The sequence below is a fragment of the Rosa chinensis genome, chromosome 6 (assembly GCF_002994745.2).
Source record: "Rosa chinensis cultivar Old Blush chromosome 6, RchiOBHm-V2, whole genome shotgun sequence".
Classification (NCBI taxonomy): Eukaryota; Viridiplantae; Streptophyta; class Magnoliopsida; order Rosales; family Rosaceae; genus Rosa; species Rosa chinensis.
In genome coordinates this window covers 40616743-40688831 of record NC_037093.1, presented here as the reverse complement: position 1 = coordinate 40688831, position 72089 = coordinate 40616743, and the positions used below count along the sequence as shown (strand labels likewise).

Below are 72089 nucleotides of genomic sequence, written 5' to 3'. Positions count from 1 at the left end.
GTCTTTATGGCTTGAAAAAAGCCCCAAGACAGTGGTACAAGAAGTTTGATGCTTTCATGTGTGGGAGTGCCTACACAAGATGTCAATCCGATCACTATTGTTACTTCAAGAGGTTTGACAAATCTTATATCATTCTTTTACTATATGTTGATAGCTGAGGAAGACTTCAATGAGATTGAGAAGTTGAAGAGAGAGATGTCAAACCAGTTCGCGGTGAAGGATTTGGGTGAGGCGAAGAAAATCGTAGGTATAAATATTATTTGTGATAAAGTGGTTGGTACTCTGAAGCTTTCACAAGCGGAGTATGTCGACAAGGTGCTTAGGTGATTCAATATGGATGAATCGAAGGCTATAGGAACTCCATTGGAGGCTCACTTTAAATTGTCCAAGGAACAATCACCCAAAGGCAAAAAGAAAAAGGAATACATGAAGAATGTACCTTATGTGTTAGCAGTTGGATGCTTAATGTATGCGATGGTGTGTACTAGACCTGATATTGCTCATGCAGTTGGAGTTGTGAGTAGGTACAAGAGTAATCCAGGAAAGACATATTATGAGGCTGTGAAGTGGATCATGAGGTATCTTTGTGGTACTACTGATATGTCTCTTTGTTTCAAGAGAGATAGTGTTGAACTACAAGGGTATGTTGATGCAGAGTTGGCAAGAGATCATGATACTTGTCAGAGTACTACGGGTTATGTCTGTACTGTGGCCGGTGCTGCCGCATCTTGGCTCTCAAATTTGTAAGGGCAAGTGGCCCTGTATACAATAGAGGCCGAGTATGTAGCAGTCGCAGAGGCTGGTAAGGAGATGGTGTGGCTAAAGAGTCTGTTGGAGGATTTGGGTAAAAAGCAAGAGAATTGTGCATTGTACAGTGATAGTCAAAGTGCAATTCACTTGGCAAAGAACCCTGCTTTTCATTCAAGGACTAAACACATTCCTATGAAGTATCACTGACAAGACCCACCCCGAACTCCACCCTGGAATCCGAAGTGGCCCTGCGGGACCCACCTTTAAAGGAGATTTGCCAAAAATTTCGGCATAACCTCCCTTAAAAATGGTTAACCCAAAAACCTGCGGAAAACTAAAATTCACTTCTAATTATCCAACCACAACTCCTGGAGCCACCCTGCTCCCAAATTCAAACAATCATCCCAAAGCTAATATCATCATACATAATCTCCAAAGGGTACAAGTTACTACAATCACCAAAGTTAGGTCATCGACCTCAAATATAATACATATAAGTTGGGTCACATATCCCTTAGTAATCAGAGCATTCTAGGAATATAAATAGACAAGGAATACAGTAGGTTAACCAGGTAACCTACAGAAGGTGATGGCGGAAGCAGGTGCGGTCACTATGGCTCACACTCGTACACCGAGCAACAACACTGCAATCTGGGCATTTGAAACCGAAGGGCCCAGGGAAAAGTATATAAAAACGTTAGCGTGAGTGGACAAAAATAAGTAATTGAAAGAAAAGGGTTTTATACTTTTCCACAATTATCTCAAAAAAACTCCCGATGCATGCAATAAGAAAAAAAAGACCGACTAGCCCCGCTAGTCAAGAACAACAACAAAAGAACATGGGGAAAATGGGTTCACCATACGGGAATGGAGCCCCTCAGGCTCAACCTACCCTCGACTGCCACTCACACATAGATTGTGTGAGGAGGAGAACTAATAACCTCAACTTCCATTCACACATAGATTGTGTGAGGAGGAGAATATCACCTCGACTACCACCCACGTGAGGAGGAGACCTATTCACATGACCCGCGTATGGTGAGGAAGGAGATCGTCCAAAGCCAGTAAATCTGTATAATTTCCCCACTTATCTCACGAAATAAGAATCCAAGTGTATAAAGACGTGACCCCGCACGCCAAGATCATCTCAAGTTCCAATATAAGTAGGGTATAAAGAAGTATAAAGTTTTGCTTCCTCGAATTCTTATTTCGTAAATCTCATAAAAAGCTCAAAGAGCTGAATATAAATATAAAATCAATAGTATAAATTCCCGAATCCGCATAAAACAAAATCCTCACAACGAGCATAACGAATCTTAATTCAAAAGTTCAAACCAATAAGTCATTCAATAATCCAAACCAAAATAAAATGCTCGATAAATAAGTTGATAAATCGATAAACTCAAGATTTGCGGAATATAATTTGCATGCATCAATTAAAATCAAAGGTCCACTCACTATAAGCGGTCAATCCTGTCGTCGCTCGTGATTCTCTTCGTATGGAGACTCCTCTCGTCCTGTACGAATAACAATCATAAATATATATATAATCCACAGGACGGAATTTTAAATTTCACGATACTTAATTGGAAATTCAAAACATCCCCCTTCCTAACATCCGACTCCTCAACCCTCTTCAATATCCATCCCTAATGCTCCAACATTAATCTGTCATTGATGCAATACCTAGAGTGAATTCGAAAGGAATCCGGCGATCGAATTCACGATAATCAATAATTAATCATTTAAACTCAATTTGTAAATCCTCCAATTTCCACCAAACTTCATGCATTACATTCTACAATCATTATAGGGTATATAGGATTAAAACGACAATTAAAACACAAGCCTACGCGCCACCACACGCTACCTACAGTGGCGACCTTCTCCGATGACCACCAAATTCCGGCAACAACATCATCTCAACAGACCCAAACAACTTCTCAACTACAACATTGATCAATTTTACCTCTAAGTGGCCGAATCGAGCCGGTGAAGGAAAGCCCCGAAGCTCCAAGAACCCTAGAATGGGAAATTGTCAATTCGGCTTCTACAATGCAAATTGGAACGAACCACCTTAGGGAAAATAATCACCATCAAAAACCGTACCTTCGATGGGAATATGGCGGCCGGAATGGCCGGAAATCGGCAAAATCCCAAAACTGCAATCGGGGAGGAATTTCCTTCGATCCGAGCTTTTCCGGCCAAATCATCCAAAGATACCTCCACAGACGTGACCGGGGGAAGAAACCGAGCTTGGGGGTGACCGGATTACGTCTGGAGTCGGCCGGAAGAGGAAGAAATCGAAGGGGAAGAAATTCGGCCGAGAGGGGAGGAAGAGTCGGGGAGAGAGAGAGAGAGAAGGGGGGGGGGTGGGTTTCCGGTTTTGGAAACCTACCCTGGTAAGTTTCTATTTTTATCCAAAAATTACCATGAACAGTAATTTTCGTAATTCACTCATAACTTTTGCATACGAACTCCGATTTTTACGTACCACATATGCACGCGCTCGGTTTAACGCCCTCTACAACTTTCATGAAGGAAATTTTCTCAAATTATTAACTCACAAAAAGTCAATTTTTAACCACCCCCCTAAACGTTAAAATTATAACCGCGAACGGTAACCAAAAAGAATTTCATGCAACTCAGTAAAAAGGGTATCTCAGATATGGGGTGTAACAATCACTACATACGAGAGCTTATGGAAAATGAAGTGCTGCAATTGTTGAAGAATCAAGGAAGTGAGAATCCTGCTAATATGTTGACTAAGTCTGTGCCAATAGGTAAATTGAAGTTGTGCTTGGCTTCAGTTGGTCTCCAAACTTGAAGAAGGACATGTTGGCTGTGATGATGGGCTTTGTGTTGCTATGATTGAAGAGTATTAAAGAATGTTAGCTACTGGTGTAATTGGCCCCAAGTGGATGGTTGTTAGGTGTGTGGATCCGATTTCACATAGGATAAGGATTTGTTAATCCTTCATCAAAGAGAAGTTTTGATTGTTTCATACCTGCTTACATAATTCTACTTGGTAATGGTTTCTATGTTTATTGGGAATAGGTTTCCAATGTCTTATAGGTTTAGGTTAGATATCTATAAATAGGGCATAGGTTGTGTAGTGGATCAAGTCTTTGAAGCATTAAACAGAGAGAGCAAGTGAGGTCTTGAGAGTTGGTGAGAACTTCATGAGAGATATTCTTGTATTCTTGTTCGAGTATTCTTCTTCTTCTAAAGTGAAACCCAAACAGCCCGAGGATGTAGGCAAAGTTCTTTGCTAAACCTCGTTAACAAGTTCGTGTGTTCTAGTTTGTTTATCTATATTGTTTTGCACCTGCTTGCTTTCGCAAGAGGAGTTCTAGTTCGAATTCTTAACATATGTATATATGTATGTATGAATGCATGTATGTATGTATAACTATGCATAATATATTTACTTGCCCTAACATATGTACAACAGTCTTTGTTATCCAGTTGGTAAGCCAGCTGAGCTACGCGAAAATTTTCTTTTCCTTGTCACTGGTTCGAATCTCCCATTCTGCATTATTTCTCATACTGCATTTTGGTTTTTCAATAGTAGTTTTTAATCTATCGGTGGTAGCTTTTTCAATTAATAACAATAATTGTTTGGACGTAGTGGCATTTTCATAAATATTGCTAATTCAAATTTACACAAATGGTCACTTAATTTTGAATCTTTAACCACACACACACACACATTCTCTCTGTCTCTGTCTCTGTCTCTGTCTCTCTCTCTCTCTCTCTCTCTCTCCGGTGATTGGACTAAACTACCCTAAAGTTTAACGGTGTTAATGACAAATTTGACGGCAATGACTAAAGTAAATTGCATAGTTAAATTTGAGTGACTCGAGCAATATTTTTGAAGAGTGAGTGACCAAAAATATCAAATGGGTCATAGTTCAATGACCATTCTTGTGATTCTCCCTAACTAAAAATGTGGAGATCATAGATATACCGCCGACGCTGATTTTTGTGGGAGCGGTGGTAATGAGTGACTATGGGTAGGGTTTTGAAGTTGGACAAGTCGGTGATCAGGCGTGGTATTGCTAGGGTTCAGATTCTTCTTCATTAGATTTCTTCCTTTGTGTAACATGCTTTTCCACCTCAAATGTTTGAGTTTATGACAGGGGAGGAGGCGATTGTCATCTTCAGATATAAGCGGTTAGTGGGGTTCTGTTGGGTTGGTGGCATGTTGGAACACTTGAAAAGGGCTATGTAGGGCCTTCAGCATTGGAAGAGGCTGTTTTACAGTCAAACCTAACCCTAACCTTAAGGTTTCTGAGGACAATGTTGTCATGACGGTTTAGGTCGGTTCCACCTCTTTTTTGGTTTTGAGGCTGCTGGCCCAGTTTCAGGCGTCTTTTCTCTTCACGGCAGTGCCCAATATATACTTTCACTTTCTTCATTCTTGGGATCTCGGCAGGGAAGTTGACTACCCCAATGCAGCGTTTCACAACCCAGCTGGCCACCTTGACTATTTTGGTCCCTGTACACCAACCTATTGATGTTGTTCTAGTTAAGGCTCTTCTGGATCCAAGCGCAAGGCATCTCTGTGGCTCTAATCACCTATGGCATGTGCACAAAGCTTGAGAAGTCTGCTTCCCTGGATGTCGTGTGCCTTGGTTTCAAACCTGATTTGGCTCTGAAGAACAAGAATGGTGTGTTGGAGATTTCGTTCATCAAGAAAGGGAGGGTTATTCGTCCCCTTATTAGGAAGAACTTCTTCATGGTGGATGGTTTGAAGCCCCAAAAGCTCTCCATCAAGCTAGTCCTAAAAAACCAAAGAAGAAATGCATTGCTAAGGTTTCTGTTGTTGTTGAACCTTCTCCTCAGGGGGAGTGCATGGAGGTTGTGGCTACTGCTAGTCTTGGGGATAACCCCCATCAGTAGGGGCTCGTCTAGGTTTCATGAATAAATTTGGAAGGCTCTAAATTATGTTCAAAGTATTCCCTAGTAGTGTCACGATTTTGTTACTTGTTATTACTTGGATCTTATTTCTGGGGTTGCATTTTTTTCTTTAAAAAAATAATAATATTAAAAAAACACTTAGTAAATATGTTAGTGAGAATCAAACTCATGACCTTTGTAATGCTAGAATTATAACTTACCAATAGGTCACAACTCACCAAAATTTCTATGGTTGCATTATGTTAGTTAAATCTAGGGTTTGTTAATTTATGTTTCATGACTCATTTTAGTCGTAGCCTGAAATTCCGGTGAGTCATTTTGTAATGCTTCCTTCATTTACATCAATATATTGACACCCGTCATTTAATCAAAATGTGTATATCAATAAACACCAGTTTTTTCATTTATGGTAGAATTTTTTGTTTTGCACACCAGAAAAGGGTGGTAGCTGTTTAAGCCCAAAAATATTTTTGGCAAGATCCCTTAGGGGATTTAGCACAGCGGGCCGATACCTGCGGCCTAAAACTAAGCCTACTTGGGTTTGGGTTACAGCTTCACCCATTCCGTTATCCATAAGGAAAATGAGTCCTTATTGGAGTCAAGTAGCGGTGATCGAATAGGAAACTTCAATCAATAATCCTTCTATGGCAAGGAATAGTCGAAACCCTAGGTATAAATACCAGGTTTCAAGGACGAAAAAAAAAAAGAACTCTTCAATCAACTAATCGCACAGATTATCAAAGCCTCTCGGCAGCAAACCTACCCGCAACCCAGTTGCAACCCAGCGAAGCTAAATATACTCTTTAGCAAACCCGTGCTTTCTCCAAACTTCCCAGTGATTGCTCTGCTCAACCTACAACCAAAGCCCTTACCCGTAAGGCAAGAAGTCCTTTTTCGGAAGGCAGAGAAAAGAACCTTGTGATGAGGTTGGTGCTCTCCTCGTCTACATCGTTTGATCAAGAAGTCAGGTCAAGGGATTCTCCAACGACTGCACCCCACAGTGCTGGCACGCCTGCGCACCCGCTCAAAAGAGACAGTTCGCACCCATACTGGTTTTGGAGCCAAACATTTTGGCACGCCCAGTGGGACTTAATAGCGTTTCTTCGTGATCACAACCATTAGAAAATCAAGCACAAACCCTTACCAAAAGGTTTACGTTAACTGCCCAAACCACCGAACTTCTAGTTATAGGCCGAACTCTCAGTGCCGACTGTCGTGGTCTTTCCGACGAACAGGTAACACAAAAGTTGTCACTCAACCCACCATCACCAGACATGTCAACATAACAGGATGGAACTCCCCAGCCCGCTACTGAGGCCAACAAAAATCCTTCTGTCCAGCCTAACGAAGCTGGTAACTCGTCCAACACAGCCCAAGTGGCCTCGAGTGAGGAGTCAACTGATTCTTTTGTGCCCATTATCACCCCGGCGAATGCGAGCATTGAGGAGCGGCTTGCTATCTTTCAACAGAATAATGCTGCATATAATGAAAGGATGGAAAAAGCCCTCGCGGAAGAGCGCCAGAGGCTTGATGAGGTTTCGATCTCACTGCAAAATCTTGAAGTGAGTTCGCGACAAACGCAGGGACATTGGCAAGACATGTACAAGAAAAGCCAGGAAAACCACACGGAGCTCATGGATATGATGACCGGTCAGGCCGTTTATAGCAAGCACATCTCTGCTAACATCGCGAACCAAGCCAAGCATATTGCGTCAGAATTGGCAATTTTTCACAACGAGGGATCCATTCTTGTGACCCAAGTCGCCATGCAAAGAGCTGAGTTGGACCAGGCTAAAGAGGTTCTGAATAAAGCTTTGGGGGATCCTAATGCTATTCTTGGTTCGCTTGGACAACCTTCAGGTACTAGCAAATACATACCTCCTAATGCTCAGAAGAAGACTAGCGGTAACACCGTTACACCATTTGCAGCCACCTCTGCCTCAGTAACAAAAAGCAAGGACAAAGCCCTGGTAATTGGTGGTAACAAGGCCACTCCACCGCCCCCACAAAAGAGTAGGACTCCGAAGACCATTGAAGGCAGTCCTGCTGATCCTGTTGTGTTTACTCAATACGACAGTGACAGGGTAGAGAATGTATATGAAGAACTTCCAGGGAATTACTATGGCATTGACCAGGCTGGCAATCCGATCAAGATAACGACCCTGGTAAAGGATGTGACCGCGACAGCTATAACCCTGCAGCAATCCACTATTCCCCGGACAATTCGCCTTGGGGAAGGAACAGTGGCCTCTAGCCAGGCTGTACCTCTGCAGAATGCTCGCCAGGCCGTGGAGACACCTCCTCCTCCTGGTTCGGGCTATATGAGACGCGAAGAGGTTGAGGAGATGATCAGGTTAGCTAACCCTAGGGCCCACCTAGATGGGCTTTATGAGGGGCCTTTCCCGCCGCATATAATGCTCGCGCCGTTTCCTAGAGTACAAAAATATCATATTCTCTACTTTTTCAGGAGAGGATACTGAGAATGCGGCAACCCATCTGGCTAGGAGGGTGCAATGCGGCCAATACCAGAATGATGACATCCTTAAGTGCAGGATTTTTGGCACTTCTCTATCTGGCGCAGCTTTTAGATGGTTTTCTAAACTGCGGCCAGTGTCAGTGGCGGATTGGCCAGCAATGGAAAAGCTCTTTCGAGAGACTTTTGGAGCTATTGAGCTTGAAGTTGACTTGGCCGCTCTCACCTAAATGGCCCAACAGCCCACCGAGTCTGCTGTTGCTCATCTTCAATGCTTCCAGATCCAGAAGGCTAAACTAAGTATGATATTTCCTGAGAAAAAATTAGTTAAGTTGACGATCAAAGGATTGGAGCCACGCCAGCAAAAGAAGAAACATGGCAATATGATCCAGTCAGTGGGAGAGCTTATCACAGAGGTAGGTAGCTTTGAGCATCTCCTCAGAGAGACTGATGCCAGGAAAAATGCATCCAAAGGGACATATGTGCTAGGAAAACACCGTATAGTGGTTGCGTTGCACTACTAGCCGACTACCTATGATCCTTATTATCATCATCAAGGGGAACAAATTTTTTGGGAAGAAGATGATGAAGAGGAGAACGATGTCTCCACATTTGAGCTAACAAGAAGGAAGAGCTCAGCCCTTAAGCAATTGAAAATATCTAAGGAACCCGTTAAACTCAAGTCTGTAGCCTTCACCAAACCTGAGTTCGCGACGTATACATATGATGCCAATAAGGCACATGAGATTTTAGATGAAATGATAGCCGCGAAGATGGTAAAGACAGACTTCGGACCTCTCCCTTGACTAGATCAGCTGAAAGGAAAGAAGTACTGCAAATTCCACAACTTGTGGAACCATAACACTGCTGACTGTGTGAAGCTAAAGGACCAAATTCAGGTATGGCTCAATAATGGTAGTTTGCAGGTGGAGGCTCCAGCGACCGCGGCAATACTAGTAGACCTGAACCCTTTTTCGGACACCGAGGTCAATATGGTTGATGTGAACTGGACCAAGAAGAACCAGAGAAAACCAACCTTAGATTTGACTACAAAGGGGCGAGAAGAGAAGACAGAAGGGGATGAGACCCCTGAAAAGGAGAGAGCTAAGCCAGTTAGAGAAGCCTCACTAGTAGTCCTTTGCTCGCGATGCAAAGAAGAATGTGGCATCCAAGTGTCGCATGAAGAAGTCGAGCAGACGTTTCGTTTTGGCTCTTTCCCACCAATCAAGTGGGCCTCACCATCGCTAAACTATCAACCTTCGAGCCCAAGAGCAAGAGACAAGATAGGGTCACCGCCATCCCCAAGGGACTCCAACTTGTTCAAGAAAATGAAAGCGGCTGCAGCCAAACAGAAACAAGATGGAAGGGCTAGGAATGAGCACAAAGATATCCTGACCAAACCATACATTCCACCTTCTTCAACGTCCTCCATCAAGGAAGGCAAATGGTGCACCAAAAAGAAAGGGAAAGCGGTAGAGATTAGCCTTCCCAAGAAAAGGAAGCTGCAGTGAAGGTTCAGAGAGGCCAAGCGAACACTAGAGGCTCTAGATCAGGACCTGATTAAGCCTTCGTAATTGGTCAAGATCAAGGCCTATCTGGCAAGTCTGCCAGTACTAGTCCCCCCAGAGCTGGTTTTCCGTTGAAATTATATATTTCAGCAGCGGAGGCTTCCATTGGTAGCCTCCTCGCTCAGGATGATGAAGCTGGCATCGAACACGCTATCTTTTACCTTAATAGGACACTCACAGATTGCGAAACAAGGTACACTCCAATGGAAAAGTTGTGCCTCACTCTATACTTCTCCGCATGCAAACTGCGGCATTACATGTTATCCTTTACTACTTGTATCATCGCTCAAACCGATCTGGTGAAATATATGCTGTCGCGACCTATCCTAAGGGGTCGCATCGGCAAATGGGTTCTTGCCTTGTCAGAATTTTCTCTTCAATATGTCCCTCAGAAAGCAGTAAAAGGACAAGCCATCGTAGACTTTCTAGCACATCACCCCATGCTGGACGTTCCCGCGGTAAGAGACTTAGAAGTTGCTGCTAAAACTGTAGATCGCCCAGATCTGGGATGCTTGCCTGAGTACGCCATGCTATATCATGCCATAGTTTCACTCCAACCCTGGGTGTTATATTTTGATGGCTCGAGAATGGAGACACTGGCAAGAGCAGGGGTTATCTTGGAAAATCCAGTTGGAGATCGTTTTTCATATTCCTTCCAGTTAGAGTTCCGGTGCACCAACAACCAGGCAGAATATGAGGCCCTCATTATTGGCCTAGAGGTGTTGCTAGAACTAGGAGTTAGAGGCATCCAGGTACGCGGCGATTCTTTGCTCGTGATCAATCAACTTCGCCAGAAGTACAGGCGCATAAGCTACTTGCTTGCACCGTATTTGAGTCGCGCTCTTGAACTTCTGGCCTAATTTGAAGACGTGGGCTTGGAGTATATTCCCCACGAGCGCAACTTTGTGGCTAATGAACTCGCTCACTTGGCTATAGGAGTTACCTTGAAATGTGGAGTTCACGAGCGAATTCTAAAGGTTAAGCGACGCACGCTGCCTTTGTGGCTTGCAAGACCTGACTCGCTAGAAGAGCCTACAATGGTGGCTTTTGATCCTATTGATGTGGATTGGCGTATCCCGTTGATCACCTACCTTACGCAGCCAAATCCCACTGCAGACAGGAAGATCCGTTTCTGGCACTAAATTACTTCCTCAAAGGTGATGAGCTACGTCGACGTGGCAAAGATGGCATCGATTTCAGGTGTGTCTATGGCCACGAAGCAAAACTATTAATGCAAGAAGCGCATGCAGACGTGTGTGGAGCCCATCAAGCAGGTCTGAAGATGTGTTGGCTCATCAGGAGACATAGGTATTATTGACCCAGCATTTCAAGGACTGTATCGCATTCGAGAAAGGATGCCAAGATTTTCAGGCTCATGGACCAGTCCAGCACATTCCCAATATTCCCATGCAACCTATTATTTAACACCTTGGCTTGCGCGAGGCTGGGCTTTGGACTTGATTAGAATGATTCACCTGCATTCTTCACTCCAGCACAAGTTCATCACCGTCGCTACTGATTTCTTCTCTAAGTGGGTGGAAGCTGACCCTTTGAAGGAGGCCTCCGGTGTCACCATTCTCCAATTCATCTTTCATAATATTATATGCAGGTTTGGCATCCTAGAGGTTTTGGTGTCCGACAGGGGGGCAGCATTCATGGGTGGTGATGTAGAGAAGCTCATCAATGACTTTGGCATCCAGTTTATCCATAGCACACCTTATAACGCTCAATCCAATGGTCAAGTGAAGGCCAGTAACAAGATCATCATTACTCTGTTGAAAAAGATGCTTGTTGAGAACCTTGGCCAGTGGCATGAAACATTGTATGAGACACTATGGGCTTATCGCACTTCCAAGCGGAACCCTACTGCCACCACCCCCTATGTGTTGATGTTTGGCCACGATGCGGTTCTCCTTTTGGAAGTGAATGTTCAATCCTTGTGCGTCCAAGATCAGCAATACTTGATCGGTGAAGATTATGTCCAGGCTATGTGGCAAGAGCATGAAGACCTTAGCGACAAGCGCTTAGAGGCTTTGGACAGCTTAGTGATGGAAAAGCAACATATCGCTCATGCCTACAATAGGCGGACGCGTGGCCGCAGTTTCAAAGAAGGTGAACTGGTTTGGAAGGCGATTTTGCCATTGGGTGAGAAGTTGACTGGCCGCGGTAAGTGGACTCCTCGTTGGGAAGGACCCTTTGTCGTTTAAAGAATTTTGGAGCGCGGGGCATTCCACCTAAAAGATTTAGACGGCGACCTCCACCGCAACCCCATCAATGGCAGGTTCTTGAAGAAATATTACCCCAGTGTTTGGGAATTCGAAGATCCACCAGCTCTGCCTGTTTCTGGGACAGGGGGGCAACCATAGTCTTCCTTGGTTTGCGTCTTCCCTTCCATTTCGGCCTTTTCTGTGGCCTCATTCTCCTGTCTTCGCTTCACCTACTAAGACTAGGGGGCAACACTCTACGCATTAAGCCTTGTATTAGCGGCCTTATATATCCCTTTTGTTCGTGTAATTTTTACAAGTATTTCATTTTTTTTTTACAATAAGTGTTAGAAGCATGTAACAGGGCCTATACCAGAGGCCGTATTATATAGACAGATATTGAAAATGGAGGAAGAAATATGTTTGCATTCGTAAAGTGGCTTTGCAGCCAAAAGTAATACAAATACATTTGCAAATTACAAAGCCAATAATGGCTAAAAATCATAAGGATTTCAGATCTTCTGAAAAATTTCTGGATTTCTGAGTTTTTGTCTCCAGAGGGGTTAGTGAAATGATCGCTCTTACTCTTCCTCTCTTCACCCTCCTCTGATCTGAGTCGCCGCTGCTACCATTAGTACTGCAAGGGGAGGGAAGGAAATAGTCCATCGCAACCTTTCCAGTGAGTTATCCTTTGGGATGGAGATGGTCATCAGAGCAGAGCGCAGCCCAGTTGCCTCAACTCCCTCAGGGGGAAAAACAGAAGTCAGTCCTTCAAACCCCTGAGGTAGGGCACCGAAGAAGAGTATAGGGCCTCGAGTGGCCTTCCACCCTTCTTCTTTTTGCTCCACACTAGGGAACCTAAGGAGACAGACTTCCTAGAATGTGGTACCCTGCTTTAGGAGTGTCGGTGTTCTTTAGCCTAACTGGAACTGGTAAATCCCATATAGACTTTCTGAGGCCAAAGACATGCGGCTGGACCTGAGATTCGGCCATAAGGCCTACCCAGGAAGTGAGATTATGCCATAAACCCTAAGATATAAAGGCTAAAAGCGAGATAATAACAAGAGACGATTTCAGGAATAGAAGGAAGAGAAGTAGGGATTGCAAGACATTTTCTAGATAAATCAAGATTGCGTGTATTTGCACTCTTACAAGTATAGGTATTTATAGGGGCCAACTTTAGTGGCCTCAACCCTTTGATTTGAGCAGTTGAAGCAGATTCAACGCCAACAATGGGGTCATCAAGGGAATTCAATGCTATGATCTTGAAAATGAACGAAATTGAATACGCGTGAACAACAGAGCAGTCTCCAAGGAGGTAACTGCCCCTTTTCAAGGCTATCCCTTTCAAAATTGTTTTAATGAGCAGTTAAGGCAAAATTGATACCGCTTTGTTATCTACGAGGATAAAGCAGAAATTTGGGCCAGCTAAGTGGGCTAAATAGATAATTGGTAATAATATTAATATTGTTCATACAAAATAATGGGCCTAATACTAGAGGCCTAAAGTCCCTGGCCTGCATAAGTTAGGCGGAGAAAATGTTTGTCTAGGCGAAAGCTAGCATCAACGGCAGCTTGGGTGGCCTGTTGGGCTGCCACGCGGGCTTGGGTCAGGTCTTGTGATAGCACCTCAAAAGTGGCTAGGGGTTGTTCCAGTTGGGGTTCCTCATGGGCAAGCCTGGCCGTCACAATAGTTAATTTGGCCTGAAGATCCTGAATCCAGGACCAGAGATGGTTTCTCGCAAGCGTCAGATCCCTGATGAGATTAGACTGTTCACCCAAAGAGTCGCGTGCATTGTCCATTTGATGAGTAAGGGCTTGATAGTGTGCTTGGGTCTGCCTAGCCTGCGCGATCCCGGCCGCCTTCTCATTGGGCCATTGGGGGAGATCCTGCAGCAGCTGGTCAATATCAATAAACTGAGCTTCAGTGATGGCTTATTCGCGGAGAAGTAACCTCAAGTACTCCAACTCTCGTGGGCGCGCCGGGGTTCAGAATGTCAGGGCCCAGGAGGTGACGAAGGCCTTCTCTAGCATCATCTATAACCCCAGGTGGGACCACATCAAGCACGCGCAGCCTCTCTAGTCTTGAAGGAGGCACAGGTGGTAGGTTATGATCCACAATGACAGGAGTCTCAAGAGGCTCCGCGACAGGAACTGCCTCCGGCACTAGTTCATGAGGTACTTCTCCCCCTGCTTCAAGCACTTGGGGGGTAGGTTCCTGGTCAGCCACGTTTCTACCATCCAGTTCAGCAGGGTTCTCGATAGCCATTTCCTCAGCAGCGACAACCACTTCCTCACTAGAAGCGACTTTCTGATCCTAGAAAGAGGTGTTAGAATGTAAAAAAGAGTAAGGCGGGGGTCAGAGTGGAAATGTTTACAAGGAAACATACCTCTCCAACAAGTGACTCGCGGGGAGCATCGGTTGCCACTTGTTCTTGGGCAATCTCGACAGGATTGGCCGAATTAGGCGATACCTGTTTTAGGATGAGGGTTGCAGGTGGCTGCTCGCGAGATGTATCTGTTGGTGGTGCTCTTTCTTCAGCTTCAGGGGAGCTGTCATCCAGAATCTACACTGGCACCAGGTATAACTGCGAATCACTAGCGGTATTGATTGGAGGTGGAAGATTTGTTGAATCAGGCCGTGCTTGGGTTTGAGAAGAGGGTGCTCATTCGCCAGCAGTAGATGATCCTTCACCAGTTGGCCTTAAGGACCTGCGACGGACCTACAAGTGAGGAGCATTATAGGCTCAGACATAATGATGGAACGAAAATTTCAGTGCCCGTGTTAAGTATGAAGTACCAGAAGTGAGTGGTTCATCTTCTGCCCACGGGTCAGTCCGGGGGGTCAGTGCGACTGCGTTTGCCGGCCAAAGATGCGGTAATCTGTCAGGATCGAAAGAGAATCAAGTTAGACTTTGAAGGAAAATGTCGAAATATTGGATTCTAAGAAAGATTCCTTACAGTTTGTGGGTTGTCATCATCGGAAGAAGAGTCTTCAACTTCGGGCTCCGTTGCTATAGCTTTTTGTTTAGCAGCCTAACCAGTGGTCGGAGAAGCATCCACTGCGCGACTGCCAGAAGGCGGAATACTTCCATGCTGCATTAAAAGCGAAAGAAGAAAATGAAAACATTTTAGGGCAGTTACCTCTTGTGAGGGCTTGCGGATAACAATGCCGGCTTGAGCAGGACGCGAGCCTCGCGCAGGTCGAGGAGCTGGCTCAGGTAGTAGAGATCGCGCCTCATCTTCAGGGAAGCGAGCATGCAATTCAGTATCAACATCATAGGGATACCTCAAATCTTGAAAGATGGTCGCGAAGAGTTCATCATCCTTTTGTCTCCAGCAGTTGACAGAGACTTCTTTCCACCATTGAACATAATCTTCAGCGGTCCCATCGACGGGAGAGATTTTGTTGGCCCAGTGAGGGAGATCGACCAATGCAAGCATGCTTTGGGCTGGCGAAGGCCCAGTTGGGGGACCAATTCTGCGCCAGGAGGTGTTGTAGTTACAGGCATCAAAGAGGGGGAATGGTACTAACTGGATCAGCTCGAGTTGGCGAGCAAAGTGGTTGGGCATGTAAAGCTCATAATTGAGTTGTTTCGCGGCGAGCCTGATGTCTGAGCAGGAGATCGCGCGGCGAAAAGCCAAGCGCGCGTGATCGCTATAGTTAGGATCCCCAGGAAGGAACCCATGTTCAAGTAGAGGCGGGAATCTCTTATTGATCACTAAATCGAAGTAGGGCATTTCATGCAGGAGGTACAAATATGAGAAACACTCGGAATAGGGTGGGGATGTGTACCTTGCCTCGCGGCAGAGCCATTGACCAAGAAGAGTGTCAGCCGGTGGTAGTGGTGGACTGTCGTCGCGGCGAAAAAATGGAAAGTAAATTTGAATCCAGAAATCAAGGATCCAAAAGGGGCCTGAGATGCTAGTTTCAAAAGGATGCATGGTGGCTTGGTATAGAGTACGGTAGAGGGTGCCCAACACCGGTTGTCCGAGCACTACGTGGTGGCGAGAGAAGTCTAAGGACCAGTGGGCTTGTTGGCAGAGGTGTAGAAGATGAACTTGCTGAGCCAGTACTCCAGGAAAACAATTCCTCGGGTCATCCACCGAGGGTAGGAACCGCTATGGGAGCTGCGGCCGGCTTGAGCCATTGTCAAAGTGAATGTGACAGAGTCAAATTGGCCATGTACATAGGGCTCGCCATCGATGGGTAACCCAGTAATAGTGAGGATGTCTAGCAGAGTGATGCTCATTTGGCCGAATCGAAAATCAAAAGTGTTGGTGGCGGTGTTCCAGAAACAAAGAAAGGCAGCCAGCGGTGAACGATTGCCACCGTACAGAAGGCAAAAGCAAAGAACGATAGTCTGAGTAATACCTGCCGCGTTCCAGCAAGCCAGATCTCGCACTCGGGCTTCGCGATACCATGAGAGCTCCACCGCGTTGATGGTGGTGGTCCAATGCCCTATTTTGGCTCTGTGCGGATGCGCACCCCAGCTAGTGAAATCTCTAGGTGTTCTTCTGAGGACTGGAATAGGTCGTTGGATAGGTGGGCCGTAGAGGGCGAGAGCGTCATCCGGGATGGAATCTCGCGGTGAAGGACCCAATCCGGCATGTTGGTTGGGGATTCTGAGGAGCAGGGGTCTCTGGACATTGGTATGGATGAAACAGCGAGCAACTACGCTGGTTCCCCAAGTATGGGTGGTTTTCTCTTTAAGTTCCTCTTCCTGATCGATGATCATCTTCTTTGGAGGAGCCATTTCTGGGTTTCTGTAAAGATGTGTATGGAATAAGAAGTTTTCTGGGTTTAGGAGACTGGAAAGGTTTCTGATGTGACAGGTCTGAAGTGGCTGCGGGATTTAAATAAGAGATTTTGTGAGGGAAACGATACAACGAAAAGATGTTTTGCAAAGACAATGGACGTGACGTTCATTAATGGCCTCGTTTCGGTCGTCAGGCATGTCGTTTAAGTCCCCTTCAATCAGTTACATTTTTGCAGGCCTGATTTCTGGGCCTGGGGGGCAATGTTTGAGCCCAAAAGTATTTTTGGCAAGATCCCTTAGGGGATTTAGCACAGTGGGCCGATACCTGCAGCCCAAAAATAAGCCTACTTGGGTTTGGGTTACAGCTTCAACCATTCCGTGATCCATAAACAAAACGAGTCCATATTGGAGTCAAGTAGCGGTGATCCAATCCAATCAATAATCCTTCTATGTCAAGGAACAGTCGAAACCCTAGGTATAAATAGCTGGTTTCAAGGACGAAAAAAAAAAAAAAAAACTCTTCAATCAACTACACAGATTATCAAAGCCTCTCCGGAGCAAACCTACCCGCAACCTAGTTACAACCCAGTGAAGGTAAAGATACGTTTTAGCAAACCCGTGCTTTTTCCGAACTTCCCAGTGATTGCTCTGCTCAATCTGCAACGTTGTGTATCGATTCGGTGACGAGAAGAGATCACAACCAAAGCCCTTACCCGTAAGGCAACAAGTCCTTTTCCAGAGGGCAGAGAAAAGAACCTTGTGACGAGGTTGGTGCTCTCCTCATCCACATCGTTTGAACAAGAAGTCAGGTCAAGGGATTCTCCGACAACTGCACCCCACGGTGCTGGCACGCCTGCGCACACGTTCAAAAGAGACAGTTTGCACCCATACTGGTTTTGGAGCCAAACAATAGCAACAACACAAGGGGAAACTACAATGAAAAATTGAAAATCCACATAATTGACAACTAAAAACAGTCAAGCAAAGTAATTCTTAATTTTTTGAGCAGTCAACTAAAATTTTCTTGACTGCGTAAAAGCATCAAGAAAGAATTTTCTTGATGCTTCATAGCCACATCACATGATTACTTAATGGGAAATGAAATCCACAATCCTTAATTTGTGATCCATACTCTCTCTTTCCTTCTTTGGTCAAAATTCTCATAAAAAGATAACATTTAAGTTACCAAAAAAGGAAACATGGAGTGTGGATTATAAAATGAGGAGTGTGGATTTCATATACCACAAACGACAAGCTTTAGCCATTAATAAACAATTATTGTTAAAGGAAAAACATATTGTGTGCCTTCGTCAAAGCAACTGACGGAGAGGAAATCAAGGAATCAGTGATTACCATCAATCAGCACAATTACGGATCAATCAGCATTTAGTATCATTAATGTAATCGATATTTCCATTGTAATTCTATCCCTATATAAAGGGACTATGAAATGAAATGAGTAGACCAATTCCAATTGTCATTTTACTTTAACACATTATCAGCACGCTCGGAGGAAATAGCCAAGAAAAAAAATTCTAATTTTCTAGTTTCTTTCTATAGAAAAAAAAACCTGAGTTTCAAAAGAAAAAGTTTTTTTTTTTCTCTCTCTGTCGGCAAACCCCACCGGCCTTCTGGTTGCATGTCCTCACCCCGTGCCCACACACAACAGCTCATTGCCGGTAAACCCTATCAGCCTGAGCTACTGCCCGCACAGCCACGCAGATCCTAGCAGCCCCGTGCTGCCCCGCCTGCTCATCCTCCCTCTGTGCGCACAGCCCACTGCCCAAACGCAGATCCTAGCAGCCCCGTGCTGCCCTGCCTGCTCATCCTCCCTCTGTGCGCACAGCCCACTGCCCAAACGCAGCTTCTGCCCTGCACACCCAGTCCCCATGGGCCTGTAGCATCACCTCCCTTACACCAAGCACTACACCTGAGCCTCACCTGCAGCCTCGACCCACCTGCAGAACCAGACCCGATCTCGATCTCGACCTCAATGATTGAATCTGCTCCAAATGGAATTCCGGCAACCTTCAGCTACCTGCCCAGATCACCGGCATTTATCTTCAGACGACCAACAGGTTTTTTCAGTGATCTGATCTGCACCTGCTTCTCACACTCTGACCCGACCTGCATCAGCAGCCCCGTGCCCCCGTACTGCACAGCCGGCCAGATCCCCCTCACCTCATGGGCCTCAGACCAGCACCTCCACCTTGCACGTCTCAGGATCCACACCGGAGCATTCGACCCGACCTGCGCCCCGGCGCCTCCGCCTTGATCCCAGCGTGCCCTGCTGCAACGCCCCGAAATCCGCAGCAGTCCTACCACCACCTGCAATCCAGACGGAGGAGGAAGAAGAGAGGAAAAGAAAAGAAAAAAAGAGAAAAGAGAAAGAAAAAAAAGTGAGTTGGCCCAAAGGAAAGGTCCGGCCCAGAGAAAAAGAATCCCGGTCCAATTAAAAAAAGAAGATGGAAAACAAACCAGACCCAAAGTAAAGACCCGGCCCAAAAAAAAAAAAACAAATAGCAGGCCCTGCTGCCCAGAAAAAAAAACAAAAAAGGTCCAAAGAACAGACCCAACCCAAAAAAAAAAAAAAACAGAAACAAAAAAACAAAAAGAGAAAAAAACAAGGTCCATGACCCTTTGCTGATTAGAGAGAGGAAGCGGCCCGGTTTTTCTCAAGCACAAAAACATCACTACGCACGTCTGCATCAACATGCGCGTGCGCTAGGATTGTTTTATTTTCTCAAAATCAAGTATGTTTTCTTTATTATTATTATTTTTTTTAACCAAGCATGTGAATTTGATTTATCTTTTCTATTTTTAAGCATGCTTTAGATTTGATTATATATGCTTTTATTTATGATATTTTGAAGCATGTTTTTATGCTTATATAAATTATGTCTACGCATGCCTTGTATTATACTATTGTTTACATTTTATTTTATGCATGATATATTCTTTCTATTATTATATAATTTGCTATGATTATGTGTAGTATATAATTTGTTGTATATTTATGAAATTTGAGCATCCCATGTACTTTATTTCTTATATATGCTATGTTTAAATGTGCTATGCTTATTTTTAGAATGCAATATACAAAAACTGCGTTTTGTCATGATAATGAAAATTCATGCGCATTATACACACAAACTTACTGTGATAAAGTATTTTCACATAGCATCGAAAAAAATGTGACCATTACGAATCTTTGTCTTGAAATCTAATTCATATTTTTGGAAAATAATTCACGTGGATGTCTTTATGACAGCGTAATTTATATCTTCCCTCTTGTTTTATGTAGATGGCTGATCCAACTCGACCTAAGTTTGACATTTTGGACTCAGAAGGATTTGAGTACCACCGTTGGGTTTCAAATGTAGAAATTGCCTTTGTGGTAAGAGATTACACTGCCACCATTACTGACCCCAAAGACAATGGACCGTCTGACAAGGTGAAAGCAAATGCCTTATTGTTTCTGAGGCGACATATTGATCCTAGCCTCCGTTGGGAATACCTTCAGTTGAAGACACCCAAAGAACTGTGGGATGACCTTAAGGGACGTTTTGGGAACATTCATGACACATTGCTCCCAGAACTGACCGTTCAGTGGAATGAAATCTGCTTGCTTGACTATAAAAGGGTAAATGACTTCAACAAGGATATGTTGCACCTAAAAGCACGTCTAAATTTCGGTGGAAAGGAACTCACAGAAGATGATATGATCCAGAATACTCTTTCCACTTTTCCTACTTCAGCAATTATACTAGCGAACCAGTATAGGCTGGAGTATGATAACAAAAGAATCACAACCTTCAACAAGCTAATCAACCTACTGCAAATGGCTGAGAGGCATAATGAGGTTCTTTTGAACAACAATGCCAGGCCTGTTGGGACAAAGAAAATTCATGAGGCTAATTATGGCAAAGTGAAAGGTGGAAAGAACCCCAATGTAAAGGGGGTTGGACGTGCTGATCCCTACCCACATGGCAATAATGCACCACGTGGCAAGGGACATGGGGGTCATGATATGGGCCATGGAGGCCCTCCCAATGTATGGCGCAGAGATGGTGGTGCTGGCCCTAGTGGTCATGGAAACAAGGTGCAAAGGGCACTAAGAACCCTTCAGTCAGAATAGAGTTGGCAATGAACTATGCTATAGGTGTGGAGCCATTGGGCATTGGTACAAGAACTACCAAGCAAGCAACAGAGTAGCAGCCAATTACAAGAGGTATAGGGAGTCTAAAGAACAAGAGGCTCACTATATGGAAGAAGGAGGGCATGACCCAGACGTCAACCTCACAATTGCAGACTTTAATGGCAACAAGGAACTTGCTCAGTCAACCGATGCCCCAGATTTTGGCTGATCTGCTTTATTTACTTTATTTTCCAAAAACAGTTGTGAAGGCATAATGCCTCATTTTTAATTAGACTATTACTTGGTCTTAAAGTTTATTTCAATAATGGTTTGATGAATTAGAAAAAGACCTTGATTTGATTATCGTTGGCTCATTAATAAATTTTGAATTTTATTCTCAAGCATTGAATTTATTCAAATTTATTTACTACACATATTTACATGGTTCGAAATTGCAATATAAAGATGTAAAGCAATACATCTAGAGAAAAAATTATTATTAGAATGAAAAGATTATCATTATACTAAAATAGAAATACTCTAAAGAATCTGAGATATATTTAAAGTCAAAGACGCTCTATATGCACCAAGAGCTAATCGAGCCTTGTTAAGTTTCAAAGATATTCATGCCAATGGTTATCATGTAAAAACACACAGTGAGAATGGAACTGAATACATTTATATTACCTCTAATGAATGTGGAAGGAAACGCATTTTAGAGAAACTTATGAGTCAATCTAGTGGACTGTACCTCACTGCGATTCAGATCATTGAATCCTATACTGTCACCAACAGTGAAATGTGGGAAACTGACTCATACAAGCTTTGGCATAACAGCCTAGGGGCACCCCGGTCGTGACACGATGATCCGTATTTTAACGAACTCATATGGACATCCCTTCTTTTGAGTGAAAAATAAAATGGGACAAAAATCCTTCACACTATACGGTGTCGGTTCTAGTACTGTTCAAATGCAGTCATTGCCTTCTGAAGTACCAGAAGCACTACCACTCTCCCATTATGCCTCATTGACTATTGCAAAGGCACATCACTTGTTTTGCAAAGCCTGCTCTTTAGCAAAAACAGGATCGAGACCTTCCTATGCTAAAGATATAAAATAAAACATTCCATTCTTACAAAGGATACAAGGAGATTTCTGTGGACCTATCCATCCAGAATGAGGACCATTTTAAGTACTTTATGGTTCTGGTGGATACTTCGACACACTGGTCACATGTCGCTTTATTGTCCACAAGAAATGCTGCAAAACTCCTAGCACAGATTATACGTTTAAGGGCTCACCACCCTGATAACCCTATCAAGTCTATAAGGCTTGATAACGCTGGAAATTTTACATCAAAAGCATTTGATGAATATTGCATGCCTATTGGGATCGATGTAGAGCATCCTACACCCCATGTGCATACACAAAACGGTCTGGCAGAAGCCACCATCAAAAGGCTATAGATGGTGGCTAAGGCATTGGTTATGCGCACCAACCTGCCTATATCTACCTGTGGTTATGCAATATTGCATGCAGCTTTACTTATTCGTTTCAGACCCACAGCTAGCCAACCATTTTCTGCGTACCAGTTGGTAACTGGATATGAGCCTGACATTTCACACTTACGCATATTTGGTTGAGCAGTATATGTGCCTATTGCGCCCCCACAGAGCACCAAAAGATGTCCTCAGAGATGATTAAGTATTTATGTTGGATACGAATCCCCAACAATTATCCGCTATTTGGAAATCTTGACAGGCGATCTATTTACTGCTAAATTTGCCGACTGTCACTTTGATGAGACAGTCTTCCCGTCGTTAGGGGGAGTTAGGAAAAAGGATTTTTCCAAGGGAACGACAGGAATTGTCGTGGTTTGTCCCCACTCTGTCTCATTTTGATCCCCGCACTTCACAAAGTGAAAGTGAAGTGAAAAGAATAATCGATCTTCAGAACGTAGCAGATTCTATGCCTGATGCGTTTACTGATATCGCAAAAGTGACGAGATCACATATACCAGCTGCAAGTGTGTCTGCAAGGTTAGAAGTCCCCAACAAGGGGCACAGTGCCGCAGATAGAGGCACTGCAACCGCACTTAGTGGATGTGTGGTTGAGGCCGTGGCTCCCTAAGGAAGAGGGGGAGGCCACTTGGTTCTATTGACACTCACCCAAGGAAGACGAGGGTGAGTAAGACACAAACCAATCATCAATATATAGAATCTCTCTCATGAGATTGTCTCTGATTATAGTTATATCCATGAATCAATACTGGAGGACGCTCCGATGTTAAAAATGATTCCAGAGAACTAAGAAATCTCAGAGGATTATGAGAGTGCGTATGAGTTAATAGAAAGATCTTCCATACATATTGATAATATATACTGTTGCTCAAGGAATCATAGAGCACGATGATATCAAACCACGCTCTGTTGCAAAATGTCAACAAAGAGCAGATTGGCCTAAATGGAATGAAAAAATCCAGGCAGAATTAGATTCTCTGACAAAGAGACAGGTATTTGGTCTGGTAGTGCTAACCCCACCAAGTGTAAAGCCTGTAGGACATAAATGAGTCTTTGTCAGAAAGTGTAATGAGAAGAATGAAGTCCTAAGGTACAAGTCTCGCCTTGTGGCGCAAGGTTTCTCACAACGCCCTGGAATTGACTACGAGGAGACATTCTCTCCCAAAATGGACGTTATAACGTTCCGCTACTTAGTTAGCTTAGTAGTTTCCAAAGGACTGGAAATGCAGCTCATAGATGTGGTTACTGCATATCTCTATGGGGATCTAGATTCAGAGCCTGATGGCCTTACATTAACCAAGTCAAGTGACTCTAAACCACGGAGTGCGTTTGCAGTTAGGTTGAAACGCTCACTTTACGGATTGAAACAATCCGGGCGGATGTGGTATACCCGTCTAAGTGACTACTTGATTGGGAAGGGATATAAGAAAGATGAATTATGCCCCTGCGTATTCATAAAGAAAAAAAGTTCCGGATTTGCAATTGTAGCAGCATATGTCGATGATATGAACATAATAGGTACTCTTGATGAAATAAGAGAAACCGCGGGCTACTTGAAATCCGAATTTGAGATGAAGGATCTTGGGAAAACTTGATTCTGCCTAGGCTTTGAACTAGAACACTGAGTTTGTGGAATACTAATCCACCAGTCTGCATATGTCCAAAAGTCAGGCAATTTAACATGGACAAAGCGCATCCTGCTAGCACTCCCATGATCGGTCAAAGTTTGGATGCAAGGAAAGATCCATTTCATCCAAAGGAAGATGACGAAGAGATGTTGGGAGCTGAAATTCGCTATCTAAGTGCAATAGGCACATTATTGTACTTAGCCAATGTACTCGACCAGACATTTCATTCTCAATGAACTTGTTAGATTTAGCTCAGCGCCAACGCAGCATCACTGGAATGGTATCAAGAACATTTTCGATACCTAAAATGAACCATTGACTTGGGACTTTTCTTTCCCTACAGAGAGACAAGAGGGACCGCAGATGGAACTGCAATCCCTGAAGGAAATGTTGATGGCTAAAGCGCCAGTCCCTACACCGAAATGCTAAATGACATTTTGGTTGGTTTTACTGATGCTGGATACGTCTCTGACCCACATAAAGATCGTTCCCAAACTGGTTATGTATTTACCAATGGGAACACGGTGATATCTTGGAGATCAACCAAGCAAACCCTTATGGCTACCTCCTCGAACCCCTCAGAGATCATTGCTCTACATGAGGCGGTTCGTGAGTGTGTATGGTTATGAACTATCATTACACATATTCGAGGGACTAGTGGTTTGAGTTCTACCACTGAAAAGCCTACTTGCATTTATGGAGACAATGCAGCTTGCATCGAACAGATGAAGCTAGGATATATCAAGGGTGATAATACAAAACACATATCGCCAAAGTTTTCCTATAATCAGCAACAATAGACCCTCCTCAAGATTCAAGTGAATCAAGTAAGGTCTGATGATAATGTGGCAGATTTGTTCACCAAATCACTGCCTAAGGCCACATTTGAGAAACATGTGAAAAGTATAGGAATGCGAAGACTTTCCAAGCTCCCTTGATTAATGTAAAGATCAGGGGAAGGTGTAGATGTCAGGGGGAATCTAACACACACATGTCATCCTCAAATGTAAAAGATACGTTGTGCTATTTTCCTTCGACCAGGTGTATTTTTTGTCCCACAGGGTTTTTATTGTTACTTGGCAAGGTTTTTAGTGAGGCAACAACTCATGCACCATTTTGTCTTTGACTTGGCACAAGGAGGAGTGTTAATGGAAAAACATATTGTGTGCCTTCGTCAAAGCAACTGACAGAGAGGGAATCAAGGAATCAGTGATTACCATCAATCAGCGCAATTACGGATCAATCAGCATTTAGTATCATTAATGTAATTGATATTTCCGTTGTAATTCTATCTCTATATAAAGGGACTATGAAATGAAATGAGTAGACCAATTCCAATTGTCATTTTACTTTAACAATTATTTAATTTTAAAAATTAATACTTCTTCACATACCACAAATGACAAGCTAATGATTGTATTGCATGAAGGGTGGTTCTAGTTGGACCTCTAAATTTGCTATATGGACCTCCATCATTTTTTAATAGTTATTGGACTTTGTCAACTCATGTAAAAAGACATATAAGGATACAGAGAGAAAGAGAAAAGAAAAAGAAAAAGAAAACTCTTCTTACCTCCCAAGACAAACTAAGGACGTTTTTCTTTTTACTTTCAAAGTATGTTCTCCCTTCAATCTCCCATGCTTGGATGCGTGATAATACATTTGTTGAAATTTTCAAATTGTTATTGTTTTCTATTAAAGTCCCATATTTTGAAGATGGAATTAGATAAGTTTGACCTTTATACTAGTAAGCAAAACTTTATTTGTTTCAACTTTAGGAAGGAATAGATGAATGCAACAGTAATAAAAAATACTTGTAATTTCTCAGTTTGTTCTGCTACTTCCCTTAACTTTTTCTTCAAAGTTTATATCTTCAATTCTCCATGGCTTACGACACTCCAAAATGTTGGATTGATTCATAGATCCGAGGGAACCAACATAAAAAAATCTCGCTTTTAGGAAAGGCTCTTCTTCAAGTTTGAGTGTTAATACGCGGAAGACTCACGAGCAGCGTTAATACCTGAAACGTAACTTACTTGACTAGTCCAAATCTGCAATTTGGTCAATTCATTATGCTTCTTCTGTTAGTTGAATTAATAGAGATAATAATATAAAAAAATAGAACAAAAGATTGTTGAAGAATAAATTTAATTGTTCAAGGATATTTTGGTAAAATTAAGGAGATGCACTTAGCTATTTAAGTATTTAAAAAGTGAATTAGAGGTCCAATAAGTAGGAGAGGTTCAAATAGCAAATTTGGAGGTCCAACTAGAACGCCTCTTGCATGAAACAAAAATATATATAGAAGTGTGCAAAATTAGCTCAAAAAACATGGAACTGAAATCACCATGAATTATACAAGTTGAACGGCTTGATGGTTTTTTTTTAAAAGCTTCATCTACAAATAATTATAAGAAAATCTTGGATAGACTAATCTTTTTCATGATTAACATGACGCATCCTTGATATCTCTTCAAAAACTTGAATTTTTGATTGTTAATGCTGGTGATCTGGCGGTCGCCAAATCCCGATAACGCTGGTCTAAACTCGAACCGCTACTGAAAGGATTGTAGAGCGAGCGTCACCTGTCAAGTGAAATACAAAGGGCGTTAAAGGGGAGATCGCGGTGGGCAGTCTTCTCTACTTCAAAGCCTAAGTCAGTTAATGTATTTATGTTGATAGAGTAACGTTTGGTAATTAATGAATGTGTAATCAATGAGGAGAGATGAGTGGACCTTTCATAGGTGAGGGAGAGACTGATATCTTCCTTGTCTTCGATGTGAGACTGATATGCATCAGGCAGCAACTTGTGATGCTTCAGCGAGGTGACTTTGCCGCTGCACGTGACGACACATCAGTGGTGATCTTGGCCTAAGCCTGAGCTCAGGTTACAGCTCGTCTGATGGTATTTCTGGGGGTAACACCCTTGACGGTGCTAAGGCCGCTCGAGGCAGTATGGACATGGTCCATTGTAGCTAATTATGCTTAGGAGCTTATGTAAGTACAAGTCACCAATCAAGGAGGGCTATCTTGGTTGGGGAGTTGCTTAGCGGTTTTGAAGTGTTACTTTAGCTAGTCTTGTCAAACATAATTATTGTCAATGCATTGTTAACCATGGAGTTATTCTGAGCAAACGCTTTATGCCCTTTTAGATGCACTCCTGCTAGGCCCTCTAGGGAGTCCCCCACTCCCCGACTAAGATAGGCCTCTATTTGGCTGGATAATTGTTTGATGAGGTTAGGTGCCTTAAGCAGTGGGTGTTAGGTAGCAAGCCTAATCTTTGATACCCAAACGTCGGGGCTCAACCACCTAATCAATGGTCGTTGTAGACGTTATTAACCTATCCCTTTACTTTTTCCCAGAGAATAAATTCTTGACTGCAATGCCGCATAGTGGTCATTGTCATTATGAGGCGTTGCCTAACCGATTGGTGGTTGAGTAAGAAGTTCCGCTAGAGTAACTTTACCAGAGACTTGTCAGCCTTAAAAGTTTTGAGAGAAGTCTTGCTAGAGGAGTTGAACTTAGAGGACACGACTCATGAAAATTTTGAGTGAGAACTCCTGCTAGCGAGGTTGAGCTGAGCAGAGACAACTCGTGAAAATTTGGCATGAGAAGTCCCGCTAGCGAGGTTGAGCTAAGCAAAGACGACTTGTGAAAATTTGGCATGAGAAGTCCTGCTAGCGAGATTGAGCTGACTGGAGACAACTCGTGAAAATTTTGAGAGGGACAGTTGGAATGGATAAGCGTTGCTTCTGATAGCATGGTGCCGCATATCCACTGTTGATTGTCCTGGCGTGTAGGTGCATGTCTCTTCAGTACGCCTGTCATTTTTTCGTAAATGCTAGTAATTATTGATTGCGTAATCGAGGTGATGCCTCATTTGACTCTGATGGTTGCTGAGGTAGTAGGGTACGTGTTGCCATTTGGTGAGTTATCCATTCGCGTCGAACAACTTGGATTGGTGGATGTTGACATAAAAGAGAGGGAGAACTAGAGGGATTCTTACTTTGACTCATACTTCAAATTTTTTCATCTTCGTCTTCAAGCCCTGAACACCTACAACAAAGAGAGAGGTCGAAGTAACTGGGCAAATTTGAGTGACAGTAGGGGAACGAAGGAGGTGAATCCAGGGATTGTGCTACTGCTGCTAGTTCTTGTGTGGTGTATTCGAGGTTGGTGGTTTTGCTCCCATATTTGTCTTTTCTTCAATTCGTGCTTGCTCTGGTTTTTGTGCGTTGTTCTTGTGATTTGCATGTTGGTGGTGTATGAAAACAAAGGGTCTAGAATAGGTTGGGAACTGATTTTGCCTATATTTGGTGGTGGATGGGGGTTTGCTTTTTATGAATGGTTGTGCGAGACATGGATTTTAGGTGTTTTGCATCTTTTTGGTTTTTTAGGTTTCTGGATTTATGTTCTTGGTGTTCTTGATAAATTCTAACATAGTGGTAGTTTAGATCTGCTTGGAACTAATAATTTGAGTTTTAGGATGTTTAGGATGGCTAACGTTATAGAGATCTACAGCAGTGAGGATTCCAGGTCTGACGTGTCGCTTGATGCCCTCGATAGGATTTTTATTGACTCCTTGTGTCCGTCTGCCCATGCAAGGACGTCATTACAAGAGCTGCTAGACATTGAACTACTGCAATCAATTCCCAAAAATGTGAGTGAACGTTGCACGTAATGCAAGTCACGTGGAAAGTTTTGCTGCGGGAGAGGAGGCGGCCGCCTAACGCTAGAGGGATCATAGGGTCGAAAGCAATAATGCCGCTAGTGGTTCTCAACAGGAGGAGGAGGGTTCAGCCTGAGAGGTCAGTGGCGGGCCATCATGGGTTTTGCCTAATGGTACTGACATCGATGAACCAAAAGGTTCGATGACGCCAGCCGCTGTTGCTAAGATAAAGCGGATCTACAAGCTTCCTAGCGTAGTGAAAATGAGGCCGCTAGAAAAAAGGCAGATGGCTTAGTTTCTGTCGGAAGGCTATGCTACCGTTCCCGAAGCCGTATTCCGCTAAGGATTTAGATTTCCGCTATTGCCTAACCTCCAAATCTTGAACTTGCGTTTGGGCAAGTGTGCCCAAATATGTGGAAGGTTTTGATGTCATTGAACTCTCTATGGCGGTTGTCCAGTTGTGAGGGCCAGTCTGCAACAGAAGTGCCTTACTTCTTCGAGCTGGTCTACGTAAAGCGGGGTGGATGTAGCCGGCAGGTAAATCTTACTCGCCGCAACCAATCACAGAAGTTGTTGGAGAATCCACCGGATTCAATGACATACAGGTAGAAGAGCATTTGCATCGCTACTGAGGGTTAGGAGTACGACGCAACAGTAAATAGACAACCGCCAACCTATAGGATTAAGTCTGAATTTTAACCCATGCAAGGTTAATGTTGTGAGCTTTGCCTTGGCCCCTCATGTTTTTTTTTTTTTTTGTTTTGATTTGTTTTGTTTTTTTGTGGTTATGGTTGGCTTGCTGATGTGTGTCTATTTTTTTTTTTTGTGCAGCAGGGTTGCTCATTGAATTGATGAAGCAAGAGCATTGTCGCATTATGCGAGTGCTTGGTTGTTGGCGGAACATTAATCTTCTTGATATTCGTCTACTGGACGGATGGGATCTCCTTGTGGAGTTGAAGTTGACCTGCCTCAGCAAACAGAACAGTATCAATGCTCAATTCCCACAACCAATTCTAAATCCAAAACACAGTTCAAGGTTCTTACCCTTTTCTCGATATCAACCGGAATGACCCAACTAGTTTTCTTTTCTCCAAAACTTCCCAAAATGCAGAAATCCACCAAATCCTCACATAATCCAAATAAACGACAGAATTATGATCTTTAATCCAATTCTTAACCAAATTCATATCCAACACTGAATTCTTGAATTCTTACCTCCCCAGTTTCCACTGAAATTAACCCGGCAGCTCCTTCTCCTTCAACACTCCAGAAACGCAGAAATCCACAACCCCTCTAGAATCCATATTCAGCTCCTGTCTCCATTCACCTCCGAGCTTGGGGTTCCAAACTCCAATCCAGAAAATATAAGTTAGAAACCCACTTCTTTGCGAAATTAAACAGAGGCCACAACACTAAACAAGGTGACGAAATCGAGCTTAGCAGTTGAAAGAGGTAAGCCAATGGCTCTCATGGCGGTGCTGGGTGGCTCTGGTTGAAATCGGAGGTCGGGAGTTTGGGGTTTCGAAGGATAGTAGAGCTCTGACTTCGTTTATGGGAGTGTTGAAGCTCGATTCGAGCTGGAGATTGGAGAATGAAGGCATGCAGAACTGGGACCTCCGGCGATGCTTGTACGGCGTCATCAGGCGTCGGCGGGCGGAGGGGTTTCTAGGTTTTGCTACGGTTTACTTGTTGAGTAGAACTACGGTGGCAGAAGGGCGCGGAAAAACCCCGAAAAATTGATGAGGGTTGAGGAACAGTGACCCGCAGTCTTGGGTTGTCGAGTGCGAAGGAGGACGGTGGTTCATGGCTGTGTTTCCGGTTGAGTTTGGGTCGGCTTTGAGTGTTGAATCAATTGGTGGTGACGATGACGTTGTGTGGTGGCAGGAGATGGAGTTTTTCGATGGTTGCAGTGGGAAGAAGAGAGTGTGTGAGTGAGAGAGGTCAGGGAGAGAGAGAGAACGCGGCCGAGTGAGATGAAGAGGGAGTTTTGGGTTCTAGGGTTTTCTAACCCCTTGTATTTATATCTCGTGCGAAATGTCTGTTGCGCCCTTGTGACAAATTACCCAATTCGTTTAGCTGATTACTTTCGGGTTTTGGGCTCGTAACCTTCGATTGTTTTTCGTCGACAATCCTCTTTTTAAATTCTCGACTTTACCTAAGTCCAAAATTCGATTTCGTAAAATCCCAAAATCCAAGACTCATCGACAGCTCAATTTATCATTTTTGAAACTTCAACAAGCTATTGCCTCAATAAATTTTTGTAACCTTCTGGGCCCAAAACGAAGGACTCTGGCCCAAACTTAAATTATAAAGGCGAAATTGAAGTCTCGACACCGAATTGATCTCCAAGGTCAATTTCTTCACTTAAATCACCTGGCGAAAATTTTATTGGTGAAAAATTACATTCAAAAAAAAATTAAGCAAAATTTTCGGGGGCTCACAGTTGTAGACCTACATACCCGGGCAGTTACTCTCTAAGAGCAGGAGACAATTTTAGAGATGCCTCATCATTCCCACTTGGAACAGGCAGGGGAGGCTCCGGTTCATCCTGTTGCACCAGTCTCAAACGGGGGTCCTGCTGGCGGAAACTGTTTTGGTGGTCGATAAGAGAAGCCTTCAGATAAGGTTTTTGGCACACGCCTAGGTGGCCACCCCTAAAAGGAGCAAGGTGTGGTGATAGACAAGGTTCGAAAAATCGCTAGGCGCTAGTCGGGCGGTGGCCAGGGGATTAGCGCCCAAATACCTAGTCGGGTGCCTAGGCGGTGTCTAGGCGGTTTCTATTTTTTTTAATTTTAATTTATTTTATACCATATAAACATATTATAGACCTAAAAAATATATATAAATACTTATTATAATTTATAAATAACAATAATATGAATTTTCTATAAGGTCATTTCATGCATGTCGAACACATGGCCTGAATATTTTTAATTGAACACATGACCGGATGATTCCCAGCCTATTCAAACATGAAGTCACAAACCCAGATAACCCAAAATCTTCCAAAACCAATTAATCTTCCAAAATCTTCCAAAACCAATCTTCCAAACTCTTCTAACACCAATTCGCACCTTCAATCTTTCAAAACCCAATTCCCATATCACCAAAATCAATTTTCCATGAAGAGAATTTGATTAGATCAACCAAACACAAGTCCTATTCTGCTCATCGTCCCAAACATCCATCCACCCACAACCAATTTCTGAAATGTAAACTCAACAACGGCGGTGAAAACATTGAGCTTGAAGAAGATGATTGTGGCCACCCACATGTTCCCTCTAAATAACGTTTATGAATCATGAATCGGAGTGGTCAAGGAGCCCACGATGTCTCAACGATCGGGTATCAAGATCTGTGGAAGGGTGCAATTGACCTTCGGTGGCTTGAGGGAGCTTCGATGGCTTGGGGGAGCGGTAACTCGAAGGGAGCTGCGATGGCTCAGCGGGAGCTGCGGTGGAAGGGTGGAGAAGAGGTGCGGTGGAGGAGTGAACAGAGCGAAAGCTTTTTGTCTAATTTGGGATCGAATGCTTTCGGTGTTTAGGTTTAGCACTTTTGCAAAGACATAAAAAAAAAAAAGAAAAAAAAAGAAAGAAAGGAAAACCTCCTAGACGGGCACCCAGGCGGCTTAGGTGGCCACCTAAATTCTCTCCATCTAAGGCCGCCGATTACCCCTTCCTCACCTCGGTCTCTTGCCGCCCAGCGCCTAGGCGGCCTGGGCGGCCGTTTTTTAGAACACTGGTGATAGAGGAGGCCGGGGCCCGCGGGAGCTCCGTAGTTCAGTAAATTGCTCCACAATGTTCTGCTGAGGGTGGGCAACATCGGGGCTAGCGATGCAAAGGGTGATATGCTACCGTTAAAATGATCTTGAGGAAGGTTCAGATCCAGTAGAGAATATTTCGCTCGCCATCTGCCAATAGAAGAGAGCGAAGAAGGATGCTTCGGCGGTCACAATTGCTGCCCATGGGAGGAGTCTAGTTGGCTTAGACTCTTTTGTGGAGTATGCTCAGTTCATGTCAGCGATGAGCAGAAGTTATTGTTTCACATTTGTTAGCGTCTTCGGTTTGGCAACCTAGACGGGACGGTACGCCTCTTTGCCTTGCAGTAATCCTACTGCATTGCCTTTGGGCATCTGGCGGTGGGGCTAAATGAGCTATTTTTGGTGGTGTTGAGGCCATCACCCACTGAACTTATAGTGTAGAGCGAAGTTGACAGTCTCCTTCGCGACCCGGAGGAGAAAAAGAAATAACTTGAGGATGTCGATAGTGGACTGGAGAAGGCAGAGGTGGACTTGATGGACTTCAAGGGTAAGTTGGATGTCGCCGTTGCCCGGGATGCGAGCTAGCACAACAAAAAGGCGTCGGAACTGAACTTGGAGGTAGCTCACTTGAAGGAGCAGATGGTGGCGAAGGGTAAACGCATTGAGATTATAGAGCATAAGGTCGCTGCCAATGACGAGGAGATCCAGTGATTGCAAAAAGGATCGGTGCCACTACAGTTGAAGCCTTTAAGCAGTCCTAGGAGTCGAATGACTTGCTTACGAAGGTAGGCAAAGAGAGAGTTGCGGAGAACTTGCGCTGGCTGGAGTCTCAGGGCTTCATTGATTGAAGTAAGGCTGCCATGTTAACGTCACCATCAGCTCTGGAGGGAGAACAATATGGAGGTAGCGAAGGGCAAAGTGTGAATCCACCTGGTACTCATTCTGTCAGTCACGAGTCCGCAGGACGTGTTGGCAACAAGCCGCTGTAAACCTCGATGGGGACCGCTTCTGAGGCCTCGCGTCTCCAGTTTATTGCCAGCAATACTCGCCCCGATAGGACTATGTACACGCCAAGCCCTCATGGTCCTGGCCAGCAGTCAGACGAGACTAATCGTTCTGTGGCTCTGCTGGGGCAGACTGACGGGGATGGTGTCGAAAAGGAGTGAACAAGGCCGCTGCATGCAACTGGTCTTTTTTGTTTGTAATTTTTATTGTTCCTATTATGGCAGTTAGGTGATGCCAAACCTTGTAATTTGTTGTGAACAGTTTGGTTGGGGAGTCCCAACCTAGTTTAAATTTGTTATTATCTTGTTTTCCTGGAAATAAGCTTTGTGGTTTGTGATTGGATTTTTTTTTTTTTAGTGTTAGACTGTCGCTATCCATAGACCTTGTTCGCTTTGGCTCATGTGGCAGGAGTGCTATATTGTTGGAGTTTGGCATTTTTGATAAGGTGCTCGATGATATTCTTTAGTGCATAACATATATTGGTAGGGTGGCCCACTTCCTCATGGTAGGTGTAGTAGTTACAATTGTCACGTGGCTTTTCTTGTCCAGGTCTATGCTTTGGTGGGTGCTGGATGATATCCCTGTGGTTGTTCCAGATGTCTTCGTAAGAGGTGGTGAGGGTGCTATAAATTTCGTACCTAGGTGCATAGTATTTTGGTACCTCCCTATATCGGTTACTGTTGTACGGGGCTTTTTCCATATTGCTTGTCTCCCTTATCACTGCTGTAGGTGAGCTTTTCTCTTGATGTCCTTTCATTGTGCTAAGTAGGCTTGTTCCAGTTGCCATGCCGGTTTCTATTATTAGTGCTCCCGCTAGGGTTGGTGAGCTGGGACATGTTGACAAGATTGGCACTGGTGCCCGTATCGCAACCGAAGGTATCATACTCGGCCTGGGCATAAGCAGTAACCACATCGAGTAGGTCATCATAAGTGGCGGGAGGGTTGGCATTGATTTGAAGTAGGAAATACCCTCACTGGAGGGCTTGCTTGAATGTTAATGCTGCTAGTGCTGGATCGAGAGAGCGACACTGGGTAGCTTGTTTCTGCCACCTTCGAATAAGTCTCGCAAGCGCTTATTGGGCCTTTGTTTGAGTCTGAACAGGTCAGGCGTGGTGCGATAGCCACTGCCGCATAAATGAATCGCTGGAGGAACTTGTCCCTGATTTCTTGGAAGTATCGATGGAGTTAGTAAGCAAGTTGAGGAACTAGCGTAGGGCTTCATCTTTAACGTTTATTCAAATGCGTGGCAGGCCATAGAGTCAGTGTACCGATTCCCATGCAGCAAGGACTAGAACACCTCAAGATGATGGTATGGATCCCGAGTGTCGTTTTATTTCTCAATTTGAAAGGTTTTACTTCTTGTGGGCGTTTCTCGGCCTGGATCCGTGGCGTGAATGGTCACATCTTCCCTTGAAACTCTGCGTTCTTAATCCTTGCTTGTAAAGTAGCGATAGTTTCACTCATCTGGAGTAGCAGTCTTGTATTGGGATCAGGTGGGGGAATAATGGTGGCTGCTGTAGTTGTGTTGGTGCCTGATGTGCTTACCATGTCGAGGATAGGCTGAGGTGGTGGTGGCAGCGTTGCTGGACTGACGGAGGTGGGGAATAGAGGTGAGTTGAGGTAGACTATTTGTGGGCGATGCTCGCGTTCCCTGGTGTAGGGCCTGCTAGACTTCCGGAAGGTTCGGTTGATGGAATAAAGGTGCCAGCAAGACCGGTACTTAGATCCGTGATTAGAAAAGCCTGATTACACACATTTTATACTTGTAATTATATTTAAAATACTAGAACTAAGCTAATCCTCAAGTTAATTAATATATAGTTAATCTATTTTTATTTGTTTGTAGGTAATAAGTGGAGTTACGGAAATTGCGAGAAAACAAAGCGAAAAGGGAGCAATTTGGAGTTTGGATAGAAGGACGAAATAGTCAATGCAGGTTAATAGTGGGCAACGTCATCAAGGGAGCGGAATTTAATTGTCTCTGATAGTATATGCAGAAATGCATTGAGAAAGGAAAGAGAAGAGAAGAGAAAAGAAATTTAAAAAAAAAAAATTAAATATATAAAAATCTGCCCTTGATGATGTCATACGTCATCAGTCACATCTTTTCCTGCCTCTCTCACATGCATGTCCTTCACCCTTTCTTCCCTTTTCTTTATGTTTTCTTTCCTTTTTCCCTTTTTCCTATCACGAACTGCCACGTGTCCCATCCTCTCTCTTCTTCTTCCAGCCGTATACCACCGAGAGCCTCATATATTAATTGCAATTATACCTCATCTTCTCTCGTCCCCTCTCTCACCTACAGTAGCCGCACACTCCACTAGACCACCATTTTCTCATCTTTTCTTCTCCTCACCGAGAACACCACCACCAACCCATTTTTCTTCCATATTTTCTCACTTCTCCACCACTACACATCATCAATTTCACAAGATTCAAAGAGGAAACCCAAGCATTAAGAGCTTCAGCACTATCAAATTTGGGTAAAAGTGGGGAGCCATAAATCAAGGCTAGCCATAATTGCTCTATAGCAATTTGTGGCTTGTTCTTGTTACTCCCTACTTTTCTTTACTTTTTCCTCTTTAAATTATGTATATTGATTATAGTTTAATGATGGGTAGTGAGTAGTTTTATTGGTGGGGGCTAGGGTTGTGTGCTCTAGCCCAAATCTTGTGTAAAATATGCTTATTTTAATTTAATGATGCAATTTTCATATGATGGATGGTTATATCTATTTTTGTTGGGTTAAAATGCATGTCTAGGAACCTAGTCAACTCTAGGGTGTGTATTTTGAGCATGTCTAGGATGGAGTTAGAGGCTTGACCCCCTCTAATTCCTAAGCTAGAAACCTTCAATTTCGTATTCTAGGGGTTATAAGCATGGTGATTTACACCCGTTGCATGAATGCGCGGGCGGGTCACTTAGTAGTCTAATTCCTCGATCTCTAGGCCTCTTGATGTGAATTAGAGACCCTTGAACCAACTCTAATTCATGCCAAGTGAGTTCCTACAACCCTTGAACCGGAGTAAGAATACCATGAAAGGGAATTTCGGTCCTTGAGCCTTGAATCGCCTTGGATACAACTACCGCCAAAGTACAAAATTTGCATCTACATTAGATTAGCTTCCGACACATAAGAGTTGGGTGAAGGAGCCTCCCTAGCACCCGACATTCTCATTCACATTGTTTATACTTTTATTAATTCCTTTGCATTTTTAGTAATCGCTTTACATTTTATTACTTTTTGTTAAGTTCAAATCAACTCTCAATCATTGAATCTATCGACTCATTTGTGTATACTCCCCTTGAGGCTACAAGTTAGTGGCTTTGAATAAGCATAGTGTGAGCTAAGCCGAGCATTGCCAATGTTTGGTGCCTTGATTGTTTATAGTTTTTATTTTATATTTTTATTGTATGCATTCAAGTTGTCCTAGAGCCAATTATCTCGATTAGGTCCAAAACCTAATCCCCGAGCTACGATAAACTAAGGTCCAAATACTTCCCTTACTTGACACGATTCATACGCTTGCGAGAGTATATGCATCAAATCAAGTCCTCTAGAGTGTTGACACCACTGATGGTAGGCATTGGAGTTTCCTGTTGACAGGCTATGTCGAGTGCTTCGTTATTTGTGATTCTTCGCTGAAGTGCATCGCGAAGAATGGGGTTCTGACTGGTCATGTTTTCCACCTGCCTACGGGCTTCCACAGTTGCAAGGTGCTCAGCCTCAGCTTGTGCGCGCAACTCTGTGAGGCCACGCTTGGTGATCTCGAGTGCAGTGGCAGGTCTATCGTTATAATGGTGGAGGTCTTGCCATTAGGGCTGAGAAAATCGAGGGTACGCTAGACCTTGCGAGCCGTGTCCTCGCGCTGGTGATCATCGTCGTGTGTATCAGGGGTGCTGGTAGTCATTGGTAGAGTGTTGTGTCCTGCCAATAAGGATCCTAGGGGACTTCTTCTAGCACCAAATGTTTCAGCTGTATAGACAAGTGGTCTGATCCAGCAGAATCACGTGATGAGCCTTGTCACTATCGCTACCGATCTCATTTATCTGCAAGACAAACAAAGGTCAGAGGGGAAGACAGGGTGTGCTGGCCTTCGATGCTCCGATGCCTAAGTCAGTATCGTTATTGGATAAGGATAATGGAGAGTAATAGTAAACAGTTACCTCTTTTGGTAGTTAGAGATAACACATTTGTAATGGATTTAGAGGAGGGTGGTTTCCTTGTTTCCAGTGTGGGACATTTGAGCTCTAGACATCGCCCAAAGTGGGTATCGGGATCCCTGCCTGGGAGCATGTTTGTTATTCTTTGGTGGCTAGATAAGCCTTATGTTTTCGATATTTGTGCCTGGCAAGTATACATACCAACAGTTGCATTAACTTCAAAACTAGACACTAGATGTGGATAATTACGTAGGCAGTTATTTCACAGACTATCGAGAAAACTGCTCCACCTTTTAGTTTTTTATTTTTATTTTTTTGTTAAATATCTTTTTCATTTTTCTTTTCTTTTTGTGAATCGACATTTTTGTCCTTCTCGAATACTTCAGTTCAAAGTTTTTTAATATTTGTGGGAGATTTTGTTAAAAAAGTTATGTTTTGGTTGACAAACTCTCTTCTCTTAATATTAATATAGATAAGTATGATGAGTGCACTTCTTAATGCATCAGACTACAATCTAGTTTGTAGGTTTGCAACCTTGGTTCTCATTCAACTTAACAGATATACATCAAGCAAAACAATTAATTTTGTACAGCTATATGAAGGAAAGAAGTTAGTACTACCTTATTCATTTCTGGTCCAATTCCTCTAAAGATGTGAATGCAGCTGTGACTTCTATGTGCATGTTCAAGTCTAGTTTGTAGGTCTGCAACCTTGTTTCTCATTCAACTCAAATGATATCGTAATAGTCTGAATTTTTTTTTTCAATTGTTCTTGTTTTATTGAAATTAGCAAGGTGTTGGTTTGTGCTCTACAAGTTGGTCAGAGCTGACCCTCCAGATTTTGAAGTTCGTACAGTAACAGGTAGGGTTCATGCGCAGCTGCGTGTGAGGGGGCATGATAGCTCGTCCGGTCATTTTTGGAGCTTCTAGTTGCTCCATTAACCTTAGTTTGTTGATACGAATGTGTAGATGTATTTAGTTTTGTCATTGCTCAATCTTGTGGGTGAATTAAGTTATTTCGATTTCGACTCGTACGATTTTTGATCCGAAAGGATCCGACCGTTGGATCATCCTTTTGGTTAGGAGATTTGATCCTAGAAGTGTTTCGGAGACCTTGTTTCAGGTGAAGTTTTGTCTCGATTGACATAGTCTTTGCTTTATAGTACATGTGTATCGAACTAAATGCTTTTGTACTTTATGTTGTATTGAGTTGTGACCTTGATGTAATTAGATGCTTGACGAAGTTGTTTTGAGCAGATTGTTGTGGATTGCGCTTATTTCGTTTTGTGTGTGAAGATGCAGCAAGATATAGAGGTGAGTAAATCTCACGTTGTTTGCGTGATGAATTAGTTATGTTTTGGTTTGTTAGAAATTATTGTTAGTAGTAAAATCATACTTATCAAAAATAAATATTTGGATTAATTTCAGTTTACCCCCCCCCCCGAGGTTTGGGGGTGTCATCGTTTCACCCCCTCTACTTTCAATTTTGAATTTTAACCCCCTAAACTTTTCAATTTCAATCAATCGTGTCCAATTTCTACTATTCCGTCCAAATTGGATGTTAAGTTTGACTTTTGAGGGCTAAAATGGTCATTTCAACATAAAAAAATTTTAAAAAATAAAAAAATTATTTTTTTCTGTTTGTTAGTTTTTTTTTTGGTTTATTCTTTTTTTAATTTTTTTTTGTTTCTTCTTTTTTATATATATTTTTTCTGTTTCTTTGTTTTTTTTTTTTTTTTTTCAACCTATACACCACAAGTTATAATAGGTTTATAAAAATAAAAAAATACTCTAGGTAGTTGAAAGTCGCTCGCTGTTCTACGATATTTGTGACATATCTCCGAAAAAGTGAAAAATTTAGGATATATCCCCAATAAAATGAAGAAATATCTGTAAAAAATAATTTTACACTTTAGCTGTAAATAAATATCTGTAAAAAATAATTTTACACTTTAGCTGTAAATAAATATCTGTAAAAAATGATTTTACACATATATTTCTTCACTTTATTGGGGATATACAGATATTTATAGATAAAGTGTAAAATCATTTTTTACAGATATTTCTTCACTTTATTAAGGATATATCATAAAATTCTTCAATTTATTGGAGATATATCATAAATATCGTAGACCAAAAATGATTTGACACATATATTTCTTCACTTTATTGGGGATATACAGATATTTATTTACAGATAAAGTGTAAAATTATTTTTTACAAATATTTCTTCACTTTATTGGGGATATATCCTAAAATTCTTCACTTTTTCAGAGATATATCACAAATATCGTAGACCAGCGAGCGGCTTTCAACCACGTAGAGTATTTTTTATTTTTATAAATCTATTATAACTTGTGGTGTATAGGTTGAAGACAAAAAAAAAAATAAAATGAAGAAACAGAAAAAAAAAAAAAACTAAAAAACATAATTTTTTTTTTATGTTGAAATGACCATTTTAACCCTCAAAAGTCAAACTTAACATCCAATTTAGACGAAATAGTAGAAATTGGACACGGCTGATTGAAATTGGAAAGTTTAGGGGGTAAAAATTCAAAGTTGAAAGTAGAGGGGTGAAATGATGACACCCCCAAACCTCAGGGGGGTAAACTGAAATTAATCCTAAATATTTGTTTTGAAATATATGAACTTGATCATCAACGGTTCATGGGTAAGTGAAAAAGAAGATTTCTTATCAAAAATAAATATTTGTTTTGAAATATATGAACTTGATCGTCAACAGTTCATGGGTAAGTGAAAAAGAAGATTTCTTATAAAATAGTTTTTGGATTGTCTAGTTGTGAACTATAGTTGGTATTAGTTGCATTCCTGAGAGGATAACTACGCGCACGCGCGTGTGTGTTTGTGTATTTACGTGAAGTATATATATCTTGTTGGGAATGTGATGAGCTGAAAATTGATATGTTTTGTGTGATTTGATTACTATTGTTTTTTGATGTGATTTTGAGGAAAATATTCAATTATTTTCTAGAAATGACAGTGTTGTTGACTTTATGTTTTGAAAATAATATGTACGATTTTTGTGAATATTGTGAGGGTGAAAAAAATATTTCAAAAATGATCTCTAGATTGTTTTGAGATTGGTGTCGAGTTGTGAAAACAATTTTTTTTTGAAGAGGTCATTTATATTGTTTTGAGATGGTTTTAAATTAACCAATTATTGTAAAGAGTTCCATTTTGTTATCATGTTCGATGTTTTAATTGAGAGAGTGTTGAGCCCGTTGAGGACTCTTTATTAATTAATGTTTGGGCGTATGATCATGGTTGTGTGATGATATTGATGATTGGTTTGTTGAATTACCTCATATAGTGTAGTAGTACCTATAAGGTGGCCAATGTGACAGTATCAATGTGGTGGCCTATGTGGCAGTAGCTGTGAGGTGGACTGCATGGTGACCAATGTAATGACATGTGTGGTAAATATAAGAAGTCTGGAAGGTATTCCTTTTTTTTATTGTCCATGAGGGACGTTGTTTTCAGATTGATTGTTGAGATAAAATTAATATGAAATGTCATTGCGGTGATTTAGGTTTTCTTTTAGGATAAACGAATGTATATTTTGGTTGCATGGTTGAAGTAACAAAGATTGTGATTATTGCTATAGTAATTGTGTGTGTGTGTGGTTTTTTTTTTTTTTTTTTGTAAAAGAAAGCTATTGATTTTGAGATTATTGATTATGCGGAGTTACATTGTGTAGATACCTCTCTAGCATGACTAATTTGCTATGTCACCAAGCATAAGTAACACCCTCTTGGGGGGCCCACAAGCCTGTTGTGTTTTTGGCTCATTGATACAATCTGAAAATTAGGGTTCAGAATTCAAATCCAAGTCTAGAAAGGAAAGAGGTTTGCGCGCAGCTTTTCTATAAGTTCTAGGAAAGTTAGTCTTTCAAGTTCTATTAGGATTTGTATTAAAAGCTTAGTCTATTAGGATTAGGAATCCTAATCCCATGTTGTATCAGCAGCCTCTATGCCCTATAAATAGGAGCTGCAGTCAGTTTTCTGGAATAAGGAGACAGAAAGTGCAGAAAACTGAGAGTCAAGGTGATAGAGAGATAAGAACTAGTCAGAGGGGTTTGAGGGATCTGCAATAAGTACTTGTAAACACCTAAATTCTTCATAGTGCTAGTGAATCTCTCTAGAGAGATCACAAAGTGGACGTAGGCTAAAGTTTTGGCTGAACCACTCTAAAATCTGCTGTGTTGTTTCTGTTTTCAGTTCATCTATTTTCTGATTTTGCTTAAGTAAAACACAAAGATCCTAAAGGAGGCTTACACAATAAGTGGTATCAGAGCTTAGGCTCAAGGTGTTTTGCGATGGTGAACGGCAAAGTCATTGTCGAAGCAGGAGATGTGAAACCGTCCATTAAGCCCTTTAATGGCAAGGACAACTTCACGCTTTGGCAAAGGAAGATGAAGAACGTTCTGGTTCAGCATAAGGTAGCACTAGCTCTTTTACTTCATTTGGCTATATACAATAAATTGCTAGTTTGGTGTATATCCATCATGCCCCGATTTTCAAGCACAAATCACAAATAAGTTAATCAACTCAAATATAATGGGCTTGATGATTCAGACATCGACCCTAAATATCAGGAATTTTTTTTCTTTTAAAACAAGCATACAGTGAGTTCTAAACTCACAATGTCAATATAGACTCATTCTTTAGAGTCATATATTATATTACACAAATTTTATGAACTAAGTTGCATTAACAATTTAATAAGTAAACGTTCCCTCAGAGGTTATTACATAACAGAATTCTAATAAAGCGAAGCAACAAAATTACCTTATGACACCTACAGCTGCAATCGCAAGACTTCTACTCCAGCCACAATACCCTGACCTACATGATTAATCTCTGCACCATTGAATAGTGCACCGGGTTGTAACAAATAAATCTGGTACGCTTTTCCAGCTTGTGTGAGTAAATCAAACAAACAATACAGAAACACATGCTTAGGTTGTAACATAAACAAGATGTATATATCACAACCATCAATAACTTCACATTTTTCAACATCATGCTTAAGTAAGTTAACTTGTTGTTGAGTAAAAATCCGCACACAGTGAGTGTAAATGTCACCCAACATAATTTCACTCGTATTCATTTAGTGAATAGAGTTTTAATTAGTTCGGGTTCGACCCATTCAAGAAAGAATGTGTCTCTTAATTATATTCCATTGTTATAGGAAAACACCCTTTGATTCCATTTATGAAGAAACCAATTGTGGGATGTGTGTTTGTTTGTTTTTGTGGCTGCACCTGGATATTTGAATAGGTTGCCTATGTACCCTTGGAGAGGGATCAAGCCACTCGTAGTTCAAGAATTCTAATGGGTGAATGACCCACTGGAAGGTATTGCTTTTTTGGAATAGGAATAGTGTTTGGACGAATTTGGTGTAAGTGAACCAGGGATTCGATTTGTTTGGAAAGGCTGTGACGTTTTCTGGTGTTTGGCGGAATTTGACTGATGAGGTCAGAGATTCGGATTGGATGAACCAGGGAGTCATGGATTTTGTTTGGACTTGCGGTTGCATCTAGTGGGTCGCTAGATTGCCTACATACCCTGTGAAGGGATCAAACCATTGTAGTTCTTGAGGAATTTGTATTTCTAGTGTTAGGAGAATTTGACTGGAGTCAGTGATTCAATTTAGAACTGGCTGAATTTGACTGGTAGAGTCAGCGATTCTATTTGAAATGTTGGTTGCATCTAGTGGGTTGCTAGATTGCCTACATACCCAGTAAAAAGATCAAACCATTGTAGTTCAAATATTGTATTTCTAGTGTTGGGAGAATTTTTGTGTCAACGGATGTACATATATTTATTTTTGAATCCGTCGGATATATTTCTTCTGCAGACACCTGAATTTAATTTGGGCATCCGATGTGTTGAATTTTGTACTGGGTCGTGTAATGGGCTTTTGTGTTGTTCGACAATCGAATTTAGCCGGGCCCCAACATCGAGATAAACTGTTTGAAAATGGGCTTCAGAATTCGAGGATGGGCAATTCAGCAAGCCCACCAATTTGGGCCAAATATGAGTCTTGTACAAGTGTGAAACTCTAAGCCCAATGAAGGAAGCCCAGTCCATAAATAAAGAGTAAAACTTGAGACTCAACAAGATTGAGAGTTTGGCGTGATCATCTGAGCTTGAGTTAGAGGTCGAGTCGGAGACGGACAGCAGCTATTGTAGTCCAAGGCGGAGAAAAAGCTGTACCGCTAAGGCTTGTTTAAATGGATTGGATCCGGTCCCGGATCTTGCACTCTGTCTCTTGCGTCTGCAATTAGATAGCAGCTTCAATCCTCATATTATCCTAGCTCCGATTTCAGACTTTAATAAACCTTACCCAGATCTGCTGCTGCGGGTTCAGAACTGGTACGGACCCATTTCGGTATTTCTTTTCTGATTGCCAATTGTCTGGGCATAGTTATAATTCAAAGCTGGAGCATCTTGTTTGATTGAGAGATGAGCACGTAGCTATTGTATTTCTTGGTCTGACTTGCATTTGAAATCAACAGCATTACTCAACCGTTTGACCTTGCTGCAATTAGTCATGCCACACTTTGTCTTCTAGTTTGCAAGATTGAATTAATTAATTGAACCATGCTTGTCACCGTTTGCTTTTTTTTTTTCTTTTGCAAGTTCCAGCCATGTTTCTTGTCTTCTTGTTAATCATGATTCTAGAAACAAGTTTCATTTTTAATATTTGTTGCTTCCCAGCTTGCATCAACAATTTCAAAGAAGTCATATAATTAAATTAGCTTTCCTTTGACCATGTATAGCAACAACTAAAATTTGACTTCATTTGATCGCACCACAGCGTCAAAATAGCTGCTCCACCACCGCCTCACCACCGCTTCACAAAGCATTCGCTAACTGTTTTTTTATTTGAACATCAATCTAGCCTTTTCACTTCAAAGATTTTATTCTCTGTATGCAGGCGTCGTTATGTCTCCACCGCCAAGCCCTGCTGTCAATTTTTACAGAGGTGAGTACTGCAGATAATTGGTAGCCTGCAGTTTTGCCTTTCTTTCATTTACCTTCTGTTCACAACCCTGCTTTCTTTCTGACCATCTTATTTTATCTCTTTTGGTTTGCAGGTTACAGAATCATTAAGGGTGAGGCTTTGTATTCTTCACTTGGCATGTTGGATTGGTAGCTTAGGATTTGTATTTCTTTTTGGAAGTGGTGGTGGCAAAGTTTTGATACGGTGGAAGAAGAAAAGCAAGGCAGCAAGGGAAGCTTTTTATGTGATGGGTTTTGTTGCGTTTGGAGGAAGAGAATGTACTGCATAGGTTGTGATATAGGAACTCGGCCGTTCATGAACGACCCTATGTTCCAATATTTAAAACCCCAACAGCCATGTTGCATTAAGACGTTGGCCGTTCATGAACGACCATGTTAGTCTTAATTCAAGAGAAGATCGCTCGGCCGTTCTTGAACGACCATGGTTGTCTCAAAAAGGTGTTGGTTGCTCATGAACAGGCCCTTTTTGCTTGAAGAAAACCTGTTAACTCCTTGCCGAAGCAAGCAAGAGCAACATGATGCAGTGTATACCTGAACTTCTCCCTTCAAGCTGTTTTGATTTCGCTCTCTATTTTGGCAGAGTCTTGGCCTCTTGTTTACTGAATATTTCTCTCTTCTCCCCTCCTTTCTCTTCACCGTTGCCACCTTTATATAAGGGTGGTTCGATAAGTGAAGCTGGATAGCTGATAACCACTTTGTATTTGAATTTGAATAACAAGCTTAACTCTATCACTTGTTATCTGTTGAATGGGTCAAAAACTTGGCCAAGTCTTGAATCAAGGCTACCAGAACATTATCTCTTATTGCTTGATGTCATTTGAACTTGTCGAAGCTAAAGGACTTTGAATAATTTTTGAATAGTACTTGCTTGCCGTTTTGAGTTTGGTCAAAGTTCTAACAAACTTATCCCATGTGTGAAACTGAATGTATTTCTTTTTGAATGTATTTCTCTCTTTTTTTTTTTTTCACAGCAGCTTGTAGGAATATCAATGTTGTAATGGGCTCCGCCTTTTTTCAATTAATTTTGAAAGACCATCACCATATAACTTCTAGACTCGTGATTTTTCTGGTTTCAACACTTGTGACTAAAATCTGCAAGCTACAAAGTCTTAACTCAGCATCTGATTACCAAAAACGTAACCCAAACATTTCTACCTCATGTAATGTTAAAGGCTAAATCAATTATCAACACCACTTAAATCTCAACTCATTTTTCAAAAACAAAACATTTGTTACCCTCTTGACATTTTAAAACATTTTAAAACACAACAACAATTTTCAACAGCACTCACAATCTAACCAAAGTACAAACAGTAATCCCTGCAAAGAAATTAGTTCAGGGGATCACCAAAATCACACAATCCAAAATCATAGTAATCCCTGCATATAGATTAGTTTAGGAGACTACATTAAAATCAATCAATTCAAAAAACAGTAATCCCTGCATATAATTTTGTTTAATAGATTATGATAAAATCTAATAACTCAAGATTCAAACAATGTGTTAATGTTGGTGAGCGAGGGGTCTAATTAACGTTTAGAGAAAGAGAGAGAGAGAGAGAGAGATACACAAGAAATATAGTGGTTCGTCTCCCACCATAGCGGGAGACTACGTCCACTTGAATATTGTACTATGTGTGTTTGGTCCTTGCAGCCCAAAGGGGATTACAAAGTGTGTAATGGGATGTTGAGTAAGTGGGAAGAAGTCTCCTTTTATAGGGGAGGGAGGGTTCTTCCTTTACATGCTTTCCAATGTGGGATGCTAAAACCACTATTCTAGTGTAGAAAGGCCTATTATGGAGGCATGTTGGCAAGGCCGGGAAGGTGGCTTCCCGGAGAGGTATTGGCCGCTTCCGATTACTATGGCGTAGCTTGGACATCGGGCTACGGGATGCATGTCTCAGTTGGGCCCCACCATGGCTGTGTAAGCCCCCTTTAGGATCTTTGTGTTTTACTTAAGCAAAATCAGAAAATAGATGAACTGAAAACAGAAACAACACAGCAGATTTTAGAGTGGTTCAGCCAAAACTTTAGCCTACGTCCACTTTGTGATCTCTCTTGAGAGATTCACTAGCACTATGAAGAATTTAGGTGTTTACAAGTACTTATTGCAGATCCCTCAAACCCCTTTGACTAGTTCTTATCTCTCTATCACCTTGACTCTCAGTTTTCTGCACTTTCTGTCTCCTTATTCCAGAAAACTGACTGCAGCTCCTATTTATAGGGCATAGAGGCTGCTGATACAACATGGGATTAGGATTCCTAATCCTAATAGACTAAGCTTTTAATACAAATCCTAATAGAACTTGAAAGACTAACTTTCCTAGAACTTATAGAAAAGCTGCGCGCAAACCTCTTTCCTTTCTAGACTTGGATTTGAATTCTGAACCCTAATTTTCAGATTGTATCAATGAGCCAAAAACACAACAATCTCTACCTTGGTGAGTTGATACCAAAACGATTGCTGCAACCTTCAGGATGTCTTGAACTTCTTGAAGTAATCCCGAACAAACCTTCAAGAACCTTCACCTTGGCAAGACTCTTCTTGCCTCAACACACCTCAAGTGAGGAGGTGCTCCACCACAACTCAGCATGTTGTGGCACTGAGCAAGTTCAAGCAATGCTTGAACTTCTCTACAGCAACGGGCTTGGTAAGACAATCTGCAGCATTGTCTTTTGTGTGAACCTTCTCCACAATAATATTTCCAGATTCTACCCAATCTCTGATCCTGTGATAGCGAACATCAATGTGTTTCGTTCTTGCATGAAACACTTGATTCTTTGCCAAATAAATGGCACTTTGACTGTCACACTTCACTACCACGCCTTCTTGGTGAATTCCAAATTCACTTGCTAGCCCATTCAACCAAATAGCTTCCTTTGAAGCTTCTGTTAATGCCATATATTCTGCCTCAGTAGTAGATAGAGTTGTGACTGCTTGAAGATTTGATTTCCAGCTCACAGGTCCTCCTCCACAAGTAAAAACATAACCTGTTGTGGACCTCCTTCTATCTAAGTCTCCTACATAATCTGCATCCACAAAACCAGCCACACATGCTGCTTCTTGTTTCCTCTCAAACATGATTCCAAGCTGCCTAGTCCCTTTTAAATACCTCAAAATCCACTTCACTGGTTCCCAATGGGGCTTACCCAGATTTGACATGTACTTAGAGACAACACTCAATGCTTGAGCTAAATCTGGTCTTGTGCAAATCATCGCATACATGAGACACCCTACTGCACTTGCATATGGAACATCCTTCATCACATCAATCTCTTTTTGACTTGATGGCCTTTGCTTTGCACTTAACTAATAATGTGCAACTAATGGGATAGAAACAACCTTAGCTCCATCCATGTTGAAGCGTTCAAGTACCCTCAGAATGTACTTTTCTTGTGACAGCCAAATTTTCCCAGCTTTTCTATCCCGCCTTATTTCAATTCCAAGGATCTTTTATGCAGCTCCTAGATCCTTCATGTCGAATTCAGCTCCCAATTTCTTCTTAAGCTCTTCAATTTTCGACATATCCTTGCATGCAATTAGCATGTCATCTACATACAAAAGTAGTAGAATAATCTCCCCATCTTCGAATACATGGTAGTAAACGCAGCAGTCATATAGACACCTTGTGTAGCCTATTTTCAGCTTGTATGTGTCGAAACGCTTGTACCACTGCCTTGGTGATTGCTTAAGTCCATATAGGGACTTCCTTAACCGACAAACCAGATCCTCTTTTCCTGTTTCAACAAAACCCTCCGGCTGCGACATATAAATGTCTTCTTCGAGGTCCCTATGAAGAAAAGCAGTTTTCACATCCATCTGCTCAATCTCCATATCATACTGAGCTGCTATAGACAACAATAACCGAATTGAAGTGTGTTTGACGGCCGGAGAGAAAATCTCGTCATAATCAACTCCCTCTTTCTACGAATACCCTTTTGCCACCAAGCGTGCTTTGTACTTTATGGCATCAGCATCATGTATTCCTTCTTTCTTCCTAAACACCCACTTGCAGCAAACAAGTTTTCTTTCTTTGGGTTTAGGAATCAACTCCCACATGGAATTCTTATGCAAAGATTCCATCTCTTCTGTCATAGCACCAATCCAACCTGCCTGTTCTTCACTTTCTATGGCATCTTGATAAGTAGTTGGATCTCCTTGACTTATACTCAGAGCATGACTCACATCTTCTTCCTGTTCGAACCCGAACCTTTGTATTTTTCTTGGATTCCTTTTAGGCTTGTCAAGTGCTATGCTTCTTTTAAATGACTCAGGTGCTTGTGGGATAGGGGAATTTCGACCCCTCTGTGGGGATTGCTCCACCTGAGCCCTAACTGGTGACTGTTGTTGCTGCTCTGTTTCTTCAATAGCTCCTTGATCATTCCCTACTTGCTCAATTTGCTCCACCTGAACTTGGGAATCTTCATCCGATGGGTTAGCTAATGAAATCTTGATTGCTTCTTCCTCAACAACAGCCATCTTCTCCTTCTTGCTATTAACCTCCTCATTCAATGGCATAGTCTTCTCATCAAAGATTACATCCCTGCTTATCACCTTTTTGTCGTTGACTATATCCCACAACTTATAACCTTTCACCCTTTTCTCAAAGCCGATGAACAAGCACTCATGGGACTTTGGTTTCAGTTTGGTTCTTTCATCGCTGGGAATATGTGCATAAGCACTGCAACCAAACACTCTCAAGTTGGAATAATCAACTGGCTTTCTAGACCATACCTCCTCTGCACACTTGAAGTTAATAGCCCTAGAAGGTGATCGATTAATCAAATAACATGCATGATTAACCGCTTCTGCCAAAAAAGTTTCAGGCAACCCCGCATGAAGTCTCATGCTTCTTTCTCTCTCCATGAGAGTTCTGTTCATCCTTTCGGCAACACCGTTTTGTTGAGGAGTCTTCTTAACAGTAAAGTGTCTTGGGATGCCTGCATCTTTGCACAACTGTAAGAACTGATTATCTCTATATTCACCTCCATTGTCACTTCTCAAACACTTGATTTTTCTGCTTGTTTGGTTTTCAACTTCAGCTTTCCACTCCTTGAACTTAGTGAAAACCTGGTCTTTAGTTTTCATAAAGTATACCCAAACCTTCCTTGAAAAATCATCTATGAAAGAGACAAAGTATCTGGTTCCACCCTTTGATTTTGTTGGTGTAGGCCCCCAAACATCTGTATGAATATAGTCCAATACTCCTTTGGATTTGTTCTCACTGCTGCCCACATTGAACGTCACCTTGGTCTGCTTTCCTAGTGTGCAATACTTGCAAAATTCAAGTTTGCAGCTCATTACACCTTCCAGCTGATCCCTTTTGTGTAATTCCTGCAACCCTCTCTGACTCATGTGCCCTAGTCGTTTATGCCAAAGTTCAGTCTTGTCTTCCTCTGTACAAACTGAAGCTCCACCAACCACGGTAGAACCCGTAAGTTTATACATGTTATCTGGTTGCATCACACTCCTCATGTAGACCATTTGTCCCTTTCCTACCTTGAGCTGTCCTTTTTCAGATTTATACCAAAATCCAGCCCTATCCAAAGTGCTCAATGAAATCAGATTTCTGCTCAATTTTGGGACATGTCGGACGTTTCCCAGCATTCTGACAATTCCATCATGCATCTTGATCTTTACTGTTCCGATTCCCATAATTCTACAAGGTGAATCATCTCCCATCAACACTTCCCCAGTGTTCCTCTCTTCATATGTGTCGTACCAATCTCTGTGTGCACACATATGAAATGTGCAGGCTGTATCCAAGGGAAAATTCTACAATGTGTTAACGTATGACATGCATACAATTGCCTTAAAAGTGGTAAAATGAGTCCTCAAAATAGTAATATTAATCCTCAAAGTGGTAACATGAGTCCTTAAAGTGGTAAATTTTCTTAGTTACCACATGAGTCCTCAAAATAGTAATATTAGTCCTCAAAGTGGTAACATGAGTCCTTAAAGTGGTAAATTTTCTTAGTTTACCGTATAAGTCCTCAAAATAGTAATATTAGTCCTCAAAGTGGTAACACGAGTCCTTAAAGTGGTAAAAATAGTTGATGTATGAGAAATGTTAACATACCATAATTTTACCCGTATCCAAGGTCCAATATTTAATAGCGCTGGAGCTGGTTGTTACTGCGAGAAGTTCTCCATCGTCACTATAATTTCCAGCAACGACATTGGCTGACTTGGAGCTCTCTCCTAACATCTGCACCTTTTTCTCCTTCCATTGTTTGCAATTCCTTTTCCAGTGGTCGAGTGAACCACATTCGAAGCAACCATTCTTCTTTTCTTTGCCTTTTCCCTTGGATTTTGACCTGCCTCTTTCTTCAAATCCACCACCTCTATTCCTGGACCTTCCTCTCTCCTTGCCTCTGACATGAAGTCCCCGTGCTTGAGAACTTTCTTCATCTTGGTCCATTTTGACATATGATTCCAAGTTCTCACACACTTTAGAAAGTGTGATAGTATCTTTGAATATCATGGTAGTTTTGAAGTGCTTGAATGAAGGTGGAAGCGAATGAAGTAACATGACAGCCGTGTCTTCGTCATCCATCTTTGCTCCAACCTTCTCCAAGTTTGATATGCAATTCTGAAAATTGCATATGTGATCATTAAGATCATCCCCTTCCTCCATCTTGAGTCTAAAGAGCTGCTCCTTCAAGAGTAGCTTGCTGCTGATAGTTTTACCCCTGTAGACGCTTTCAAGCTTCTCCCATGCTTCCTTTGCAGTCATATTCTCACCAATATGAAGCAAGACATTATCAGCAAGATGCAACTCAATTGAGCTCTTTGCTTTCTTATTCTTCTTTGTATAATCTGCTTCAGTCATTGTTGCAGGCTTATCTCCAATTGCCTCATCAACCTCTTCTTTCCAATCCAATTCTTCTAAGATTTCATAGTTATGTATGAAAGTGAAGCTGACCCTATAAATAGTTAGATGGAAAATGAATTTAATTCATTATTAGATTGTAGTTGTATCACTACTAGGATAAAGTTCATACACATCAGTCCACAACTGATGTTAAAAAAAAAAAATCCAATGTCTTAGTGGGCGATGTTAAAGATCTCCAAAACTTAGACATCGGTTCATAATTGATGTCTAGTTTGCAATGAGACATCGGTTTAACGTTCAGAATTGATGTAAAAATGTTAATGTGATCACCATTTTGGTGTGTTTATCTATTGTCAAACCTTCATATTTGGCATTAGATGCTTAATGAAATATAGGTCTAACAACACAATTATCCATTTTAACATCATTACTGATTTTAGAAACGATGTCTGATAATATTTTACACGTCGGTTCCCTTTAATTTTTGCTTGTGGTTCATGAGCTTTTTGTGTGTTTGCTACATAATATTCCACTAGACATTCAATCTACATTCTGTAGAATAGTTTGAATTGATATAATTACTCATTTTAACATCGGTTCCTGAAGAAGAACGATGTCCAATGCTATGTTGGACATCGGTTCCTTGGTCGATATCGATGTCCATAGTAATACTTGACATCGGTTTTTGTTTTCAAACTAATGTATTTTCTCTTTGTTGACATCAATTCTTGTTTAATAACTGATGTATTTTCTATTTCTTGACATCGATTTTTTGTTCTCAAATTGATGTACATTCTCTTTTCTGACATCGGTTTTTGTTTCGTAACTGATGTACGTGCTCTTTTCTGACATCAATTTTTGTTCTCAAACTGATGTACATTATCTTTTCTGACATCAGTTCTTGTTTAGTAACTGATGTATTTTCTCTTGCTTGACATCAGTTTTTGTTTTTAATCTGATCTAATATCTCTTTCCTGATATCAGTTTTGTCATTTTAAAGCAAGTATTTGGTACTAGAAAGCTGATCCACAAATAACATGAAATTCAAATGCAATCTAAATATTAGGGAATTGCATTAATTTCTATCCAACATGAAAGCTGTTAATAATTTGAAAAGTTTTGCAAAATAAACCCTAACCTACTTTAAGGCTAGTCCAGAAGATACCACTACTGTAATAACTGCATGCAGTTTTGTTCACAGTTGCTGGAATTACTACATCTATGACAGCCGCATCTATTTCTACAATTAGTGGTGGAACTGGTTTTGCATGCTAGTCTCGGTTGCTTTCAGCGATGATCAATCTAATCAATTGACTTCTCCAAATTCGATGAATTTGCCTCTTTATCACTTAACTGAGATCATTCACTAGTGCCCTGCAAAGTAGAACGCAGAAATTAAGTACTCATACTAACCATATATAGCAAAAGCTCATAATGTAATGCTCTGAAAAAGGACAATCAAGTGATTTAAGGACTACATTGAGTATATTCAAAAGCATAGATACTATAGTTGATATGATCATTATATTAACAAAAGATTGATTCTTATATCATTATCAAACAAAACTGGAACTTGAAAATAAACAACAAGCTTACTGTTAGATAGATATAAGAACGTTTGTTCAATCAAACTAGCTAGGAGTTTTAGACTGCTATAGAGATGCTAGATTTTTCTAGTTGTTTCTTCTAGCATGATGCACATAACCAAAATCAAGAATCTCAACATTTCCTGCAGCATTGAGATCAAATAGCTTGTTCAACCTAAGCCATGTTTAGCAGCTTATGGATTTCTATGAGGCATATTCCTTTCATTAATAATCTTGAATGAAGTTCTTTCTTACTACAGTTGATTATTGCCAAAAAAAAAACAAAAACAGGAATATTTATGTTCCACTACAAAAATATCAGGTTATAGTGACCAAATCCCCAATAACCAGAGATACAACATATTGCAATTAAGCTCTAATCAGAAATAAGAACTGAGAGATAGTTGAGCAGATACAACCACTGGAGAAGGTTAGGTTCCAGACAATATCTAAAGAAGCATCAGAAGCACAACTATGCAACACAGTATATATATTATCCTCAATCCAGCAACACTCCACAAAACAAGTCTATGAATAGAGAAAAGTACATTTCAAAACTACCAACAGCCAATTAAAAAGTTTGAATTCATTAGGCTCCATCACATGAACTCCAAGCTATTGCATCACACAAAACTCAATACATTGCTAGCGTAATCAAATATGGAAAATCCTCTCCGCTTCTAGTATTTGGTCAAATCAAGGTCCCAATTTCTTTTAACAGTTAGTAACAGCCTTCACTAATTTATCCACTGCTTAACAAAAGGAACAGCCTTTCAGACTTTGTAATCATGTACTACTTCATGACCATGATTTCAACCGAGGTGTGCATATGCCACAAAATTCAAATACGCCAAGCACAACTAGCCTGGTCCAATATATTCATCTTCGTTACTTGTATTTCAGCATGAACACCAATACAGCATTATGCAAGCATTTCAGAATAATCATAGCAAAAACAATTTTAGTACACACAACTCATCACTGAATTCACAATTTATCATTCTATTATCAAAAGGAACGAAGCAGGCTAGAGTAGAAAGAGAAACCTGCAAATATTCAAGGCCGCCATTTGATGGATTCCACTTGGAAACAGCTTCCCAATCTTTAATGCAGCCCTTGATACCTTTTCAACCATAGAGAGAGAAAATGAATTGAGAATAAGAGCTCTCCTCACCATGTTTTCCAGAATCAAAATCGCTTCTCTACAACATCGAATACAATCTAACAAAGCAAATCACAACTTAAAATTTGAATCTACAAGTAAAAAATAGGAGACCAAAACAGAAACCAAGTAAAAAGAGATTGAGAACAGACCCAAGACACGGACTTTGAAGAATCAGATCTCGAACCCAGAAAGTTTTCTGCTTTGCTGCTTGAGGAAGAGAGCAACCAAGGTTTGAGGCTGTTCATTTGAAGACCCAGAAAATCATGTTCATGAGAGATAGATCGATTGAAAACCTAAAAAGTAAAAACCCAGACAACTTCTTACTGAGTTACAGTCGAGGAGAGAGAGGGCCGTCGACGCCTCGACGGTCGAAGAGAGGGGCTGAGAGGGGGAGGCCCATAGAGAGAGAAAGGAGAGACAGCGACTGCAGCTCCGGCTTCGGCTTTTCTACTCTCAGCAATTGTGTCACGCCCCTGATTTTACACACATGAAAATCGATATATAATCCCATAATTACATATGCGTGAACGTTCAGCCATCAATACAAAATACCTAGAAACTTTTTCCCTTTTAACCCAAGTACATATTGATGCCCTGAACCCACAATGTCAATATTGACCCGCTCCATAGAGTCATATATTACAAAGCTTATGAATTAAATTGTCAACAACAAAATAAAACGTAAATGCTCCTCAGAGCTCACTACAAGCGGAAGTCTTAATAACGGTAAGGTCACAAAATTGGCTTCCTACCGTAAAGCTGCTAGCTCGCTGCCTCAACCTCGAATTTCCTAACCTGCAGGATTAACCCCTACACCGTTGGAATGGTGCACCGGGTTGCCACATAACAAACCCGGTAAGCTTTTTCAAGCCCGTATGAGTAACTCAAAACACACATGCACAACTCACGCCAAAAACGAGGAAAACCTTTCAACTCGTGAATAAAGAAAACATACCATGCTTCCAAAAACAATACTCTTTTCCCAAAGGAAACAACGAAAGTCACACCGTGACAAAATAATAGAAATCGTTAACCTAACAATTCAAATATGATAAATCGATCCAACCTGGATAAAACAATAATTAGGTCCAACCTGGACAAAACATCAACACAAATCAATCATACCTATCGTTAACCTAACAAATAGAATATGATAAATCGATCCAACCTGGATAAAACAATAATTAGGTCCAACCTGGACAAAACATCAACACAAATCAATCATACCTATCGTTAACCTAACAAATAGAATATGATAAATCTATCCAACCTGGATAAAACAATAATTAGGTCCAACCTGGACAAAATATGTACCCAGGAGTCTTAAGTAACCTACTTAGATCCATGAGGTAAGATGGCAGACAGACTAGAGCTCTAACTGAATCGTAACTTGTCACCCGGCCAAGGTTCAACCTTATGATATAATATTGCCATGAGGATGCAACCTGCAACCCCGGATCCTTAGGCCAACCTGACCCTCAGATCAAAACGTCAAATCAAATCAAAAGGAGAAATCACAACCTTTGACTCTCAAATCCTCAGACCATCGGTCGTCGGATCAAAACGTTAAATCAAATCAAAAGGAAAAATCACAACCTCTGACTCTCAAATCCTCAAACACTTTTCAAAACAATAGAAATATCATTTCCCACCATTTGTTTTCCGAAAAGCCACACCCCAAAACAATAAAACACATCATTCATGCATATTGTTTTCATAAATCCACCAATCCACCAAAACACATATATTTCACACAAATATATAATTACGTAGTCATCCGCTCAGAGATACCTACTATACTTTGTAGTTAAATCAAAACTCCCAAAATGATAAAGGAAATCCGTTCATTAATGAACCTTGAACCTTGTGAGAATACTCACCTCAAAATCCCGCTGTGTCTTCTATACAAAACCGAACTAACACTGTCACCAACAACTCGTCCAATTCACCTTTTTGAAGCACCTATTCACCAATGATCTCAAATCAGTAACGATTCACATTTGATTTAAGTTCGAAACCCCTGTTTTGAACTAAAATGCCCAAAGTGGCGCCAATCGAGGCAAAACCACATCCAAGACCTCCCAAAGTCTCTGGAATACATCCACGATCGATGTGACCAAACCACAAGTCGATCGGATGCTCGAATCCTCATGGATAGAATAAATCGATCGGTATGAAACTGCAAAAATCATAACAATTCCATACGAACTCCAAATTTTGCATATTATATATCGAAACGCTCGTAACAACGAGTAGAACATATATAATACCAAAAACAGTTCCTTAAGTGGCCGGAACGCCGCCACAGGCTGTGGCGCACCGCCGCCGGCCAAAACTCAATATTTCCCAAGACTCCCAACATCAAAGTTCTTCATCTAAGCATGCTTGTGAACTTTTATAACTAGCTCGAAGTCAGAAAACAAGCATAAAGGGTCGAAAACTACCTCACAAGCCATGAACAGTAATCCAATCCGAGTTGAACAAAGTTTCACGTGAATCGATCCAAACAACCACCAAGGATCGATCAAAGAGGCTGCTCTGAGCTCCCCAAGCTCAACTTGAAGCCCCGCCGACGTCGGAACAATGATTTCCGACCGGGTCTGAAAACACCAATCTGCACCGCCTTCTACCGCCGCCACCACCGAGAATCGGCGCTAGAGGACACCACAGGGACGACCAGACGGATGAGGCGAACTGATCTGGAAAGTCTCGTCGCCGGAGATCGCAGGAAAAGTCGGGTCGGGTCGACCTGGTCTGGGTCGGGTCAGCGGGGTTACTTCGATTCTGAGGGTAGCAGCCGAGAGAGAAGAGAGAGAGGGAAGATGGTTTTCGGAAAAGGAAAAAAATGAAAATAGTAAGTTTCCAACTTGGGAAACTTCTATTTATACCAAAATTGAAATTCCTTCCGATGGCCATAACTTTCTCATACGAACTCCGATTGACGCGAACCATATGTCCATGAACTCGTATCGACGCGCTCTACAACTTTCATGAAGGAAGTCTTCGGAGAATCCCAATGTATAAAAAGTCAATCTTGAGCCCCCCCTAAAGTCATACTTACCGAATAGAAATTCATCCGAAACACTTCCGTTCCATCCACGAGCCACGAAACCGTCCAATAACCATAAAATTAATTCCGGAAAATCTTCAGAAAATAATTACGAATTTCTAGGGTATCACAAATTGGCAGATTCAGTGGATTTCAGAAGAGAGATGAGAGAAGGAGGAGGAGAGCAATCGGAGGCGGAGAAGGAGGAAGAGGAGGCCGGTTGCTGGACGGCCTGGTGTCGCGGTGTCGTGGTCTGGGAATGAAAATTGGTGGAGTGTGGGAAAACCTAGTCAATCTCGTGGGAAATCTGACAAGTGTTGGGAGGGAGTGAAAATTTGGCTCCCCACTTACATAATTTTAGACTTAGTACTTCCCGCGTTTCTTTTTTAATTTTGGTTGAAAAGTATAGACATCAGTCAAATATAAGAAACGATGTTAATTATATGAATAGAAATCAGATTTTTAAGAACCGATGTTATAAAAACAAGGATTAATTTCAGTTTACCCCCTTAAGGTTTGGGGGTGTCATTGTTTCACCCCCTCTACTTTCAATTTTGAATTTTTACCCCCCAAACTTTTTAATTTCAATCAGTCGCGTCCAATTTGTCCTATTCCGTCCAAATTGGAAGTTAAGTTTGACTTTTGAGGGCTAAAATGGTCATTTCAACATAAAAAATTTAAAAAAATTAATATTTTTTTTCTGTTTTTTAGTTTTTTTTTTTTTTTTCGGTTTCTTCTTCTTCTTTTTTTTTTTTTTTTGTTTCTTCTTTTTTATATATTTTTTTATGTTTCTTCGTTTTTTTTATTTTGTCTTCAACCTATACACCACAAATTATAATAGGTTTATAAAAACAAAAAAATACTCTAGGTAATTGAAAGCCGCTCGCTGGTCTACGATATTTGTGACATAAAATTTAGGATATATCCCCAATAAAATGAAGAAATATCTGTAAAAAATAATTTTACACTTTATCTGTAAATAAATATCTATAAAAAATGATTTTACACAGATATTTCTTCACTTTATTGGGGATATACAGATAAAGTGTAAAATCATTTTTTACAGATATTTCTTCATTTTATTGGGGATATATCATAAAATTCTTCAATTTATTGGAGATATATCGCAAATATCTTAGACCAAAAATGATTTTACACATATATTTCTTCACTTTATTTGGGATATACAGATATTTTTTTACAAATATTTCTTCACTTTATTGGGGATATATCCTAAAATTCTTCACTTTTTCAGAGATATATCACAAATATCGTAGACCAGCGAGCGGTTTTCAACCACGTAGAGTATTTTTTTGTTTTGATAAACCTATTATAACTTGTGGTGTATAGGTTGAAGACAAAATAAAATTTTTAAAAAAAATGAAGAAACAGAAAAGAAAAAAAAAAAAAAAACTAAAAACAGAAATTTTTATTTTTTATTTTTTATGTTGAAATGACCATTTTAACCCTCAAAAGTCAAACTTAACATCCAATTTGGACGGAAGAGTAGAAATTGGACACGGCTGATTGAAATTGGAAAGTTTAGGGGGTAAAAATTCAAAATTGAAAGTAGAGGGGGTGAAATGATGATACCCCCAAACCTCAGGGGGGGAAACTGAAATTAATCCTAAAAACAATTTACATCAGCTGAAATCTTAACTGATTTAAAAGACATGATGTCTATTAACATTATTCTAGTAGTGTATTATTAACATCAAAATAAGTATGGTGAGTCCACTTCTTAATGCATCAGACTAGATTCTAGTTTATAGATTTGCAACCTTGTTTCTCATTCCAACTTAAAAGATATATACCAAACAAAACGATTAATTTTATACAGCTACATGAAGGAAAGAAGTTAATACTTCCTTATTCCTATATGGTCCAACTCCTCGAAAGATATGATTGCATATGTGACTTCTATGTGTGTATTCAAGCCTAGTTTGTTGGTTAGCAACTTGTTTCTTGTTCAACTCTAAAATATACACCAAACTAGCAACTCATTTTGTATAGCCGAATGAAGTAAAAGAGTTGGTGTACTACCTTATTCTTTCTAATCCAATACTTCTAAGATTTGATAGTTATGTATGAAAGTGAACTTGACCCTATATATAGTTAGATGGATTTTTTTTTAATCATTATTAGATTATAGTTATATTAATTTCCGACTAGACGCCAAACACACCCTATGAGTGTGGATAACTATGTGGGCAGTTATTTCACAAAAATATTTCAATTCAAAGGTTTTTTAATATTTGAGGGATATTTTGGTAAAAAAATTCAATTTTAGTTGACAATTCTCTTCTCACAATAATAATATAGATAAGTATGATAGGTCCACTTCTTAATGCATCATACAATAGTATGGTTTGTAGGTTTGCAGCTTTATTGCTCATATACCAAACAAAAAATTATTTTTGTACAACCAATTGAAGGAAAAAGTTAGTACCAGACCAAGCCGCTAAAGTAGCTAAAATTTTGATAAATCCTGTCCGTAAAATGGGTCCTATAGACATTCCATCTATTCCCCATATCCAATAAAAATTTAAAAAAAAATTATCGATTTATAATTCTCTGTTAGTTGCATTAGCAAATCATCCCACTTAATTCCTTTCCAGTCTAATTTCTTTAAAGATATAAATTCAGCTATAATTTTTTTTTTCTTAGAAGTGAGTTAAAGACTAACTCATTGTCCTTACCGAATTTATTAGATGATAAAACCATACAAAAACTACTTGCCATGAAACCATATGTCTGTGCGTGTGTATATATAGACACACACATGTATCTCTTGGCATAAAAAGGGTATTTTGTATTCTATATATAGTTAGCACTTGGCACAATAATAAACATGGAGGTGACTATAATTTCCAGAGATAGCATCACACCAGCTGTTACTTCCTCTTTAGTTCATCGCCATAAGAAACCTTACCAACTTTCCATCTTTGATCAGCTCTTTCCCAAAACTTACATTCCACTGGTTTTGTTCTACCCCATTACTGACCCAAATATCAATGTTTCCCAAACCCTAGCCCACCTAAAAAACTCCCTATCATATACACTCGTTGTGTACTACCCATTTTCCGGACGGATAAAAAACAACCTTTATATTGATGATTTTGATGCGGGTGTCCCCTTCCTTGAAGCCCGAATCAATTGTCGCATGTCTGAGTTTCTTAAGCTCCATGAAATTGAGCTACTCAATCAGTTCATTCCATTCCATCCATTTTGTCAGGAAGCCAAATCTCAAGATGATCTGCTACCCTTATTAGCAATTCAAGTCAGTGTTTTTTCATGTGGTGGAATAGCAATTGGGATCTCCGCATCTCACAAGATCTTTGATGGGGCCACCGGAAACAATTTCCTCAAATCTTGGGCTGCTGTTTTTCGTGGGGATCATGATAAAACTCTGCTACACACTAATCTCTACCAAGCTTCCTTAAGTTTTCCAGCAAAAGATGACATACCAGAAAAATATCTGGCTTTCATGGATAACATCGTTTTCAGTGGAAAACATTATTTGATAAGGAGATTTGTGTTTAATGCTAAAGCCATAGACAATCTACGAGATAAAGCAAAGAGCGAGGTCGTGCCCAATCCAACACGTATAGAGACGCTAACTTGTTTTCTTTGGAAACACGCTACAGCTGCTTCTAGATATGGTATGAAATTTCACAATGCATGCATATATATATATATATATATATTTATATTTATATAATATACAGGGTACTTCTAGTGTTGACCCTTAAAATGGATCAATTATTAGACCAACTTTTCAATCACATATCAGCATCATCACAGTTTAGTTTTTAGCTTTATATGAGCATAGCACTTATGCAAATTTTCAGTCAAATTGATAACCGCCAAGGCATTCATAACTGTGATTTAAAATTTTAAGCATGAACGGTTCACGTTGGACAGATTTGGTTCGTCCACTGACTTAATTTAGTTCGATAGCTTAAGGGTCATTAATTTGGCTGAAAAATTGCATAAGTGATCTATTCATGGAGTCCTAAAAACTGAATAGTCGAGATGCCCATATGTGATCAAAAAGTGGGTCCCAAAAAGGATCCCTCAATCCGTCCAAAGAAAGGGATCCCATAGTGGAAGGCCCTTCATATACATCCTATATTTTTCTTTTTTCTTTTTTCGCTTACTAATGACTATTATTATTAGACATGGAATTTTAATTTCCATTGTTAAACATATTATGTATATTTTAGATTAGGTAGACACGTAATACCTTGCTTGTTTTACATCATTTTTAGGTAGTACTTCACGAAGAGCATCCATAATAGCGCATGTAGTGGATATAAGGTCGCAATTGAAGCTCTCGATGTTAGATAACGCCATTGGAAATATTTTTTGGTGGGCAATAGCGGCTAACATCCCTACAAATAAGGGAGAAACTGGTGATGATGATCAGTTGTGTGATCTGATGAAGCTTTTACATGAATCTATCAAAGGATTGGACAATGACTATTTGAAGACTTTCCAAGGAGAAGAGGGATTTGGAGCCATTTCTAAGTTCATCGATCGCCATTTAGAGGTTGTGTATTCTTTGAAACCGGAAACATATATATTCACCAGCTGGACTAAGATTTTCAAGGAAGTTGATTTTGGATGGGGGAGACCGTTTTGGATTGGGGTCATGGGGAAAGTTGGACCAACTGCGGGCAATGCCATAATGTTTGTTGAAACACAACAGGGTAAGGGCATAGAAGCATGGGTGACCTTGGAGGAAAAGCAAATGGCTGTAATGGAAAAAGATCCTCAATTTTTAGCATTTACTTCTCAAAACCCACGCATTTCAAGTATGTGATGTGTCAAACCATGGAGAAGGAATAAGAAAAGCCGAAAATGTTACTTTGGCTATCATCATCTACAAGTGTTTTTTTTTTTTTTGCAACAAACCTTCAATATGACAATAATTCAAGACAACTGATCTTTGTTATGTATCATATCCAATATAATGCATTGTGTGTATCAAGCCATGGCAAGGAATAAGAAAAGCTCGAAAATGATACTTTGGATATCTACAACTACAAGCTTTTTTTACATGATCTTGTATTATATTTGTAGGGACATGGATTTTCACCATGTGTAAACACTCCAAGGCCCAGACAGCATACCTGGCGGAGGTGTGAGTCCCAAAAATGTTCAAGAAGCTAAAGTGTAATTGTTTGAGATTTAATTTGTAATCTCGGTAATTGCTAAGGATACTCGAGAAAATTTTCTAAATTTTGAAGGGAGTAAAATATCAATTTATTTTTTTAAAAATAAAGTACATAACACGACGAGTTCGTGAAAATTTTCATGAAATTTTTCAGATAGCCTAACTAATTATTCTGATTTTTCAAGGTTTCAAGATTATAGAAATTATCTAATGAAAAAGAAATAGAGCGATGCGATTTCAGCCATTGATTTAATGTATATAAAGAACAGATTTGATCGAACGAATCATAAAGCTCCAGAATTTTAGAGAGCTTGAGACCCTTTTAGAGAGTCGACGACCCGCGACTTGGAACCAACCGGATTTCCTCCTTCGAGCCACCTCCTGCTAGCGCACTGGTGCCGATCGATTTGTCTTGCCATCACCGTTGCGCCACCAGTCATGGCTTGGCCATTAGTACAACATGGAGAGAGAATCAGAGTTTCGGTAGCTACGGCGGTTTCTCTGCAATTTCGGCAGCTCTAGCGACAGTTTAATTGTGATGCATGAGGGTATGAAACTTCTTCTACTCTTCGAGCTCTACACGTTGGCATACATGGTTTTTTTTATTTCCATTAAGTTTGGAAGAGTTGCCATTTTAGGTGATTTCAGGCTCTGTCAAATTCAGTGTGTACAGTGGTAGTTTGGCCTTTCTTGGTTCCTTTTTTATCTTAATGCGTTGTCTATGAATAATATTGATTCTTGGTTACGTTTAATTCTAGAAGTTGTTAAGTGGAATGTAATTGAATTAGGTAGAGGGCAAGGAGTTTAGTATAAATTCAGAAGATTTGGTTAAATCTGGAGTTGAAGCTGAAAATTAAAGACAATGTTACTGGGGTATCTTAGTCACGTGAAAATTGGTATGATCTTATTAGTGTCATCCATTTAAAATATTGGAATTACAATGATTTGTTGTCAAACTTACGGACTCCAGTTACCTGAAAAATGAAAGGTGGTAGTGTTGGCCTAGAAAAAGCGAATGGAAATCAAAGTTGCAATATTTCAGGTAAGGGATTCTGGACTCGCCTCAGTTAGTAATTTTAATGCATATATTTTATAAAAATTATTTATGCATGAAAAATGTGTTTTCAATTTTTCTATGAGTTATTGTTTGATGGCTTGAGAGAGAGAGGAGCATAGCGACTTCCTTGGGTTTCGATCCCCTCAACCTCCGAAGGGGCTATAGGGATGAATTAGTGTATGACATTCTTTCAGGTGTGGCACGACTTCTAGGTGAAATGATGTAAGTGGACACTCTTGCTACACATTGCTGGTGTGAACGATATTAATCGTGATAAGATTGTAGTTGGCATAGTGACCTGTGCTATGCTAAAAATAGCACACAATTTAAAACCCTTTTTGTTGTCAAGTTGTAGCAGTGAAAGTAAGGGGTTGTTCTATGCCAAGGATCAAGGGTTCATGTTCAATTTACGTAACCTACAAAACAAAGAAAACTAGAATATTAACTATACTACTAAACAAATTGAAAAACACAAATTGGGGGGGGGGGAATTGTTGATTAATTCTGTGGAAAATAAAGTAAGAACAAAAGATGAATCTCAATAAAGTTTGTGAATATGATGATGAGCAGTTAGGAGTTTGTTATCCACCACTAAATACAATCCAAGTTCTAATTTTTCTTCCTATGTTTATTACTAAGTCGTGAGAAAGAGATTGACCAAGTTACAAAGCTTGAAGCAAGCTAAGTACCTTATATTACTTCCCTATAATGTTCTAACAAGAACAAGCGCCGTTATTAGAACCTTTTGAAAACATGCAACATAGAGATCCAAGCTGCTCCTACATTTAGCAAGTTCTAAAGCATTAAGCACATATGGAAGGATGTCAATCTAAGTGTACAAACTAGTACAACAAGCGTGTTTAGTTGCATTCCTCATCTTTGGTACACACCTTGGTGAGAAGCTTTACTACTTCGGTTAAAATCACAAAACTATTATGTGAATTGCTATTTAACCTAGCACCAATTACATGCATATCCTATATGTTTGCAACCACATAAAACATACATATAAAATATTCATCTAATCCAGAACCAACGAACAAACTCATTGACAAAGTAACTAAAACATAGAAATTTATTATGAAACTTGAACCATAGTCTAGGGCTTCAAACTAGCCCCTCACACAAAAGTATTTAGCTACTCATTGTTCTGAGATAAACACACAGCAACATATTGAAAACAAGAAGACAAAGTCGCAGAAAAGGGAGTGAAGAAGCACAGTGGATGTTGCTTGAAGATGGATGGTCATGGTGATGGCAAATGGCGACTTTGGCGGCTTCTTTTCCTTATGCTTGTATGGAGCTTCGAAAATCAGAGATCTAGGGGTGTTTTGAGGCGTGAAATCTATATGATATGTGTTTGGCTCCAAAACCAGTCTGGTTGCAAACAGTCTCTTTTGAGCGTGTGCGCAGGCGTGCCAGCACCGTGGGGTGCAGTAGTCAGAGAATCCCTTGAATTGACTTCTTCTCGAGCGTTGTGAATGAGGAGAGCACCAACCTCGTCACAAGGTTCTTTTCTATGCCTTTCAGAAAAGGACTTCTTGCCTTACTAGTAAGGACTTTGGTTGTGATCTCTTGAGTTCACTGAATCGATACTTAGTGTTGTAGACTAAGCAGAGCAATCACTGGGGAGTTAGGAGAAAGCACATGATTTTCTAAAGCGTGACTTTAGCTTCACTGGGTTGCGAGGGCGTTACCCTTGCTTAGCTGGTTCGTAACTAGGTTGCAGATAGGTTTGCTCTGAAGAGGCTTTGATAATCGTTGAGATTGATTGATTGAAGAGTTGTCTGTTTTCGTCCTTGAAACCTGGTATTTATACTCTATGGTTTTGACTGTTCCTTGCCGTAGAAGGATTATTGATCGAAACTTCCTATTCAATCTCCACTACCTAATTCCAATAAGGGCTCGTTTTCCTTATGAATCTTGGAATGGGTGAAGCTGTGACCCAAACCCAAGTAGGCCTATTTTTTTTGCCGCAGGTATTTGCCCGCTATGCTAAATCCTCTAAAGGGATCTTGTCAAAAATACTTTTGGGCTCAAACATTGCCCCCCAGGCCCCGAGATCAGGCCCGCGAAAACGTAACTGATTGAAGGGGACTTAGACGACACGCCTGATTAGCAAAATGAGGTCATAAATGAAGGTCACTGTTGCCGCACAAGGTTCACTTTATAGTCATGGTCAAACTGAGGTATGGGATATACTTGAGCACTTGGGTCGACAATCGAGGCAATGGGATGATCATGACTCTAGGAGGGAAAGAGTGAGGAAAGATCCATATTATGATACCAAGAGCACTCATGAGATAAGGGTTGCCCAAGAGAGCTCTAGTGCCGATTATAGGAGCTTGAGAGAAAGCTTGATTTACTTCTTCAAGCTCAAGAGCGTGGTTCATCTACACATCATGTCAAGGCCGCTTCTATGTCTTCATCTCTATGTCTTCTATGTGATTCACCTATACATGCTACTAGTGAATGTCATCTTGCCCCTAATTATCCGGATTTTGTTCAAGAGCAAGTAAAGGCTGTGAATTCTTGTGGTGGGCACCCTAAAAATGATCCTTACTCACCTACATACAATCTGGGTTGGAGGAATCACCCTAATTTTTCTTGGAGAGACCAAGAAGGTTCATCTAGTGGGTTTCAAGGTGGAAAGCAAAGCTTTAGAGGTGGCCAAGGTCAAGATTCATCAAATTTCGCTCATTATGGCAATGCACACCAAGGCAACACTCAATTTTCACAATATGGTCAACATGAACAGCAAGCATACGGGCCCAATTCTCAATGCCAATCCCCCTCAAGTCAAGGACTTCATGCTCAAAATGCTCCTTTCGGGTTTACTCAAGGTGGTGGCTATGGTCCCAACAAGTTTCAAGGTGTTCCCATTGCCTCACAACTGGAGGAGAAGAAGAGAGCAAGTGATGATGCTCTTTATTCAATGTCTCAATTGATTACTATACTATCCCAAGGTCAAGCCACCATGCAAAAACAAATGGAACTATTAGAAGTGCAAATGAGTCAAATGGCAAAGGAGCTTAGCACATGTCAACAAGAAGCCCTACCTTCACAACCGGAGCCAAATCCAAGAGGAAAGCTCCATGAATGCAATGCCATCACCACCCTACGTTCGGGAAAGGTATATGATAATCATGTTTACATGCCTACATCTTCTAGTCTCCATACAAATCCTTTATTTGATGATGATGTCGGTTTGCATTCATATGGGACCAAGAGGGAAGAAAATGTACCTCTTGGCCATGTTGTTGATGACCAATTGCATATACGTCATGATTCTATTTATCTCAAGGAAGATGGGACCGGAAGGGAAGAAAATGTACCTTCCGGAGGAGCTAATCTTGGCAAAGGTTTTGGTTTCTTGTCCTTTGCGAATGATGCGAGAAAATATGGTTTGATTGATAGTGGCAAGGAAAGAGCTTTATTAAGAAAGAACACTTATAGGGATGAGGATGCTTTGACCCCTAAATTAGATGGTGAGGCCATGAAGGCTAGGAACCCATCTAAGGCCAATATATGCCACTTCTAGGAAGGTTCTTGATGATATTAGACCCACATCCTATGAGTTTGAGTCATCTACTTCGACCGAAAAAGAAAGGAGCAATAAGGAGAAAGACCTATATGTGCACGGTAGCTCTAGGGATAGGAGTAGTCCGTTCTACTCATCACTAGGCGAGGTCTTGAGGTCTAAGAACCCTAGTGGGACCGTGACTACCCTTAGGGCCACCACCGGGAGTCTCACCTTTGATCCACCTCTTGACTTGAGCATACCGGAACCTCAACTTCCCTACCCTAATGTGCCAAGAAAGGAAAATGTGAAAAATAGTGGGAAGAAGAAGAAAGTTTGCTTGATGTCCGAAGTGCATGATATTTTGAAGAAGGTCAATGTCAATATACCTTTGATTGAGCTCCTTCGATAAATGCAGGATTATGCAAAATTTCTAAAGGACTTGTGCACCCATAAGAGGAGGATAAAAATGATGAGCGGTTCGAGATTTGTGAGGAGGGTAGTGCTATCTTGCAAAGACGGATTCCCCCAAAACTCAAAGATCCGGAGAGCTTCAATATCTCTTGCACTATTGGTGAGAAAGTCTTTGATAGAACTTTGATGGACCTTGGTTCAAGTGTTAACATTATTTTTTTGAGACTTTCCAGAAACTTGACCTTGGAGCTATTAAAGCTACTCATATATTCTTGCAACTTACGGATTGGAGCATTAAGAGAGCCATGGGTGTTGTTGAAGATGTGTTAATCAAGGTTGATAAGTTCTACTTGCCGGCGGATTTGGTGGTATTAGATATGGATGATGGACCTCATAGTGACAAAGACATACCTATCATTCTTGGTAGACCCTTTACGGCCGGCAACCGCGGGAATAAAAATTAATGTTCAAAAGGGCACCATCAAAATGAAGGTATTGGGAGAAAATGTGTTACTCAAGAGTCTTGAACCCACATATCCTCTGGAAATAGTGAAGAGTGTGCTCTCTATTAATTTAGTGAAGGGTAATGAAGCCAAGCGTGAGCGGATCGTTGGACCCTTAAATCCTTCCAAGCCTACAATCCGTGCACAAAATCATTTTTCACCTATTTGGGGCTATGACCATGAGCCACCATTGAAGCATGATGATATCATTCCTACTCCTATTTTGAAGCCTACTATTGAGCTTGAAAAGCAAACAACCCCTACTCTAGAGACTTATGAGCAACATAAGAAGAAAAGTCCACTATTGAGTAAGGCACAAAAGGAGTCCATCAAGAAATTAAGGGAGACTTGTGGAGTTGTGAAGAAGAAGGAAATGCCAAAGAGGTATGATTGGCCTCCACCTTCAAGCTACAAGCTTACTTCTTCAATTGCTAGATGTTTCGGAAATGATAGTGATGCTAGCACAATTGTTGTGGGTGGTAAGAAGAAATCCTTTGAGCCACCTTGAGGAAGAAAAGTGAAGAAGATCGGCTTGGGGTCTTTAAAAACAAGCGCTTCTAGGGAGGCAACCCTAGGTGGTTTTGAAATTTACTTGTTCATTTTGCATCAATAAGGCTATTTAGCCATCTTTTTGGGAGGATGGGAGGTGTTTGGCGTTGGAAGTGGAAAGCAAGAATGTCGTGGTGTGCAGTTTTTGTCCAGAAAATTCAGTTGATTTTGGGTAGCTAGCGTTTCCAATCTGTATAACATTTTTATCCGAAACTTTATGGAGATATTTCTCTGTGTGTCTACTATTTACTTTCAAAATTTCAGCCTTTTTTGAGTCCTTGGAACTCCAGTTATTCAATGGTCAATGCATAGAGGTCAAAACAGAGACAGTTACTGTAGAGTGACTTTGAGAAGCTACACCCTCTATATGTTACGTTATTTGGAGCTCAAATTTTTCAGAGATGTATCTTGATGTCCTCTATATGATGGTACAACGGTTTTTCATTTAAGCCTCTCTAGCTTCAGATATGGTGTTCCAAGCAACAGGGGCCAGAAACAGGGCACAACAGAAACTGCAGAACATAACAGTGAGTTTAGAGGCCAACGAGTTTTGACTCAGAATTTATATTTCAGTGAAATTTTACCATCAGATATCCTTGTGAGTCTACTTTCATATACCATTTGTGTCATCCTCTTTCCACCTCTGGAGCTTCAGATATTGCAGTTTTGGTGACTGAGGGTCAGCAGAAAACTTCATGACAGATTGGCAAGTTTGACCAGCTTTAATTTTCATCTTGGAGATAGGTGGATCCCTTTTTATGGATAGAAATATCTCTGAGTCTATTTTCTATTCCAAGTAGTTTCACATACTTATCTATTTCTGAGTATGAGATATGGGCATTTGAAGACAAAAATGTCATGGCTGGAAGTTTTCTGCACTCACTAGTTTTGTTCATGTGGGTTGGTTAAACTTATTTTTTGCACTTCATTTCATCTTTGGAGGGTAATGTATGGGCAGTCTTGGAGTGTGTTGGAGGTGGCCAAGCCTATGATTTTAATGGAGGATCTTTGTCCTTATTCTTTGATGGGCTATTTGTGACGCATTGCTCTTTGGACATTATATCTTTCGCGATGGAGTTGATCTTTACATGAGCACCTAGAGCTATTATGGAGCATACGTTAAGGAAGTCAAGGCCTTGTGCCTTGAGGTTGGTGTCTTATATTCTTCTTCTCCGAAGGTCATGATCGAGCAATGGAGGGTCGACAAAGGGGGTTTCCATATCTTTTCTCCGCATTTAGATTTCCATTTTCATAGTTAAATTTTGTGTCTTCGCCCGGACTTCACTCTCATGCGCCTAAATCCAACATGGATTTAGCTTTTAAGCTCACTTTACAACATTGAGGACAATGTTGGTTTTAAGTATAGGGGTGAGGGCTCGGGCGCCTATGAAAAAAAAATTATTTTTTTTAGATTAGCTTTTTGTAATTAGAATTTAGTGGTTAATGCCTTTTCCAACCCCAATGACAAGACATGGACTTAGCTTGTTGTGATTGTGGATAGATTGAGCATGATATAGGACTTTGAATTTGTTTTGTAATTGAGTGCGTATGTGATCTATGCTTGACTATATGTGTGCACATAGCCTATGGTTAGGTTGGTTCATCATAATTAGAGAAGCATATAGATGATTTGATTGACTTGCATGCCCTTATTTGTGAGCTTTTGTGCCTATATCTTTAGTGTATGCATTGTTCATTCACTTTTTCTTTCACGTATGTATAATTTCATGACATTGTGTATCTAGAACTTGCTTGAGACCTCTCGAGGCTATATATTAGCTTACGATGGGATAGAAAGGATTGAGGCATTAGGCATAATACCACCATGGCCAAAGAAGTATGTGCCCAAAGATATTTACCACTAGATTGCCACTTTGAGCCTATTTATATATTTAGCATTTTTGTTCATTTGCACCACAAATTCCTGCCTAGTCTAAACACTTTTATCCTACCCTTCCGTGGTAGTTGGTGAAGCGATTCGAGAGAATGACTTTATGTTTGAGTGCTCCAAAAGAAAGATAAGTCAAAAGTGTGAGGTTACAAAAGAATAAGTGTGGGGGTGAGTGATTTGTATAGAAAAGAAAGTTCTCAAAAAAAAAAAAAAAAAAAAGATGAAGTTGTGAAAATAAAAAGAAAGTTCAAGGAAAAGAAAAGTAGAAAAGGAAAAAAAAAAGTTCAAAAAAAGTAAAAAGGAAAGTATTACGTAGTTTAGTTAGTGGGTTGTATATTGGGATTAGAGTGAGTGACTTAGCATTCGAAAGCAAAAGTCTTAAATCTCTACAAGAGAGAGTTGCTTCACCGATTTCCATGGACTTTGTCTTTCCCTATCCTTCATTTCTAATAGCCACTCGCCCTTAGCCCCATTACAACCAAATAAAAGACTTCTCAATCTTGAAAGTTGTGAGTTACCTAGCAGAGATGAGATCGAAAAGCAAGCATATGACAGCGCATATTGTGAAATTGCTTTTGAGTGAAACATATATAACCCCTAAACACTTGAGCGGTAATATTTAGTGAACCTATGTGAGTTTAGTGGGTTATGTCGGGTCTTCTATATGCCTATTTGATTATGGTGGATTGATTTGATACATGGATATCACATGCATATACTTGAGCATTTCTCATATGTGCATTTTAATTGTCTTACAAATTCAAAAATCTTATGTTGTGCTCACATCTACTTCATGATCATGTACATAATTAGTTCTCCGATGGTTATGGTTGGAAAGGCTAATACTACATTATCTTTATATTTGTAAGTTAGTACATTTTCAGATTAGATTTCATTTTGTTTGCTTGAGGACAAGCAAAGTTCAAGTGTGGGGGTGTGATTACACGCATTTATATGCATGTAATTATATCTAAAACACTAGAATAAGCTAATACTTGAGCCAACTATAACGTAATTAATACAATTTTATTTATTGTGTAGGAAATAAGCGGAGTTGTGGAAATCAAGAAAAAATTACCCGAAAACAGAGTAATTCGGAGTTTTTATCGATCAAAAAGACAAAATTACAGAATCTTAATTTAGCAATCAAGTTTAATTGATTACATATGCAATTAAGCTTAATTAACCAATTAAGCTGTAGCAGCACGTGCAGCATGCAAGGAATTGCTTAATTATCCTCTTGACACATGGCAGAAATTAATTGACCATTCCAAGCAGCACATTACCCTCCCTTCACGTTCATGTGCAGCAATTAAACTTAATTGCTTCAGCCAATTAAATTATGCCACGTGGCAGTTCCTATCTTTTTCCTCCTCTCACACGAACAGCAGCCCTAGGCAATATATATTCATCTCTTCCTTTCGACCGCACAACATCGTTCACCCCACTACACCTCTCTCTCTCTCTCTTCTTCTCCAATACACCCAAAAACCACCCCTCCGCACCATTTCATTTCCTCACCAAGATTCATTTTCCTCCTCACCTAGATCCACCATCACCTCACCAAAATTCCATCAAATATTCATCAATTTCTCTAAGGGATTTCAAGGAGCTTCAAGGGATCTCATCTACATCAAGACTTGAGATTGGGTATAGTGGGAAGCCATAAATCAAGGCTTGTCATAATTGCTCCATAGCAATTTGTGACTTGTTCTTGTTACTTTTCACT

General features: G+C 40.7%; 3 protein-coding genes and 1 long non-coding RNA gene across 4 annotated transcripts; 3 read left to right on the top strand and 1 right to left on the bottom strand.

Annotated features, from left to right (window-relative positions):
* The first annotated feature begins 11180 nt into the window (after positions 1-11180).
* On the top strand, positions 11181-11921 carry LOC112171336. Its single transcript, XM_024308534.1, has one exon. It carries the CDS (start codon positions 11181-11183, stop codon positions 11919-11921), a length of 741 nt encoding a protein of 246 aa, XP_024164302.1.
* A 31773-nt stretch (positions 11922-43694) lies between these two features.
* Positions 43695-45474, top strand: LOC112174228. The gene is made up of 3 exons (XR_002925913.2): positions 43695-43960; positions 44526-44573; positions 44686-45474. It is a non-coding gene; the product is annotated as an uncharacterized LOC112174228 (long non-coding RNA).
* Positions 45475-47198: 1724 nt separating this feature from the next.
* Positions 47199-47876, bottom strand: LOC121050012 (secreted RxLR effector protein 161-like). Its single transcript, XM_040508539.1, has one exon. The coding sequence runs from the start codon at positions 47874-47876 to the stop codon at positions 47199-47201; it is 678 nt and encodes a 225-aa protein (XP_040364473.1).
* A 12230-nt stretch (positions 47877-60106) lies between these two features.
* LOC112171334 (BAHD acyltransferase At5g47980) lies at positions 60107-62239 on the top strand. Its single transcript, XM_040507632.1, has 2 exons — positions 60107-60909; positions 61519-62239. The coding sequence occupies exons 1-2, from the start codon at positions 60411-60413 to the stop codon at positions 62070-62072; spliced, it is 1053 nt and encodes a 350-aa protein (XP_040363566.1). The 5' UTR covers positions 60107-60410; the 3' UTR covers positions 62073-62239.
* Positions 62240-72089: the final 9850 nt, after the last annotated feature.

What these genes read in the sequence shown, in the direction of transcription:
- LOC112171336 (XM_024308534.1), top strand. Translation starts at nt 11,181, where the DNA reads ATGATTCACCTGCATTCTTCACTCCAGCACAAGTTCATCACCGTCGCT.
- LOC112171334 (XM_040507632.1), top strand. Translation starts at nt 60,411, where the DNA reads ATGTCTGAGTTTCTTAAGCTCCATGAAATTGAGCTACTCAATCAGTTC. An exon ending in TACAGCTGCTTCTAGATATG is followed by an intron (nt 60,910 to 61,518) that starts GTATGAAATTTC and finishes CATCATTTTTAG; the next exon opens with GTAGTACTTCACGAAGAGCA.
- LOC121050012 (XM_040508539.1), bottom strand. Translation starts at nt 47,876, where the DNA reads ATGAAGGATGTTCCATATGCAAGTGCAGTAGGGTGTCTCATGTATGCG.